The sequence below is a fragment of the Miscanthus floridulus genome, chromosome 3, assembly GCF_019320115.1.
Source record: "Miscanthus floridulus cultivar M001 chromosome 3, ASM1932011v1, whole genome shotgun sequence".
Classification (NCBI taxonomy): domain Eukaryota; kingdom Viridiplantae; phylum Streptophyta; class Magnoliopsida; order Poales; family Poaceae; genus Miscanthus; species Miscanthus floridulus.
Genome location: NC_089582.1, coordinates 106,690,987 through 106,763,075, shown reverse-complemented (window position 1 = coordinate 106,763,075; position 72,089 = coordinate 106,690,987). Strand labels below are relative to the sequence as shown.

Here is a 72,089-nt window from a genome sequence, read left to right as displayed (position 1 = left end):
TGCCAATTCATCTACCTTTGCATTTTTTGATCTTGGTATGTGCTTCAGGGTGAAGCCCTCGAATCTTCGCTCCAAATTTCTGACAACGGATAGGTATTTGATGAGTTTCGGCTCTCTTGCTGTGTATTCTCTCTACTTGGCCAGTGACCACTTGAGAATCTATTTTGACTGTCAATGTTTTTGCCCCTAGGGCCTTTGCTTTACTCAGCACTAAGATCAGACCTTCATATTCTGCTATGTTGTTTGTTGATTTGAACTCTAGCCTTGCTGCGTATTTTAGTCTGACGCCGGAGGGTGTCGTTAGGATGGTGGAGGCTCCTGCTCTGGCTTGGCCCTAGGCTCCATCTATGAATGCTATCCAGCCTTGAGTGGTTGGTTGTACCTTGGGCTCTATCGGAGGTGTCCAATCTGCTACAAAATCGGCTAGTGCTTGTGATTTGATTGCTGTTCTAGGGACATACGAGATACCAAACTGTGATAGCTCTATAGCCCATTTGCCTATTCTGTCAGAGGCTTCTTTGTTTCTGAGCAAGTCTTGCAGTGGCAGCAATGTTGGAACTGAGATTTTGTGGGCTTGGAAATAATGCTTTAGTTTTCTTGATGCCATCAGCACTGCGTAGGTAACTTTTTTCACCTCGGTGTAGTTTAGCTTGGCTTCGGACAATGCTTCTGAGATAAAATAAACTGGCTTTTGAGTTTTGCCTGATTCTTTTTCTAGCTCGTGAACTAAGACTACGCTGACTGCATGGTCGGAGGCCACCACATACAACAATAGGTGGCTTTCTGATTCTGGGACGAAGACCACCAGTGAGCTTGCTAGATACTTTTTCAAGTTATGAAATGCTTTCGACTGCTTGGACCCCCACTCGAAGTTGTCTCCACCCCTCAGGGCTTGGAAGAAGGGTAGGTTGCGTTCTGCTGATTTTGAGATGAATCTGTTGAGCGCTGCTATTCTTCCCGTCAGCTTTTGCACTTCTTTCTTGTTTTTGGGCTCTGCCATTGTCATTATTGCTCTGGTTTTGGCCGAGTTCGCTTTGATGTCTTCGCTGCTTATGATATATCTGAGCATCTTCCCTTTTGTGACTCCAAATATGCATTTTTCTAGGTTGAGGTGAAGGCCAACTGTCCTGAGGTTGGCGAAGGTCTCCTGTAAGTCGGAGACATGATCATCCTTGCTCTTGCTCATGACCACTATGTCGTTGACATAGGCTATGATGTTTCTATCTAGTTGTGAGCCCAAAACTTCTTTTGTCATTCTGGCAAAGGTTGCGCCGGCATTTTTGAGGCCTTTCGGCATTCTGGTGTAGCAATATGTCCCGAATGGAGTTGTGAAACTTGTCTTGTCTTTGTCTTCTTTTTTCATCCAGATTTGGTGATACCCAGAGAAACAGTTGAGGAGAGAGAACCTTTGGCATCTGGCTGCCTTGTAGACAGAGGCATCTATTCTTGGCAATAGGAAAGGGTCTTTCTTGCAAGCTTTATTCAGATCTGTGAAATCTATACACATTCTCATTTTGCCATTCTTCTTTGGTACTAGTACTACGTTTGCAAGCCATTCTAAATACTTGACTTCCCTGATCACTTTTGCATCTAGCAATCTTTGCACCTCTGCCTTTGCTGCCAGGATTCTGACCTCCAACATTTTTCTCTATTTCTGCTTTCTTGGTCTCATGTTTTTATTGATATCCAGTTCATGCTGTATGATGTCCCTGCTGACTCCTTGGAGGTCGAAGGCTGACCAGGCGAAGATATCCTTGGTTTTTACTAGAGTTTCCATGAGCTCTTCCTCCTCTACCTTGCTCAATTCTGAGCTGATTGTTACTTTTTTGTCTGGTAACTCCTTTTCTAGAGGGATCAGCTTTGTCTCTTCTTGACCTGCCATATCTGTTTTTCCTCTGAGCATATCTTGAGGCTCTTGTTCTTTGTCTACCGACTCGACTGCATTGATGTTTCTTTGGGCTCTGTAGATAGCTTTTTCTATGTTTCTTGCTTCTTTTTGGCTGCCTCGAACTGTGATAATACCATGGAGTGCTGGTATTTTCATGCACAGGTAGGCCATTTGCAGGGCTGTGTTGAATTTGGTTGTGAATCCTCTGCCCAAGATGGCATTGTATGGGTAATACAGATCGATGACGTCGAAGGTTATGTACCCGGTTCTAGCATTTGCTTGGGTTCCAAACGACACTGGGAGTGAGATTTTTCCTAGTGCTTGTATCTGCTTGCCTCCGAATCCTATTAAAGGGGATTTAGAGGGCTGTAGTTGATTTCTGCTGAGCTTCATTTGGTCGAAGGTATTTGTGAAGATGATATCTACTAAACTGCCAGTGTCGATCAGCACTCTGCTTATCTCCCATGCTGCTATGTTGGTCTTGATTACCATTGCATCTGCGTGAGGGTAGCTCTCTAGCTGGAGATCTTCTTCTATGAAGGTGATTGGGACTCTAGACCAATCTATGTATTTCGCTGGGCCTTGGACTGCTACATTGTTTACCTAGCGGAGGTGATCCTTTTTCTGTTTTTTTGTTTGAAACTCCATTGATGATCCTCCGGCGATTGGCAGTATCATGCCTATTGTTGGCAGTGCTCCATGAGGGTTGACTTGGTTTTCTAGGTTTGGCTCATTTTTTGGTGTTGGGGGTTGGTTGTGAGGTGGTGGCAGAGGCAGTTGCTGCATGTGCTGCTGTTGCGGTGGATGCTCGAACCTATTTTGGTTTTGTGGCGGTTGGTTTGTTTTGAGTTAGGTTATGTGGGGAGGTTTTGGGTTTATGTAGGTCAGGCTTGCCTTCGACCTATAGTTGCCCGTCGAAGGCTGCTGCGAGGGCGCTGACCGCCATGCCGGTAGGAATTCTGGGTAGTAGGCGGAGGCCAGTGTGGAGGGATGTATTTGGTTTGTGTTTAGTGCTAGGTACATCGGGCAGTACTACTGGTGGCCAGTTGTGTAGGTGTTGTTGACCTCTCTTGCGCTTTGCTGTGCCGTAGGTTGGGCAATCTGCTTGTTCTTCATTCTTTCCTGTGTCTCTTTTGTCTCTGGATAATCTTTGGTGCTGTGCCCTACGCTTTTGTCGTGAAAAACACAATATGGCCTGCGTTGTTTCTGGTTGTGGTTTTTGTTCTAGTTTTTTCCTTGGTAACCTTGCTGACCTTGGTTCCTGGTCTGGGTCTCTGGTGCTGCTGGCGCTACCAGTTGCCCTTGTTTAGCGTAAGGTTGACCCTCGATGCTGAGCACCTACCCCTGTCCTAGTTTCTGATTTGATGCATTCTGGTTCGTATAGCTCTTCTGGGAGTTTTTGCTGCTATTTTGCTATCTATTTTGACCCTGCTCCTCCAGCCTTTTCTATAGGTCATTGTTTGATCTGCAGTACTTCTCGAACTCGTCATACAACTATTATATGGAAGTTGGTTTCTTTCTTGCTAGGTGTGCTATGAACGGCCTAATTCGGAGGCCTTTGATCGCTGCTTCAATGGCGATCTCTTCTGGGACATCTGGTGCCTTCGCCTTTAGTTGCATGAATTTCTAGAAGTAGTCATGTAGTGTCTCTCCTTGCATTTGTTTGCACTAGAACAGATCTGTGGATGTCAGCGACTATGCTGTTAGCCCCTTGAAGTTTGCCAATATCTTGTCCCAGAGATTTTCCCAATAATAGACCGTGCTTGGTTTGAGCATGGAATACCAAGCCAACGCGTCACCTTCGGCAGCAATAATGAATGACTTTGCCAGGACAGCATCGTCTCCACCGGCGGAGGCTACTGCTGCCTCGTAACTCATAATGAACTGATGGGGGTCTGTCTTTTCCGTTGAACTTTAGTAGTGTGATTGGCTTGTACGCCATTGGCCATGGCGATTGTTGTATGCCTTCAGAGAGTGGGGACTTGGGATCGATAGGCCTCCGCATCGCCTGAGATCGCATCGTGGTTGGGCGGATCACTGGCGGAGGCATGGTTGTAGTTGGTGTTGCTGCGGAGGCTGGGATCGCGGAGGTTGACGGTGGTACTGCATGCTGCATACTTAGCATCTCAGCATGTAAGACTACCAACCGCTGCCTTATTTCTGCTGCTTGTGCTGATGCTTGAGTAGCTTGCTAATTAGCTGCGAATGCTGCTGCCATTCTGTCCCTCTCTTATTGCGCTCTTTGCAACTATGCTTGCAGCTGTTGTAGTTCTTGCTCGAGTGTTGTACCTGAGTTTGGTTGGGCCTCCAGATCTTGGATCTCTAGATGTTGGGGTTCCAGTTGTTGACCCTAGGCATCTGCTCTGGTGCCATCCTCCACTGGCGAGGTTGCGTAGGTGCTATGAGTGGTGCGCCTAGGCCTTCCTCTCTGACCCGTGGTCGTTGCTGCTCTAGTGGTGGTTTTTCTTTTCCCTACCATCATTGGTTTGTCTTGGCCAAACTACAGTGGGCGCCAATGTTGAGACTGGTGGTCTCAGATAGCGTGGGGAAGACAGAGGCCTCCGCCCACCAGGCGTCGCCCTTGGGCGGAGGCTCAGGGTAGGCACGATAGGTGGGCGTGTAGGAAGCTGGCCCGGAAAGCTATGGTTTCATTAATTCATCTACCACCTCCCTGCACAGTCTCTTGTTTGTGGGGCAATCCTGCCACACCGTCCTCAAGTAACGGGCCTCCATAAGTGGCCGGCCCACCGTGCCTCGGTCTTCGGCCCAGAGGCATGGGTTCCCGACGCTGGCCTCCATCTTCAGGGGCGCGCCGTTGCCTTCACGGATCTCCGCTGATCCAGAGGTCAGAGACACCGGCCCACTGTGCCCCGGTCTTCGGCCTAGAGGCCTAGGTTCCCAATGCTGGCCTCCGTCTTTAGGGGCGCACCGTTGCCTTCGTAGGTCTCCGCCGGTCCGGTCGGAGACATCATCCATAGGTCTCCACCTGGCTGTGCGGGGGCCATGCTAGCGCGCTCATGTGGACCATGGGTGCCTGCGCTTAGGTACCTACACACACTTAGGCAAGACTGTTTGTTTGATTAGTTCAGGGGTAGGGCAGCCTCCGCCCTCATCACCGGAGATGCCCGTCAGCCAAAACGGGGCGGTGTCTGCCTGAGCGATCGGAGATGTCTGTGCCTGGCCCAGGCAGAATCCGCGACAAGCTTGTTGAGCCTCGTGCAGCGCCCTACGAGCATAGCCAGGAAAGTTCCTTTAGTCAGCGCCAGATCTCTACCCTAAGATAGTCGAAGATGCCTTGGCGACACTCCACCGTCGGAGGCCTTCGCCACCTACCGAGGCCGAGTTACAACAATGTTCTATGTTGAATGTTGGCATTTTAAACAACTATTTTAACTTTTTAGACGAGAAAGTCTTTGTTACAACAACAAAGCCTTTAAGTCCCAAACAAATTCGGGTAGGCTAGAGTTGAAACCTAGCAAAAGCAATCAAGGTCTAGGCACATGACTAGCTATTTTCCAAGCACTCCTATCTAAGGCTAAGTCTTTGGGTATATTCCATCCTTTCAAGTCTCCTTTTATTGCCTCTACCCAAGTCAACTTCGGTCTTCCTCTGCCTCTCTTCACATTACTATCCTGGCTTAGGATTCCACTACACACTGGTGCCTCTAGAGGTCTTCGTTGGACATGTCCAAACCATCTTAACTAGTGCTTAGGATTCCACTACACACCGATGCTTTTTATGCTAAAATCATGAAGAACAATTTAATTTGTTAGATGCTGCAAGTACCTCCTCTCACAATGTAGCTTGCTCCATGCCTCTTTATCTAGATAATATTTGTTCATTAGCTATATGTGAACTTAATATTCTAATATATCATGTTTGAATGATAACCTAATTTACTTAAATGTATAGGCAACCATGGCATTGTATGTAGTGCATGTTGGTCACATGCCTGTGATTTATCGAACCTAGGAAGATTTCTATGCTCAAGTCAATCGCTACCCTAGTAATTTGCACAAAAAATACAACACAGAAGCTGAAGCTTTGAGGTCCTACCATAGTCATCTGGCCTACCTAACAAACCATGGACAACCGGACTACTATGGTCCAATGAATGCAAACCATGGCCATCCGCCAGCACTAGAGATTGAAGAGAAGCCATCCGCCGGAGATGTGAAGATTAGGAGAATTGCTCCTTGGTCTTTGAAAGATGTCATGCTTTTATTTATGGCTATGGTCATTGCTTTTCTTATTTGGAAGTTGATGTAGGATCATTTTCGTAGAACCGTAGGTGGACTTTGTTGTATGTGGTCAATCAAACAACAAATTTGTTCTAGGTGAACACATGCTATTATTAGACTTTGTTGTATGTGGACTTATCATTAGACTTTGCATTAAACATATTATATATATATAATATGAACATATGCTATTAGTAGTTGTCTGCAGCCAAAACTAACCACGATCGTATCACAGCCATGACTCATCATCGCCTATTACCCCATCATCGAAGAACAGATCGGCAACAAGAAGCGGCTGATATTGCTAGGACGGGAGAGCCGCATGATCCGATAAATGGTGACGATGTCAATCAGGACGGTGAGAACGAGTAGCCATGGACCTCGTCCGGCCTACTTGAGCTGGGTCAAAATGACCAAGATGGCCAGGTAACTTCGGTATCATGTGACTATGTAACCACACATGCTAATCAATTGAGAGGGTCATAGCTTACTTGGAGTCTCCAGTAGGAGCCTCCGCCGTCCGAAGAGCCAGAGGGTTTGGGTAGCAGGAAGGCCATATCCAAGCGAGGCATGTCAAAGCTTCCTATTGGTAGGAATGCACACTGGCACATCATTGAGTTCGATGAATTCGGGGATCAACTCTCACCGCCTATAGCTTTGACCAAATACAAGACTATCCTCAGGTTACTTGTAAGGGACTTCATCCCGATTAGGTACAGGAAGTGGATTGGGAAAGATAATGACCTGTAGAGGGTTCCTAAAAGTGAGAAGGATTACATATGGGATATCAAGATCCTAGAGTATTTCACTTTCCCAATAGAGTATGACAAGGAGGCAGTCAAGAAAAAAGCAAAAGAAATCATGGGGACATGCTTCAAGAATTTCAAGGGGATATTGTACAAGCATTTTGTCCTCTAAAATAAAGAGCTAGATTTTGATGGTGGACAGTTTAGCAAGCAGAAGGACTCCTGGCTAGATTTCAAGGAATATAGGTTATCCAAGGAGTAATTAGAACTGAGCATGAAGAATAAGGAGAACTCGCAGAAAGGAAGAATTCTCATCATCTCGGCTCTCGTGGCTATGCCAAAAAGATGCTAGAATTTGAAGCAGAACTTGAAAAGATGGATCACCTTGTTGAGGAAGGCGTTTAGGTTGAGACCGCCTATTGGGAGCCGAGATCAGTAATATACTGCATGGGGAGGAATGTACGCCATGCCGAGGATGGGAGCTTTAGCTCCACAAATCCACCCATGAGCGAACTCATCTAGAGGATCTCCTAGGTAACTAAGAAGGTGAGGCAAGGGACTCACATTTCTAATAGGGAGAAAAATGTGCTCACCCAAGCACTTGGAACCAAGGAGCACCCTTCTCACACTAGAGGAACCATTGTTGTTCCTTGGAAACTAGCATTCCCCAAAGAATCTCACACTTACTGGAGCCACTCGAGGGGTAGAGCGGAACAGGAGGCAGAGTGTTTGAGGCGACTAAAAGAGATGGAAGATAGAATGGACGCATGGATTGAGGCGACTGCTGAAGCATGAGTCTAGCAAATTTTGCTATCCAAGGGGTCAGGAGTACCACAAAATCCTACTCCAACTTCCTTTAGCCCACAGTTGAGGGGTCGTAGCAACTACGGATCAACCCCGCTCGATGAAGAAGATGCGAATGTGCCTCATCTGGTGGATGGCATCACTGAACCCGTCAATGTCAAGTTCTACATCCATTAGGAATGGACAAAGAACAAGGTGGCGCTTGGCTAGGCCTAGCCTATGGGAGATGGGACAATTAATGGCCGCCCAATTCCATAGGGGTATGCTCGCGTCACCATTGAAAGAATACTTGATAAGAAGTATAACAAGATATATATTGAGTACTCCACAGTGGAAGACAGGCTGAAACTTGGTCATAACAAGGGCTCTCAAGTGGCCTGGCACAAGCACTTCATTAAGCTTGACCACCAATTGTCCTATGATGATGAGGACGACTGCGAGTCTTCGCGCACCCATGAAGATCACTCACCATCTTCCAACAGAGATCACTCCCCTCCTCATCCCTTGCCATCGCCCTTGAGAAAGATAGAGGTCTCCTTCTATTCCTCCTCGACTGATTCCATCTTCATCAGCCTTGAGAAAAGAGAAGACTCCTCCTCCTCCTCCTCCTCCATATTCATTAGCCTTGGGAAACCATAATTCTCATAGTCAACCTCCTCCTCCTCCACCTTAGCCCAAAATAAGATCAAAGGCATCCTCGTAGTCAAAGAAAAGGTCCTTGGATTTGGTCACTAATGCTCCCAAAGTGGACCAACAAAAAAACAAAAGGACATTCAGTGGCAGCGTTATAAACTTGATGAAATAAAAATTTACAGCACACATCTCAAAGGAAGATTATGATAGTTTCTTCAATCTCTGTGCCTCACTGCCTTAGTGTTTGTTGAAGTCCAAATTCGAAAGGCAAACACAGAATCAGTATGCTACAATAAGAGCCGAATAAATACACAATGAAGATTTAAGAAAGATACAGAAGTACGTCGAAGACAACCCCAAATTAACCATGGAAGAGATCGCGAACATCTATTATGATGTACAAGGGATGGGAACACCGGCAATGAAGTATGAAAGGGGCAATCTTTTGGTTTTCGATGATGAGTATAAAAATTTAACAACATATATGTGCTATTTGCATGAATATTACATGGCTCAAGCAACAGAGATGGAGGACTTTGGTTTTGAGGTTATTATCCATTCGCCACATGTTTTTCATTATCCTGAAGAAGAGAAGTTCGATGGTGGGAGTGCCTGTTCTAGCTATACCAGAAATGCTCTCTCAATTCACAAATGTTGACGTTGTGGACTATGTAAGTACCCTACATGCACGATATTATAATTAACTACTCTCTCGAGACACAAATTGTTAACTTTTGAGCACTTCCCATGATTTTATGTAGGTGTATAGTAAAATTTTGCATACTAAAAAGCAAATGAGATAACATAGGCTTCTTGGACCCCTTGCAAGTTAATGAGAAGACATGTTTAGGCCTCCATGGATGTGACATGGAAGACCTAAAAGAGAGATTGATTGTTGTTTTCAATGAATTCAAGATGAAGAATAAAACCCACATACTTCTAGCCTACAACTATGAGTATGTGTTCTCGACTTTTAATATTATGCTTCTTTTTTCATTAAGATTATTCAATAATTAGGATTCTATGAATGCAGCAACCATTTCATCTTCATTTGTGTCAATCTTGATAAAAATCTAATCGAGGTGTGGGACTTGAAGAAAAAACCATTTTATCATCTAAATGCACTGGTGGCAGTGCTGAATTAGTAAGCGATCCTAATAACATATTATTTTCTAATCACACATACCGCTTTCTAATGTTTCTCCTTTTAATGCATAGTGTCCGAAGAAGACATATTGGTGGGACGCAGGTCTCATCCAAGGTTGTCGAAATGGAGAGAAAGTACCTAAAAGAGCCGATAGGAAACAATGAATGCGGGTTTTATGTAATGTGGGCAATGCTTTGCTACATCGGTGGGAAATCAGAAGAAGCAGATAAGTTGGTTTGTATAATCCCCATTTCATTTATGTCTGTTAATAATTCAACAAAATGATTTTTTGATTGCTCTTTGGATAACGTCTTTTTTGAACGACAGCGCAAGAAATATAACCACGAAAGGCTGTTAGACATGGAGATCATCGTACTACAATCAGAGCTGGCAAAATTCATCTTAGCCGAGGTATTGAAAAAAGATAAAGTATTTTTCATTGTACAATCCATGAAGTTCAAGGACCAGTATGGCCTAGAGCGGCTTACTAGATTATTATAAGAAGTCTGAGAAGCATGCTTCATCTTATCGAATAATTTTTTTTATTTTGAGGGATCGAGATCGTGATAAGAACATTTGAACTATAATTGTAATATTTGTAATGTTTAATATTGATGGAGCTATTGTCTACGTAGCATATATAAAGCGAAACCTAATTCCACAAAAAATATAAATTAAAATAAATTATAAAACAATAAAATGCGAATGGGCCATCACTATCGGTTAGCAACAAATCAGCAGTGATGGCCAAGATGCACTGCCAGCTTGAGCCACAAACTAGCAGCGTTGGCTTAGCCATCACTGCCGGGTCTTGTCACAAACTGGCAGTGCTGGTTACGACAACACTACAGGCTAAAAACACAAACCAACAGTTATTTTTGAGGTTATACCGTCGAGTGGTCTCATGAACCGGCAGTGTTGGTGGAACTAAACTCTGTCGGGTTGTGTAAAGGACCGGCAGTGAAGTTGAAGAACATTGCCAGTTTGTAGGAACCGATAGTGATAGCTAACCCTTATCACTGTCGGTATGGTTGTGCCAGTTCAAAATCCGACAGTGATGGGGTATTTTGAACCGGCAGTGAAGTGCTATTCTATAGTAGTGATGTTCAGCAGTACTTGGGAGGTCTTGTGCTTGTTTCAGTGAGGGGAGCTAGTCATCAAGTTCCTTATTTCCAGCCAGAGAGAGCACTAATACTCCTCAAATCCTTCTTGAAAGGAATGCTCCCACCTTATGTAGTGGAGTAGTAAATTTTTTGTTAAGTAACCCCTGTAGGAAGCTCCTAGTGTTGATCCCTGTTGTTTGTCATTAATTTCAAAACTATCATTAAGTGATAAAAATGACAATCTATCAATGCTGCTATGCATGAATTCATGGTACATTGTAAAAGGACTGCACCTTAGAACATGTCAATGAATCAATGATGAAAGGACGATGCCAGTATATATGTAGAGAGGGAGGGGCTGCTAGAAGCTAATGTTGAAACACATTAAAAATCTACACAATTGTTATCTAGATGTGCATAGTTTTCTATGTTTTGCTGTTATCACTGCAAGAAATGGGTCCATGGGCTCCCTCCAACCCTAGGAGCCCCTGGCTCCCTCCCTATGAGCCCTTGGCTCCCTCTCCACCACTGCCACCGCTGGCGCCCTCCCCTCCCCCTCCCCTCCCCATGTATTCGCCCCCCTCCTCCCCTCGCCCTCATGTGGGAGCACCCAAGAGCATCGCACATACGCCAATGCCACCCGGATCGTACGGCGTCATTTGGCCACAAGGGGCGGATGATGCCACCATCGCAGTAGCCTCCTCCACTAGTGTGCCACTGTCCTAGCCACGGCTACCCCAAGGCTAGGTGTGTAGGCCAGAGTGCTCCTCCTCGCCGCTGTCAGCGACAGATAGTGTCAAGCACATGGTGTGGCCGTCACCACCGCCTATGCCGGGCACCTCCACGAGTGCCCCCTAGCCACTAGGCGCGGATACCGCCAACACAGACACCTTCTCCACTAGAGCCCCATCGCCAATGCCACCACCGGACCGAGGCCATGCGTGGGCCAGATCCGGCTCCTCCATGCTGCTGCCTACGCTAGGGACTGGGGAACTAAGGCCACCTCCAAGGATGCCATTCGGTCAGCCACAGGCCACCGCACATCTACCGACCACCCCCTCCTCCTCCCTATCAATGGCTATGGCTCCTTTCTACCCATCTTGGGTTGGCGCACCAAACGCCGCCGATGGGCAGATGACAATGGCAAGGAGTCTGACAATGACCACCCCACAACCTACCTAGACGCTGCTCGTCGCTCGGCGAAGGCGGTCACTATGCCCACCACAAGCGCATAGACTTGCCCTATTGCCACAATTGTGGGCCATCGTGGTACTGACGCTGGTTGACAGGGACCCGGCCATAGGCAAAGGAAGAGCAACCGACCAGCCTCACCCATAGCTGCTGTGCGGCCTGCCTGTTCGGTCATTGGATGGCCACGTTCCTGCCCACTAATGCATCAGCTGTCGTGGAAGGGTCTTCGCCCCCAACGCCGATGGGTGGTGTGAAATGGGACTTGCGGCCACCTCGGCTGAGCCTTGCCATGGCCCAAAGCAGCTTCTATAGGCTCAGAAGACCCCCACAAAGCTTCTCAACAGATGCTTCAACTGTCTTTCCTACTCGCACTGAGTAGCGACTTGCCGGTTGCCTTGGCGTTGCCTACGCTATCATGGCTTCCACCACCTTGCCAAGGAATGCAAGTAGGCCAGGCATGCTATGACCTTAGCTAGGATGGGTGGCGACCGACCACAACACTCCAATGGTGGTGGCAACCCACCAGCCTCCTAGCATGTGCCCCATGGTCCACTGAGTTTAGATGGGGCCATGCAAGGTACTGTAGGGGGATCCCACGGAAACCAATGATGATGGTGGCGGCGTTGGAGTAAGAAGGTGAGGGACATTAGTAGGGGTGTGCTTGCCGACTATGACAACAACGTCGCTTCCTCTGTTGCTACACGCTGCTTCCCTAAGTAGGTCCATTAGTGTTGGACATGCGCGTGGGTCAACCCAATGCTAGAGGAGCTCGCCACCTCGCTTGTCATGAGCTATTCAATGCACGCACTAGCTCTTGGGTACCTGCCTCCTCTAGCGGTTGCCTCCTAGGAAGCGGATGCATCACTAGTGGACTCTCATTCTCCAGTGAAGCCTGCCTAGTGGACGTCGCACTCATCGCCTATGTAGGAGCAGCCACATGTCATGCCACATGTCACGCCACCTCAGGCGGGATAGCACAACATCGTGGATGCCAAGGCATGCTAAAAGGTCCTAAATGGCTAGAGGGAGGTGAATAGCCTATAAAAATTCTCTACAAAATCACTAGAGCAACTAGTTAGTAACCTAAATGGCAAAATGAAATTTTGCTCTAGCTCTATAAGGGTTGTAAGCCACCTATACCACAATTCTAGTTGCTATGATCACTAAGCACACATAAGGCTATGTCTCTACTTCACTAACTAGTGAGCAAGCTAATTACAACTAGATTACCAACTAAGCTACACTAGCTACTTAACTACCTCTGCACAAGATATCTCTTAGAATGTAAATACAAAAAGTAGAGAGATGTATACCACACGTGGCAAGCGAGATGATCAATCAATCACAATAAAACCCAAGTGAATACCGGGAGAAGTCCAACACACAATTGACATAAGATTTTTCTCCCAAGGTTCACATGCTTGCCAACATGCTAGTCTCCGTTGTGTCGACCACACACTTGGTGGTTCACAAGAACCTACCCAAAATGAGGGTAACTCAATGACACGCGCAATACAATAGAGTACAATTTGGCTCTCTGCTAAAGAAAGGTCAAGAACCCCTCACAAATCATTGGGAGATGGCCATGAATAATCACCAACTCATGCCAATGCTCCTCTGCTGCTCCAAGCCATCTAGGTGGTGGCAACCACCAAGAGTAACAAGAAAACCATAGCCACAATGATCCCCAAGTGTCACTAGATGCAATCACTCAAGCAAATGCACTAGGAATCACTCCCAATCTCACTTTGATGATGAGTTAATGATGGAGATGATTGGGAGTTGTTTGCTTAGTCTTACAAGGATGTATCACTGATGAAAATGTGCAAGGGAGTGAGCTAGAGCTGGCCCCAAGCTATTTATAGAGGTCCCAAACCTCTACTAGCCATTATGCACTCACGGGGGCGAACGGACCCAGGGTCCGGACCATCTCCATTAGGGTCTATTTCATAGGAAGCCACCACATGTCCCTCCACTCAACCATGTCTGTTGGATCTCAACGATCACTAAAAATGCGCTCAGATAGCAACCGGACCGAGCAAAAGGACCATCGAACCCCTTGGTCCTATTCAATCCAGAGAGCTCCTGATAGATCCCAAAGCAACTGGACTGACACATGTTCCTACAACTAGACCAACTCACTAGGGTCCTATACAATAGGACCATCTTACCTCGGTTCTGTTCAACACATAGAGCTTTCGGAACCAACCGGACTGAGGCAACTGGACCCAAAGAAGCACCAACCAGACCATGCGCCACCAGGGTCCTGTTCAACACAGAGAGGTCCAAAACACCTTAAAAGCAATCGGACCGAGTCTGGTTCTACCAATAGGACCATCTCCACCAGGGTCCTATTCAACACAGACCAACAGGATGATCTCACAATGGTCTTGTTGCCCTCGCCATTGGGGTCTGTTGACCTTTTCATCTCGAAATCAACTTCTATCTCTTCACCCTTGCTCCCAAGTGCTAAACACATTGTGTATCATCATTGTACATGTGTGTTAGCATTTTTCAAAGCATTTTACAAGGTTAATTGTTAGCACACTGAGTCCTAATGCATATGCAAGAATCACTTCACCTAGTGGCACTCAACAACCATTTTAACGAAGGTTTTCTCCTCTTAATAGTACAACTATCTATCCTAAACACACTCACACCCTCCATGGTGTCTTGAGTGCCAAAACAAAAACCTATTTGATACATTTGCCTTGATCAACCTTGTTTTTGTTTTTCTCTTTCTTCTTTTCCAAGTTGGAGCTTGGTCACCATCATCTCATGTCTATCTCCACTCCATGGACTTCATCACCATGCTCCATCACTTGGTATGTACCAACCTATTTTGCATAACACTTATGATAGAGGTTAGTACTTAGATTTCATCAATTAGTCAAAACCAAACTAGGTCTTTCATGCTCCTAGACGGTACCATGCCCCCATGCATGGATGCGGCCACCACCCCCGACCAACTGAAGGTGGGAGCTCTGCCACCAAGAGGCTAAATTAATTCACTAACAAGATCCTACGTAAGGTGCCATCGTCGCTACTCCCTTAGCTGGCTTTGGAGGCACAACCAAAGCTACTAACCCATAGCAGGAGGATCACCGCCCAAGCACTTTCACGAGTCCCAGCTTCTAAGCAGGGAGAGGTGCTAGGTATGAAGCGGATGGGATGCTTAACGGATAGAAGACCACGACAGCTAAGAATGCCTACGACAGTATCTTCGTCGACCAGCTCAACTCCTCGCATGCTGAGACAATGCGATAGCTCTTCCCTGACTCACAAGGAGAGCGTGTGAGGTGCTGTGCAAACAAGCACATCTGATCACTAATGCTGGCTAGGTAGCATGATTAGCGAGGAATAATCATGATCTCTTTCTGCTAGGGAGGGCAAAGCCGATTGTATAACACTAACCCCCTAGTGTGCTATGTTCATGGTGTGTCATTGTAACTTTCACTATCTCTCGATCTTAATACAAAGATACACAAATCTTTTGCGTATTCGAGAAAAAAATCACTGCAAGAAATTCAAGAATCTACGACGACATGTTTAGGTCACAAATCTAGAAAAGTTCATCTTTTTTTGCAAATTACACAAGCCCAGCGTAGATGCTCAATACACACACTCACTCCTATGAACACATGTACGTAAACCCTACCCCTATGAGCACCTCTGAATGACTGCCAACACATCTTGAGACTGATGAAGTCACCACAGGCGCCTCGCTATCGACAGGAACGTCGCCTACCACTGAAAGCATAACGCCGTTAAATTCTGAAATAAATCTAGAAAAAATGCAAGCACCCATGCCAAGTCGATGACTTGAACCCGGGTGAGCAGGTTCCACCACAAAGAACCTAATCAGACTGAGTTCGCCAAAAAGTTCATCATACTGATGAAATTTATGACTTTGTTATAGATCATTTGTGTTATACCACGTTTTATGCAAGCTATTAGTGGGACAAATGTACTTGTGGACCCAATTTATTTTGGGCCATTTCATTCAATCATAACTATTACATATTATATTCAACCCATTTGTATTTTATCAATTCTATTTTTTCTCATATTTTAATTGGGTCCACATAGTGGGCATCCTGTTAATGGGCTAAGCCCAATTGTTCGACCCATTTGTATTTTGTATTTTATCCATTCTCATCACAAAATACTAATTAGGCACGGACCATTATGACTTGTATAGAATAGATATTAGCTTAGCCATAAATCAATATACTGAATCAATTGGCTCAAATACATCATTTCCATTTCCACTTGTACTTCACTAATCAACAAACCTAAAGTAACAAGAAATAGATGATCATACTCTATTAACACCAATTCCTAAGATCAAATAAATGCAGCAGTTATCCATCATTTTGAGCACATGAACCAACACATCACTGTGGGTATAATCAGCATCTTTTGGATTTACCTAAAATTAGGACCCAAAACACCATCAGAAGTTACATAAGTCACTAATGAAAGGTGGTATGATAGAATGGTTATTAGTTAATCAACAAGTTAATCAATAAGGCAGCAATAGCTTATGCTAACACACATATATATAAACACATTTGAAATTGATATTAACTTAAGGATTCAAGCTAAACTATTTTGAGACGCAAGAAAACATTTCAAAGTTAAATGTGGAATTTAAGATAAATGAAGTATAATTGCAGTCCATATCCTACTATAACTACCTATTGAAATCAAACTACCAAACTGTAATGAAAAAACCCCAAATTCTTCTATCACTAAAGAGCAATAACTTGTTGGACTTTCAAATTGTAATGACAAATCTAGATTCATTTTCATTTTTTTTGTTTACTACATTATGTGTAGGCTTGAGGTAGCATTGGTGAGATTGTCCATAAATACTATCTTGCAAGAAAATACAAAACAATATAGCTCATTTGTAGCCAAGGAATATGAAGAATTCAACATTTAAACATGACATTCAATATTAAACAATAAGGATATTCTAGACCACTAGTATTGTTAAAGAAACTATTTCATGAGTACATGCAGAATTAACTTCATCACAAGTACAAAGACCAAGTCTATGCCCCTAAAAACTAGTTATTCCATGCATGGCATTACAAATGAAAATGGCTACTTCATCCACTCAAGTAATTCAAGACCAAAAACTATACACTGTAGAAACAAAATCGAGGCTCGCTAAGGGGTAGCTTACATTAGGACAAATCATGAGTAATAATGAACTCACTTGAGCTAGTTAAGGATATTATTTCTTTTGCATCAATCCTGAGCACCTTATTCGTACTTGCCACATGCCACCTATGGGGTAATAAGCCTAATAACATGTTGTGACCAAATCATTCAATAGATTCAGTACATTTTGGAATGAGGTGTAACTAAGGTGAAGCCTAGTACTCCTATTAATTACATCCATTCATTAGGAACCCTAGCTAAGCTTGTGAAAGGTTAAAGGAATGAATGGACCCTTACCCAAGATCAAGGGTATGGGGGTTCATACTTGCACTTCGTATGGGAACAATGGTACACCCATGTAGAGTCTTGAATATAGAATTGCCACACTTTCAACCATGAGCACTCTCTTTGCACTTTGACTTCACTATAGGGTCATGTATGACAGCTTGTGGGAACTCAAGCTGAGATATATTACTCTTCACTACCCCAGATCTGGATATCACTGTTGGTTCAAAAAACCCCTTCACTGCCAGATTTTGAACTGATAGTGGCATTCCGGCAGTGATGGGGGGTTGACATCACTGTCGGTTCTTAAAAACCGACACTGATCTATAGGAAATAGTGTCGGTTTCTGGCTCCACCCGACAGTGTCTAGTTGAACAACACTGTCGGTTTGTAGTCCTAACCGACAGTGATGGTTGCTTTAAGAGTGTCGGTTCTTGGCTCAAGCCAACAGTGTTCAGCAAGCCTACACTATCGGTTCATGGCTCAAGCCGGCAGTGTTGAGCTAGCCAACACTATCGATTGATGGCTCAAACCGGTAGTGTTGAGCAAGACAACAATGTCGGTTCATGGCTCAAGCTGGTAGTGTTTTGCAAGACAACACTATCGGTTTGTTGATAACCGACAGTGTTTTGCAAGACAACACTGTCGGTTCGTTGCTAACCGGCAGTGATAGCCCATTCGCATTTTATTATTTTACAATTGATTTTAATTTATATTTTTTCATGGAATTGGGTTTCGCTTTATATACGCTACGTAGATGACAGGTCCATCAATATTAAACATTACAAATGTTACGGTTACAGTTCAAATGTTCTTATCCAGATCTCAATCCCTCAAAATAAAAAAGAAATGTTCTCGAACTTCTTACAATAATCTGGCGAGCCGCTCTAGGCCATACTTGTCCTTGTACCTCACAGATTGTGTAATGGAAAATACTCCATCTTTTTCCAATACCTCAGCTAAGATGAATTTTGTGAGCTCCGATTGCAGTGCGACGATCTCCATGTCTAATAGCCTTTGGTGGTTATATTTCTTGTGCTGTCGTTCAAAAAAGATGATATCCAAAGAGGAACATTAAATCATTTTGTTGAATTATTAACAGACATAAATGAAATGGGGATTACACACACCAACTTATTGGCTTCTTCCAATTTCCCGCCGATGTAGCGAAGCATTGCCCACATTACATAAAACCCGCATTCATTGTTTCCTGTCGGCTGTGACAGGTACTCCCCCTCCATTTCGACAACCTTGAATGGGATCGACGTCCCACTGATATGTCTTCTTCGAACACTGAGCAACATTAAAGGGAGAAACATTAGAAAGTGGTATGTGTGATTAGAAAATAATATGTTATTAGGATCGCTTACTAATTCAGCACTGCCACCAGTGCATCCAGATGATAAAATGGTTTTTTCTTTCAGTCCCACACCTCGATCAGATTTTTGGCAAGATTGACACAAATGAAGACGAAATGGTTGCTACAATCACAGAATTCTAATTATCGAATAATCTTAATGAAAAAAGAAGCATAAAATTAAAAGTCGAGAACACATACTCGCAGTTGTAGGCTAAAAGTATGTGGGTTTTCTTCTTCATTGTGAATTCGTCAAAAATAGCAATCAATCTCTGTTTTAGGTCTTCCACATCACATCCATAGAGGCCTAGACATGTCCTCTCATTGACTCGCAAGGGGTCCAAGAAGCCTATGTAATCCCATTTTTTCTTTTTAGAATGCAAAATTTTGCTATACACCTACATAAAATCATGGGAAGTGCTCAAAAGTTAACAATTTGTCCCGGGAGAGTAGTTAATTGTAATATCATGCGTGTAGGGTACTTACATAGTCCATAGTGTCAACATTTGAACATCGAGAGAGCGTTTCTGGTATAGCTGAAACAAGCACTCCCACTTGACATCAAACTTCTCTTCTTCAGGATAATGGAAAACATGTGGCAAACAGATAATAACCTCAAAACCAAAGTCGTTCGTCTCTATTGCTTGAGCCATGTAATATTCATGCAACTGGCGCATATATGTTGTTAGATTTTTATACTCCTCATCGGGAAACAAAAGATTGCCTCTTTCATACTTCATTGCCTGTGTTGCCATCCCTTGTACATCATAATAGATGGTCGTGGTCTCTTCCATGGTTAATCCTAGGTTGTCTTCGACATACTTCTATATGTTCCTTAAATCTTTATTGTGTATTTCTTCGTCTCTTGTTGTAGCGTATTTATTCTATGTTTGCCTTTTGAATTCAGACTTCAACAAATATGAAGGCAGTGAGGCACAAAGATTGAAGAAACTAACACAATCTTCCTTCGAGATGTGTGCTATAAATTTTTATTTCATCAAGGTGGTAACGCTGCCACTAAACGACCTTTTTATTTTCTATTAGTACACTTTGGGATCATTAGCAACCGAATCCAAGGACCTTTTTCTGCGACTGCGAGGATGTCCTTGATCTTGTTTTGGGCTGAGGTGGAGGAGGAGGAGGATGACGACGAGAATTCTATTTTCCCGACGCTGATGAAGATGGAGGAGGAGGGGGAGGAGGAGGAAGAGGAGTCTCTTTTCTTGGGCCTAATGAAGATGGAGTCAGATGAGGAGGAATACAAGGAAACCTCTATCTTCTCGGGGGTGATGGCTCCAGATGAGGAGGGGAGTGATCTCTGTTGGGAGATGGTGAGTGATCATCGTGGGTGGGCAAAGACTCGTAGTCATCCTCATCATCAGAGGACAATTGATGGTCAAGCTTAATGAAGCGCTTGCGCCAGGCCACTTGAGAGCCCTTGTTTTGACCAAATTTCGGCCTGTCTTCCGCTATGGGGTACTCAATGGGTATCTTGTTAAACTTCTTATCAAGTATTCTATCAATGGTGACGTGAGCATACCCTCCCGTCTCCCGCAGGCCAGGCCTGGCCGAGCGCCACCTTGTCCTTTGTCCATTCCTGATGGATGTACAACCTAACATTGACGGGTTTAGTGATGTTGTCCACTGGATGAGGCACATTTGCCTCTTCTTCGTCGAGCGGGGTCGATCTGTAGCTGCTACGACCCCTAAACTGTGGGCTAAAGGCAGTAGGAGTAGGGTTTTGTGGTACTACTGACCCCTTGGATAGCAAAATTTGCTCGACTCGCGCTTCAACGGTCGCCTCAATCTGTGCTTCCATTCTATCTTCCATCTCTTTTAGTTTCCTCAAATACTCTGCCTCCTGTTCCGCTCTACCCCTTGAGCGGCTCCGGTAAGTGTTAGATTCTTAGGGGAATGCTAGTTTCCAAGGAACAACACCGGTTCCTCTAGTGCGACCAGAGTGCTCCTTGGTTCTAAGTGCTTAGGTGAGCACATCTTTCTCCCTATTAGAAGTGCGAGTCCCTCGCCTCACCTCCTTAGTTACCTAGGAGATCCTCTGGATGAGTTCGCTCATGGGTTGATTTGAGGAGCTAAAGCTCCCGTCCTCGGCGTGCCGTACATTTCTCTCCATACAGTATAATACCGATCTGGGCTCCCAATTGGTGGTCTTAACCTCAATGCCTTCCTCAATAAGGAGAACCATCTTTTGAAGTTCTGCTTCAAATTCTGGCATCTTTTTGGCGTAGCCACGAGAGCCGAGATGATGAGGATTCGTCGCTTTCTGTGAATTCTCCTTATTCTTCCTGCTCAGTTCTAAGTACTCCTCGGATAACCTATATTCCTTGAAATCCTGCCATAAGTCCTTCTGCTTGCTAAACTGTCCACCATCGAAATATGGTTCGTTATTTTGGAGGACAAAATTCTTGTACAATGTCCCCTTGAAATTCTTGAAGCATGTCCCCATGATTTCTTTTGCTTTTTTCTTGACTAACTCCCTGTCTTACTCGGCTGGGAAAGTGAAATACTCTGGGATCTTGACAACCCATATGTAATCCTTCTCGCCTTCGGGAACCCTCCACCGGTCATCATCTTTCCCAATCCATCTCCTGTACTTAATCGGGATGAAGTCCCTAACAAGTAACCTGAGGATAGTCTTGTATTTGGTCAAAGCTATACGCGGTGAGAGTGGATCCCCAAGTTCATCGAACTCAGTAATGTGCCAGTGCGCATTCCTACCAACAGGAATCTTTGATACGCCTCGCTTGTATCTGGCCTTCCTGCTACCCGAACCCTTTGGCTCCTCAGCCAACGGAGGCTCCTGCTAGAGACACCAAGTAAGCTATGACCCTATCAATTGATTAGTGTGTGTGGGTACATAGTCACATGATACCAAAGTTACCTGGCCATCTTGGTCATTTTGACCCAGATCGAGCAGGCCGGACGGGGTCCATGGCTACTCGTTCTCACGACCTGATTGACACCGTCACCGTTTGTTGGATCATGTAGCTCTCCCATCCCAGCGATATCAATCGCTTCTTGTTGCTGATCTATTCTTCGACGACGGGGTAACAGGCGACGGTGAGTCATGGCTGTGACACAATCGTGGTTAGTTTTGGCCGCGGACAACTACTAATAGCATATGTTCACATATATATAATATGTTTAATGCAAAGTCTAATAATAAGTCCACATACAACAAAGTCAAATAATAGCATATGTTCACCTAGAATATATTCATTGTTTGATTGACCTCATACAACAAAGTCCACATACTGTTCTACGAAACTAAGCCTACATCAACTTCCAAATAAGAAAAGCGATGACCATAGCCATAAATAAAAGCATGACATCTTTCTAAGACCAAGGAGCAATTCTCCTAATCTTCACATCTCTGGTGGGTGGCTTCTCTTCGATCTCCAATGCCAGCGAATGGCCATGGTTTGCATTCATTGGACCACAGTAGGCCGGTTGCCCATGGTTTGCAAGGTAGGCCGGATGACTATAGTAGGCCCTCAAAGCTTCAGCTTCTGTGTTGTATTTTTTATGCAAATTACCAGGGTAGCGATTAACTTGAGCATAGCAATCTTCCCAGGTTCGATAAATCCCAGGCATGTGACCAACATCCACTACATACCATGCCATGGTTGCCTATACATTTAAGTAAATTAGGCATGTGGTAAGTGGTAATGGTAACTCCCTAAACAAGAGTTATTATTCAAGTTATATGGGCAATCTAAATCGATTTAATGTTCTTTATCCTTGATATGATAAAAAATTACCTCAATAATTGGACTATTTATTATTCAGAGATCAATGTGGTTTAGTAATCATACTTGCTGCTGCTGCCGAGCCAATTTTAAAAGTTGTTTTTAACTTTTTTTTTTCTGAAACAAACATATATAGATGCCTTTTTTTAAGCATGCTATACATTCCATCAAAATCAATTGACACTCTACCTATAGCGATTATACCTGTACACATTTGACAATAATCCATCATTGCTTAAGTAAGAGCAGAAATTCTTATCTAACTCTTACACAAACAGAACACTCCCTACCATCACAAATAAGACGTCCACACTCAATAACGTGTATCTTTGACTGCTAGTTTCCATTGCTTGTAATAATTACAAAGTACAGAGATATCATAACATTATGCAACTACTATTCAAGATAGATATGCTCATAGCATTGTCACATATTCAATCTAACTATGTTAAGAGGTGTTGATGATCAATGTTTAAATACTTAGACTACACACAACGCAAAAGGTCACTTAGCTATGACTCGAGGGAATAACTTGTTGTGACAACATGCAAATAACACCAATGGTTCTTAAATAGTTTAGGGCCATGATTACTAGGTCCTCAACAAATCAGTAGGTAGCATAATCTCTTCAGGGAAGAACTAACTGGTTTATGTAACAACATGTACATACAAGGATAGCTAAACCAAGGAGTAACAACATGTAACTCAATCGAATAGGAATCGACTGCTATTGGGAAGACAACAACCGTGGGGCATTTCATCAAACATTTAGCTGGCAGTGAGCCACGCACTCACCGTGGGGGTGGGAAAGCAGCTGTTCACATGCTCCTGAAGGCCTTAGCGGTGCTCCGGCGTGGGGCGATGGACGGCGTGGGGTGGTGCACGGGCGTCGGCATCAAAGAAGAGGAGCATGGGGCTGGGAACGACAGCATGGGGGGCGATGGATGGGTGCTCTAGCGTGGGATGGTGCACAGGCGTCGGCGTCGAAGAAAAGGAGCGCGGGGCTAGGAATGGCAGCGCGGGGGGTGGTGGATGGGTGCTCCAGCATGGGGCGGTGCACGGGCATCGGTGTCGAAGAAGAGGAGCACGGGGCTGGGAACGGTTGGCGTGGGGTTGAAATTTGGATAATTTCAACCCGCGCCGGGCTTTTATACTAGACCTCATTACTACCGGTTCTAATTATAAACTAACAGTGACGGGGGTACATCACTGCCGGTTATAAGTCTAAACCGATAGTGATGTAGAAATATCACCGCCGGGTCATTCTTTAAATCGGCAGTGATTGCCATGTAGCGGTTCCAGCATAAGTAAGTTATCTTTTCTACTTCTTTCAAATACCTCCTAGCTCAATGGTTAAGACCCTACAACTTAGCCCTCGATACCCGTGTTCGAATCCCGGGCGATTGAAAGCTCTAGTTTGGTTTTGGTTAATTGATGAAACCCTAAGTGCTAACCTAGTTTATCAAAGTGATTATGAGATAGGTAGCACTACTCCAAGTGATGAAGCAATGATGAAGATCATGACAATGGTGATAGCATGGTGATGATCAAATGCTTGAACTTGGAAAAGAAGAAAGAGAAAAACAAAAGGCTCAAGGCAAAGGTATAAAATGTAGGAGCCATTTTGTTTTAGTGATCAAGACACTTAGTGAGTGTGATCACATTTAGGATAGATAGCCATACTATTAAGAGGAGTGAAACTCGTATCGGAATGCGGTTATCAAAGTGCCACTAGATGCTCTAACTCATTGCATATGCATTTAGGATCTAGTGGAGTGCTAACACCCTTGAAAATATTTGTGAAAATATGCTAACACATGTGCACAAGGTGTTCGGCGCTTTCGGGAAAATGAAATGTCTATTTTCTATTGCGCCGGATGCAAAATTCTTGGTGGTTGGCACACTTGAGAAAGGGTGAAGAAGTTAGAGTTGAAATGGAGTTGGTCGAAATGATGCTGGCATCGGTCTACTGACCGGACGCTAGGTCACTCAGCGACCGGACGCTGAAAGGCTGCGTCCAGTCGAGCTGGCAGAGAGGTCGCCAGTTTCGGTGTTACACCGGACGCTGGACCTGAGATGCACCGGACGCTGGTTTCTACGTCCGGTCAAACTGACGGGTCTGCACAGTCGCTGGGGTTGAGCACCGGACGCTGGTCTGCGTCCGGTCAAGGTGGACCGGACGCGTCCGGTCGAAAAAACATGCCTCGGGGAGCTTACTGGAAACGACCGGACGCTGGGGCTTCAGCGTCCGGTCAGTTTTACCGGAGCGTCCGGTCAGCTTCGTAGCCGTTGAAATCTGACGAACAGCGTTTGAAGCCGGTGACGCGTGGCGTCCATCGGGCGACCGGACGCTGAGGGCCAGCGTCCGGTCAGTATGACCGGAGCGTCCGGTCAGAGCGCGTTTTGCCCAGTGAAGGGGTATAACGGCTCTATTTGATGGGGGCTCTATTTATAGCCCCATGGCCGGCTCAAAGGAGAACTCTTGCACATTTTCATTGACATAGCATCCTTGTGAGCTTAGCCAAAGCCCTCCCACTCATCTCCATCATTGATCCATCATCATTGTGAGATTGGGAGAGAATCCAAGTGCATTGCTTGAGTGATTGCATCTAGTGGCACTTGGTATTCGTGTTGCGCTGCGGATTTTGCTTGTTTCTCTTGGTGGTTGCCACCACCTAGACGGTTGGAGCAACGGTGGAGGATCGGCATGAGTTGGTGATTGTTCGTGGCCGTCTCCGGTGATTGTAAGGGGAGTTGTACCTTCCCCGGCGGAGTGCCGAAAGGTAACTCTAGTAAATTGCTCGTGTCATTGAGTTACCTCACTTGTGGGTCGGTTCTTGCGGTGTCCTATTGTGTGGACGAGGTTTGTGAAACACCTCTTAGCCGCCGAACCACCAAGTGTTGGTCGACACAACGGGGACTAGCGTATTGGCAAGCACGTGAACCTCGGGAGAAAATCAATTGTCTCTTGTCTTTGGCATTCTCCCGGTGATTGGCTATATATTCATCTTGTGATTGGTCCATCCCCTACACGTCGGTATAATCACTCTACTCACTTATTTACATTCCTGCAAACTAGTTGACACAAGCTCTTTAGTGTAATTAGAATTGAGAGCTTGCTTTATTATTTATATTCATCTAGTTGAGCTCTTTAGAGTAGCAAGGTTGAGAGCTCTTAGTGAGTAATTACATAGCAAGTTTGTGTGCCTAAGTAATTATTGCAACTAGAATTGTTGGATAGGTGGCTTGCAACCCTTGTAGAGCTAGAGCAAGTTTGCATTACGCTATTTGTCATACTAATCAAATTGCTCTAGTTGATTTGTAGTTTTTTAAATAGGCTATTCACCCCCCCTCTAGCCATATTAGGACCTTTCAGCGATCCAATTTTTTTGGTTTAATTTTATAATTTATTAAGTGGTCTAAAGGTCAAAAAAATTAAACCTTGGCACACATCCTATACTAGTGCAGCGGTTAAGTCACTAAACTCTGCAGCCTGAGACCCGAGCTCAAACCCGAGGGTTGGCATAATTTTTTCATTTTTTATATATCACTACCGGTTTTCAAAATAAACTAACAGTGATAACCAGTATCACTATCGATTTCTTCTCATCACTATCGATTTTTTGAAACCGGCAGTGATGTTTATATATATTAAAAAAATTCTTTTATATACTGAAAAATAGAAGCATATGTATTCCTATGTTGAAATGGCTTGAAATTTTTTTGGCAAGCTTGTACACCCAAATTAAGATCTCACAAAGGATCTTAGGTTTTTCTAATTATTTTTTTTATTTATTATATTTTTCTATGTGCTGAATGAGACAAAAGAGGGTGAATTTCATCTTGGTCCATATAGATTTTTTTCATCCACCTCCACAAAATTCTTATCCCTATGGCACATTAGAGCCTATGTAAAAGTTTGGCACCATTCCGGATCTTTTCGTGGGTAGACTTAGTTCAACCTATAATTAATCGGTGTCGTCGCGCGGAAATTCAATTAAACCTCATAAAGTAGCAAACCATCTCCAAAAAATCTCAAACTAGATGTTTCCTTCGCACATGGCACGTGCAAGCCTAAAAAAAGTTTGAGACCAATACGACACCGGAATACGTATGAACCATAGAAACCTTGATAACCAATGTATATAGTTATGGTTCGATGAAAGGGCACATGTACCTCTATGAAGCATGTATACTCCACCTATTTCGAAATGGCTTGAATTTTTTTGACAAGCATGTACACCCAAATTAAGACCCCACATAGGATCTAAGATTTTTCTAATCATTTTTTTATTTGTTATATTTTTCTCTATGCCAAATGAGACAAAAAAGGGTGAATTTCATCTTGGACCCAATAGAGTTTTTCATCCACCTCCACAAAATTCTTATCCCTAGGGCACATTAGAGCCTGTGTAAAAGTTTGGTATCATTCTGGATCTTTTTGTGGGTAGACTCAGTTCAGCCTATAATTAAACAGTGTCGTCGCACGAAAATTCAATTAAACCTCATAAAGTAGCAAACCATCTTCGAAAAATCCCAAACTTGGTGTTTCCTTCACACATGGCATGTGCAAGCTTGAGAATAATTTTGAGACCAATACGACACCAGAATGCCTATGAATCACAGAAACCTTGATGACCTAGGTGTATAGTTATGGTTCGATGAAAAGACAAATGTACCTCTGTGAAGCATGTATACTCCGCCTATGTCGAAATGGCTTGAAATTTTTTGGCAAGCATGTACACCAAAATTAAGACGCCACACAGGATCTTAGGTTTTTCTGATCATTTTTTATTTATTATATTTTTCTCTATGCCAAATGAGACAAAAGAGGGTGAATTTCATCTTGGACCCAATAGATTTTTTCATCCACCTCCACAAAATTCTTATCCCTAGGGCACATTAGAGCATGTGTAAAAGTTTGGCACTATTCTGGATCTTTTTGTGGGTAGACTCAGTTTAACCTATAATTAATAGGTGTCGTCGCGAGGAAATTCAATTAAACCTCACAAAGTAGCAAACCATCGCCGAAAAATCCCAAACTTGATGTTTCCTTCACACGTGGCACATGCAAGCCTAAGAATAATTTTTAGACCAATACAACACCGGAATGTATATTTTTAGTTGCCCAACAAATATTACATGAATTACATGCATGACAATAATTAAACACACAAAGCCGTATATATTAAAATTAGAACCTAATTAAACTACGACCTTGAAAACCTAGCTAAATAAACATTAATTACTATTGGAATCACTGCCAGGATCGATCGGGCCATGCACACTAGCATGCCTCTATAGCCATATATAGTAATTGATGTCACGGATTATGTATCCGCTTGTATCGATGAAGTCCAATGCTCATATGAGTGCACTCTCTCGTGCCTCACAATATCGAAAGAATGATCGGCCATAGATGTAACCAACTGAATGACCACTGCCCCTATTAGTAATCCTTATGCAGTACGGGTGTCCTTCTATAGTGAGCTGACCGAGGTTTTCATTGCAAAAGTCCCAATCGTACCCGAGTTGCTCCATAGCTTGGTCTAGAACGGGCCACAAGCCACATGCAGCATAGGTAAGGTCCTGTAGCGCAATCTGCATGCAGAGACAGAGAAACAAATTAAAGAATGCTATTACAATAATAAACAACAAATAACCATGACTCAGGTATAAGTGACCATTTTACCACATCCGCATGGTTGTAGCTCGCAAACCATTCGCTTGTTTACGGGACGGGGATATCACCAGCATTCAAAGCAAGTGCCTTGAAGTACGAGAAATCAGGCACATCATAGCAAATACATTGAAGTGCCTCTAAAAAGATGCGCACTGCACTTAATTGGGCACCTATCATGTCTAGGCTCTGTATTCTCGTCCCGTGGATATGGTTTCGATGATTTGAACCCTCACAGGGATGAAAAAACTGAGTTCACATGTCCATAGCCAACCACTTGCATTAGATGACGTGTTCTCGACGATGTCCGAGATAAAGAACCAGCTAAGTGCTGTTGGCAGCCAATCTATTGGGGATATAGTCTGTGACATATATGCATGCAACAATGATATTAAACTAATTACACTTATTTGTTAGCATAAAAAAACAAAAGATGTTGGAAAATATTTCATACAATAGCTGAAATAGGAAACCGTGGAATGGCCACATTAGGAGCGAATGGCTCATCGCCAGGGTGGAAACCTGGTTCTTGTGGTGGGGGAGGTCCGTTGTTCATACCACCAGATCGATAAAATGCAAAAAAAATATGAACATAAAATATATGCATAAAAAAATTCTTCCAAGTAAAACATGGCAACATAATTAAATATAGATCGAATGCAAGGAATAAGAATATATATAAACATAGAATGCAAAGAAACATGAATATAAATATAGATCAAATGAATATAGATAGAATATTGGAGAAGACAACATATCAATACCATTGAAAAATGCAGGAGCCAAGACCAAATCATGTAGAGAGGGAGTGGATGTCTTGAGAAGTGAGAGTGAAACGTGAGAAATGAGACTAAGAGAGTTCGTGGGTGGGTAGGATCGATGTATGTGGCCGGTAGTTTGTTTTATATAGGGGGGCATAGACATCACTGTCAGTTTTTAAATAGAACTGATAGCGAAGGTGGCCTCATGTGTGCACCATTTTGGTGGACTACGATGCATAACGATATATGTGATTTGTTGTGAGAGGAAAACATTGTATCATGACTGATAAGGCCTAGCTGAAACCAACATGCATAGAGAGGCTAGATCCTGGCCGAGGGCCATTTTATAGGGGCTAGCAGTCGTGGTACATTTTTATTTCTGAACTAAAGTTGTCGGGGTAGGTGGAAGAAGTGTTCCAACTGTTATGGTCATAGGAGTACTGTTGGCATGTGAAGAGCATCTACACATCACTGTCGGTTTTAGTTTAAAAACCGATAGTAAATTAGGCTTTCTGTGTCTGTTTGAGCAACTAACTGTGATAGAAGCTATCACAGCCGGTTTTAAAACCAAAACCGGCAGTGAAGGACCCTACCGCAATTGCAGCCTTTTAGTAAAAAAATATAAAAAAAATCACAGTCTCGTAGCCTTTTTATTAAAATTATAAAAAAAAATTATGAGCCTAGGATTTGATCCTAGGTCTCGGGGTTCTTAATTTGGAGCCTTAACCACTACGCTAGAATAGGGATTATGTTAGAATTAGTTGTTCTTTTTCTTTTATCCTATTGTAATGCACTACTAAATAATAAATGCAAAATCAAAAAAGTTTGATCCGCTTGGGATTCGAGCGCGGGTCTCAGAGTACAGAGTGCGCGGCCTTAACTGCTGAGCTAGGATAGGGAGTTCGCTTAGTTTGCTTTTCTTTATTTATTTATTAATAGAAATAATGCAGTTAGTTTATATTCTAAAATAACCCAAAAATTGTGTCTTAATTATTTAATTCTATGATAATTAATTAATGGTCTATAATTATTAAATAATAGTATTTGTGAACATCATCTTAATATTTGATTACATAGTCAATAATTAAATTGTAGAGATGCGCATAAAATATAAATTAAATATTCAGTGCGAATTAATGATACAACGTCTGCATAATGATTACATAGTTAACAATAATCTAACTATCTTTAGGTGCATCAACAATGAGGGTCTCATTGTGATCAATTTGTACGTAAGCAGGTTTGTCACCCTCTTGTAGGATAGGTAGGGGTATGTTCGTCCCGAATGGAGGCATTTTTTGACAGCCCCTGTAGTCTTCTTCGTCTGTCACTCCATCGACACCGACAATCTTCCTTTTCCCTTCTAGGACTACTTTTAACCTTCCTTTTGTCTTGTTGTCCCTTGCATACAAGACTTGCATAACATCTCTTGCAAGGACGAAGGGGTCATCTCTGTATGCGGTCTTAGTGAGATCAATGGTAGTGAACCCTTCGCTGTCAGTGTTAATTTTCTCGAGCTGGACCCATTGGCAGCGAAAAAGAGCTTCCTTCAATGGACCGTAGGCTAGCTCCCATATCTCCTCTATGAAACCATAGTATGTCGCCTGCACGTTGCTGTTTTCGTCGTGAGCATCAAAACAAACACCACAATTTTGGTATGTGCTCTTTCCATCTTGTTTTTTGTGTAAAATGTGAATCCATTGATCTCATACCCTTGGTACTTAAGATATGTACTCAAAGGTCCCTTGGCTAAGGTATCCAGTTGATTACCCAACTTTATTCCAAGCAAGCAACGTCGCAACTAGTTGGCAAATTCCTCCTTATGTTTTTTATCCAGCCAAGCCTATAACCTGCTCGGATATAGAGTTTGCAGCGATTGCCTGTGCTCATCAATGTATGGCATCACACCCTCGGCTTGCTGGAGAACAATGAACTATGCCTATCTGAAAGAAATAGGGTTGTCTATTGTAATAGATTTCTCCCCAATCGTTCCTTTGCCACGTAGTCTTCCCTCGTGACGAGATTCTAGAACTCCGACCTTTTTTATGTCTAGATAATATGTGCAGAACTCAATGGCCTCCTCTATTGACCATCCTTCAACCATGCCCCCTTCTAGCCTAAATCTATTCCTAACATAGCTCCTGAAAACTTTCATCAATCTTTCAAAAGGGAATATCTTATGTAGGTATATTGGGCCAAGGTCTCTAATTTGGTCAACAAGATGAATGAGCAGATGCAATGAGATATCAAAGTAAGTCAGCGGGAAATGCATCTCAAGCCTAACAAGAGTTTTGACTATGTCCCGCTGTAGTTGCTCTAGCATGGAAGAATGAGCAAAGCTTTATGATTGGGCCACGGACCTTTGGGGGGGAGGATACCATGCAGGGCAACAGGAGCAACTGAGTCATAATGACATGATAGTCATGGGCCTTCATAGGGCTATAGTTGAACTTGAGTTCTCTCATGTTCACTAGCCTCTTCGGGTTCACATAGTAGCCCATCAGGACATTGAGTTCATTGAAGAAAGAAATAAGCGCACACTTTTCTTCCTTCTTCAATGTCCATGACACAACCGGAAGTTTGAACTGGCCATTCTCTAGCTCCATGAGATGTAGCTCCTTCCTGATTCTCAAGTGTTGCATGTTTAGGTGTGTGGCTAGTGAATCCTTCGATGTCCCCCTGGTGCCCATCAAGGTGTTAAGAGTGTTAGCGCACACGTTTTTAGTGATGTGCATGGGATCAAGACAGTGGCGTACACTCAGAAATGGCCAGTAAGGTAGTTTCCAGAAAACCAATTTTTTCTTCCAAACGCTCCCATCAGGCGCTGCTACCGCATGGTCCTCCTTCCCAAGGACAACCTCCAGTTTATTGAGTTCTCGAAGTATCGCAGGCCTGTCTTGATATTTTGGAGCTAAGCGTTTCTCAATAGTACCATTGAAATCTTTTCTGTTCCTGTAGTAAGGGTGATCCTTAGGTAGGAACCTATGGTGTCCCATATAAACTATCTTTGAGTTATTTGGCAGATTTACCGCATCAGTGTCGTCCAAGCACTCGTCACATCCAGTATAACCTTTTGTCTTCTCTCTAGACAACGAACCTCGACCTGGTAGGTCGATCATTGTAGCAATAAGTACTCCCTTGATCATGACATGTTCCTTTTTGTACTCGTCCCAAACATCCAGCACACCCTTTTCAAACATCTCCACTAGTTTATCGATCACTGGTTCTAGAAACACATTGATGTCATTCCCAGGTTGTCTTGGCCCTTGGATCAGTAGTGCCATCTGGATGTACGACCGCTTCATATAGACCCAAGGTGGAAGGTTGTATATACAGAGCGTCACTAGTCAGGTGCTATGATTGCTTCTAACCTGGTCGAAAGGATTCATCCCATCTGTGCTCAAAGCAAACCAAATGTGCCTTACCTCTCCACCGATGTCCTTATAGAACATAGTATTGACAATCCTCCAGTCATGCCCATCGGCGGGGTGCCTCATTGTTGTATCTTTCTTATGCTCTTCGCCATGCCAGCATAATAGCTTGGCTGACTTTGCACATACAAATAGCCTATGCACCTGGGGAGCTATAGGGAAATACCAAATGACATTTACGGGACCTCCTTTGGCCTTGGTACCCTCATCTGACGGTCCTTCCTTGTACCGTGGAGCTTCACACTTGGGGCACTTGTCCAAGTCTTTGTATTTTTCTCCACAGTACAATATGCAATCATTGGAACACACAGGGATATTTTCAACCTCGAGGCCGATGGGGCAGATCATTTGCTTGGCCAAGTATGTCTTTTCTGACAACTCGTTTTTTTTCTGAGAGCATTTTTCTTATTATACCTAACAACTGATCGAAGCCTTTATCGCTCAATCCGTTTGTCGATTTGAACTCTAATAGCATGATGTTGGCTTCTAGTTTGCTCATTGGACAATTCCTATACAATGTTGTTTTGTCATCTTGTCTTATTTTCTCTAGCTTTCTCAACTATCTTTCACTAAGCATCCGGTCTCTAAAGTACGTAGCAGCTGAGAAATGCCATCGTTATCCTCGGTGTCGTCAGCTAGCGTGTTCCTAAACACATTATTAACTGTGGCCATAGGTTCCATGTTGACACTGGGTTCCTCGTCAGCATCGTGGATGGCTACGTTAGGCATGTCCACATCATCATCGTTTCCCTGCAGAACATTCACACCAACCTCGCCATGCATAGTCCATATCGTATAGTTTGGTATGAACCCCCTGGTAATCAAGTGCAATCGTATAGACTCAATTTGACGAAAGTTCCTATAATTCTTGCAATCTTTGCATGGGCAGAAGATAGGTTTCTATTCCCAGCATGGGCTTTGGCATCGGTGATAAACTGGCTGACACCATGCATGTACCGCTTGTCCGTTCGGGACAGATGCATCCACTCTCGATCCATCTCTGCACAAAAAAATACTGAGACAGTAATTATAAAGAATTAATAAGAAATCGAGCTTCATGAACAACAATTGTAGCTCGAAAGTACCATTTTTGGAAAACATTATTGTACACTAATTATTGAAAAATTAAAATTGGTAGCCCCGGCCCTGTAAATTGAAAATCGTAGTAAAAATAATTATTGCATAATATTGAAGAACAACTATTCTACTATACTTCTAAGAACTAATTATAGCATCGCATACTAACAATGATGATCTTGACCACCATAGAATAATTAGCTAGGAATTTAAATGTGTTCATAGACACTAACCTTTTGGATGATGGATTCACCACAATTTGAGCCTTGCACAAATGTCCAATTGGAAAAGTGCTCTCTAGAATGGAGAAAGAACTACAATAAGAATCAAGCAATGTAGCCATCAAAACGAAGCTAATTAAGCAACAAAATCAAAGAAGTGGATGTTTGTTACTAACCTTAAAGAAAAAAGATCAAGTCATTCTTTAAAATCTAAGCACTAGCTTCATGGTGAAGAGCAGCCGCAACAATGGAGGGAAGGGTCCAAACGCGTGCCTTTATTCTCGGAATGGAAGAGAGGAAGGAGAGGATGGCTGTAGCGTTTTTGTGTTGTAGACTTATCACTATCGGTTATTGGCTAAAATCGACAGTGATAGTGCCCAATCACTGTCGGCTCTTGGCTTAAACCGGCAGTGATGAGTGCCCGCCAAAACACTGCCGGTTCAAGCAAAAAACCGGCAGTGATGTGGTCCTTCACTGCCGGTTTTAGCCCAGCACCAATCATTTTTTTATTTTCAAGCTCATAACCGTCAGTGAAGGTACATCACTGTCGGTTCTCATAAATCCGGCAGTGATGTGCAAATCTGGCGTAGTGCTTTATTTGCTTACTTTAAAATTTTTCTTTGGTATCTCAAGCATTGCTTGTTTACTTATCAATTTTTTTCTCAAAACGTTGTTATGCACTTATGCCACTCTACTTACCTACGTTGTTTAGCCATCCATTCACCACATACATGGTATTATGGATAAGCCCTACAAATACTCTTATATTCACGATGTTGCTGATAGTTGTTCTATAAGTTGTCGGAGTTCATATTGGCCACCCAAGTTCACTCAAAGTGCGGTTAGGGACATTGTGGAGTATGGCATCCAAAGAATGACCACTAAACTCAGTAACCACTATGTGAGCTTTGAACCCTAGAACATAGTGCAGTGGTACCCATTATGGTCTATGTTGCAATTTTTCTAATATAAAACCTATTGAGTGTTGTGCTCTGACATGTGGTGTCCACATGTATAATATGCAATCTATGATTCCCTTTGTATTTTGCATGTGCGATGTGTATGACGCAAATCTCAGGGATTATACAAGGTAGTTTAGCTTGAACTGGGTTGATTGAGAGGATAATACTCGGTTTCTATTAAACAATCTGTGTCAGTCCTCATATTATATAAGAACATGCCACAAAAATTGGACAAAGATTAAAGTCAAATCAAGTAAGTGCACAGGAAAAGACAAAACATGATGATCTGGTGCAATATTTGAATTTGAAGACCGAAAGTTTGGTGCCAAAGTTGCACACACTATGTATTGCATTGGGTTATTGAACAATATAATAGAAATGAAGATACGTCTAATGGCTATGTACGACAGAAATCGATGCACCAGATGATCTGTAGTCACCACAAGGGTATCACTAGATGATCTAGCCATTAGGTAATTAGTAGTGTTAGGTGTGATTAGTGTTTTGTGCCAAGAGAAGAGAGAGCTCAAATTCATACTTGTTTAAGACATGAGCCAAAGCTTGGAATCTTTGTCTTTCTAACACTTGGGGCCTTGGCGGATCAGTGTGATGTTTGTTGACCCTCTAGCTTGATGTGGGTGGTGACTATATCTTTTTCAGGTGACAAGATACCCTTTCCTTGGTGGATAAGTTAGACGGTTGCGACAACATAAGATGATTGGAAGAGAGGTTAGGATGGCAAGTGGCTCAACTGGCTTGGCAGGAACCTTTGCAGTAAGCCTAAGACCTTTACTAGAAGAGACTTGCATGGTCTAGTAGCGTATTCTTGGTGGACCTCTAACGTAAACTAGGTGTGGCACTTTGCCTATCGATACCACTAAATAAATCTATATGCCGAGTGTTGAACCTCTCGTGAACGATTATTACATTTACGCTGTTGTACTTGTCATGAGTTTTTCTGTGTTCTTTGCAATCCTGGAGTATAGCTTAATAGAGTAGGAGATAGTGTTCAGATGGCAATACCCTTTGTGGTACGAATGGCTTGCTTGTGGAACCGTGTGACATGATGACACAAAGACTTGCTCAATAATATTTGAAAGGTTTCCTCTGGTTTGGACCTCTGCTTAGTTTCATCTAAGCTTCATCCTGGTCCTGAACATATTACCCAGGTTCAGGTCCATAAGCATTGACAATTGCTCTATGACTATAAAGATTCACTTTCACTATGGCTCTGGTGGGTTCCATTCCCTTAATCAAGCCACTTATGAGTCACTGACTCATTCTTAAACAGGCACGCGGTCAGAGATACTTTCCTCCCCTCCCATTGCTTGGGAGTTTAGCATGGTTTCACTTTCTATTTCACTACCCAGTGGGGGTTCTTGGAGCACTTCTCCTCGACCATTTCCCTTGTGTATATATCACGTGATTTTGGAAAAATAATCATGACAAAATTCCATTTTCACTACATATGATATTCCCGACCAACAAAAATAAATATGGCAAAATAGATCCTTGGCAAATATTCCCACGCCATGGCCGCCGCTGCAAGAGTACTATGTTGCCAACTGTGAAAGGTAATCTGTTCACGACGGGCACTTTTTAGTAATGTGATTTTCTTATAGAAATAATTTTGTGAACAGTTCCATGGCTAAGACTATGTAAAAATGGACAATAGAGGATAAAAAGTATGTGCAAATGACAAATATCCAAATGGCCAAATCTCACCTCATACGGCCAGTTGGCAGGCAAACATACAATCTATTGCCTCTTGCAGGTTTTGCCAATAGTTAGCTTCCAAAACATCATTTGAAATTTCAAAACAAACATAATTAAACCAATGGAAACACCGAGCTTATAATTAATGAGCAACCATCGTTGCCTACCAAATACTCATAGCTAGCATATCTATCCGAAAATTGGCGGCACCCTAGCTGCACATATTGATTTGAAAACTTCTTGAGTGCAGGACCAAAAACAGAGACAACTTAAACGGAAGGCATGTTAGCATCGACTCTCTGTTCCAAAGTTTGCTAGAACAAGTGTACGACGATATTAGCAACAAGAGCCGGCTCATACAATCACTCTGAAACTGTTACCCAGAAGATACTCATATGCATCCAAAACTGCTTGTTTTGGAGTTGCGCGTTCAAAGCTCCTGTGCCAATATATATAGAAGCCGTTTCCAATGTGTTAATCACATCGAACAATATATGATCTTTTTACTCGTCAATAAGATGAGGATCGATGCTTACCTCTCTCACTTTATGCTCTTGCTTCTCGTCTCTGTGGCTGTGTTGCACGCTAATGCATCGCAGTCGCAGCAAGCTCAACTTGAGAAATTCATCTTGTCCCGAAAAGGTAGAACTAGTGGGAGTAATAAGGCTAGTGTACGCGAGTCTAGTGTTAGAGCCAAGAGCAGCCTCCACTACCTCCAGGCACAGGCAGGTTACTTGGGCTCTGATCAGAGCGCTCTGAAGGCGGCCGACAAGATCACGGCGCTGCCGGGGCAGCCACACGTCGACTTCGACCAGTACAGCGGGTACGTGACCGTCGACGAGAAGCACGGGCGTGCGCTCTTCTACTACTTCGTGGAAGCGCCGCAGGATGCATCGTCGAAGCCACTCCTCCTGTGGCTTAACGGAGGTTTGAAAGAAATTCGCATGCCATATATATTGCCACGGTTCTCTGACCTTACTTGTTTCCTGATTTTTGGCATGCCTATGGAATTATGGATATGGTGCAGGGCCTGGATGTTCGTCGTTTGGTTACGGAGCAATGCTAGAGCTGGGCCCGTTCCGCGTGAACTTTGATAATACAACACTTAGACTAAACAAGTATGCCTGGAACAAAGGTACACTGTAACACTAGCTCAAGCATCTTCCCACTGAAATTTATAATGTCAAGGGCAGATACACAAATAAACTCAACTCATGAAAATTACAGAGGCTAACGTTATCTTTCTGGAGTCGCCTGCTGGTGTCGGATTTTCTTATTCCAACACAACATCTGACTACGAAGAGAGTGGGGACTCAAAGACCGCCGAGGATGCGTACATCTTCCTTGTCAATTGGCTTGAGAGGTTCCCTGAGTACAAGACGCGTGCCTTCTATATTTCTGGTGAGAGCTATGCTGGTCACTATGTTCCACAGCTAGCTGCCACCATCCTTAGTCACAACTTGTACAACAACAGGACAATCGTAAACCTTCAAGGCATCTTGGTATGCATCAATTATTCTCTGTCTTGATCCTAGCATATATATATATATATATATATATATATATATATATATATATATATATATATATATATATATATATATAGAACTACTATCCTGTAGCTAGCTACAGAATAACTTATTCTGTAGCCACTTTGAGTTATGATAATTACTATGTTAATTTACGAGATTATAGTAACTCCTTACTAAGTGGTTTAATATAACGTTATGGTAAATATCACCATGTGTTATAGTAACCCAACTATCGTAAATATGTATTGACATTATGGTAAATTAGTATATAGAATTATAGTAAATGGAGGTGGCTACAGAATAACTTATTTTGTAGCCGGCTACTGAATAGCCTCTCCCTATATATATATATATATATATATATATATATATATATATATATATATATATAACACTACCATGTAGCTGGCTATAAAATAACTTATTCTGTAGCCATGTTGAGTTACGATAATTACTATATTAATTTACGAGATTATAGTAACTCCTTACTAAGTGATTTACTATAACGTTATGGTAATATCACATATGTTATAGTAACCTAACTATCGTAAATATGTATTGACATTATCGTAAATTAGTATATAAAATTATCGTGAATGGAGGTGGCTACAGAATAACTTATTTTTGTAGCTGACTATTGAATATAACTACAAAATAAGTTATTCGGTAGCCACCTCTATTTACGATAATTTTATATACTAATTTACGATAATGTCAATACATATTTACGATAGTTGGGTTACTATAACATATGGAGATATTTACCATAACGTTATAGTAAACCACTTAGTATAGAGTTACTATAATCTCGTAAATTAACATAGTAATTATCGTAACTCCAAGTGGCTACAAAATAAGTTATTTTGTAGCCAGCTACAGAGTAGTAGTTATATATATATATACACACACACACACACAGAGAGAGAGAGAGAGAGAGAAGAAGGAAAGCTAACATTTGTTATGAGTAATTTGTGTCTTCTTCTTCCTTTCAGGTTGGCAATCCATATCTGGATGAGTATAAAAACCAGAAGGGACGATTTGAGTACCTATGGAATCATGGGGTGTTATCCGATGAGGCCTGGGCCAACATTACCAACCATTGCAGTTTTAACTCTTCAGATAATAAACTATGCTCGGAGTTCTATGCGTGGTACGATTTTGGTCCCATTGATCCCTACGACATATACGCTCCCATTTGCATCGATGAACCTGACGGATCATATCACTCCAGCAGCTATGTAAGAGAGAAATTTATAATCATCTCACGTTCTCACTATTTGTGCTGTCATTTACTGAAAACATTCTAAAGCAGTCAAATTAATCTTGTACCTATGCATGCAGCTACCAGGGTACAATGCATGTGACTACTATCCTACCGTGACCTACCTCAATGATCCTGTGGTGCAAGAGGCTTTTCATGCTAGAAACACAGAATGGAGTGGCTGCTCGTAAGATTGCTTACTATAACGAGCTATATACGGTTCATTCATATTCTTTGAGATGTTGGCTATTTTCTGATGCGACTTCGTTGGTGTGAGTAGAGATGTAATTGTAGATTGGAAAGATGCGCAAGAATCTATGGTGCCGACCCTCCAGTGGCTAATCATGCATGGGCTGCCCGTATGGTTGTTTAGGTAAATCCTTTTCACGCCTCCAAATTATCAAAAATTTAATGAGGTTCTGGTTGTTGACATAAGAATTGTTGCATCCACAAATTTTTAGTGGCGATTTCGATGCCATATGCCCGCTGACCGCCACAAGATACTCGATCCAAGATCTGAACATCTCAGTCACAACACCGTGGCGTCCATGGACAGCGAAAATGGAGGTAATAAGTAAACTAATGCATATTCGTGACATCTTTCGATAAGGTTTCTACTTGCTAGGTAAATAACTTCACTGATATGGCTACAGGTGGGAGGCTATGTTCAACAGTATGCAGGAGGCTTCACATTTATTACTGTGAGGGCCGCTGGGCACATGGTTCCATCTTTCCAACCCGAGAGAGGACTCATATTGCTCAACTATTTCCTCAAAGGGGTGCTTCCTCCTTATATACAAGAACAGTGATTTACAGTTTATACCCAAGTCCATACTAAGAAAGTTTGGCCATCAATCAACAATGAAGCTGGATAGCATGAGCATGGTGTGGTGGCACTACTATTAAAAGTCAATTCTGGTTATATATACTTTGAATACTTAAACAAATGCTTTTGCATTTGATCAGTTTCTTGGCATGAGACACAAGTCTTTATATGTGATGATTTTATAGTAAAGATGACTTCATAAAAGTTTGTTCTCCCTAATGGCAATTGTAATCCTCAAATATTTACTCTGTTTTCCCAAATCATGTAAAGACAAATTCAAGGCTCTGATCCACCAAATAAAAATGTATAATTGAATTATGAAGCACGAAGGACTTGCATATCTTCACAAATTTACTGTTGATTTTCCAAAGGATGTGTGGAGTAAACGTAGTTATCAACCTTAAGTTCAAAACTGACGAGGGGTATCCATATTGTTAACAATGTACAGGCTCCCGTTATTAAAGTCATTTGAAAATTTTACAAAAAGCGCAGACACAAAATATGCTTCCATGCTAAATTTTAAATTTTTTCCTGTCCACTTTTAGGTATTATTAGAACTATTTCATGGTAATCTCGAGATAAAAGGTCAAATTGTCCTAGAAAATAATTTAATTTTTGTAGCACCCGATTTTAAGGACAAACACTCCATATGTGAGCTCAGAAAGTCAAATCTCACATATAACTACAGATAAGGGTAATATCAATAGACAATGCTCAATATATAACGTACTTAGTATAAAGGATATAACCTTAAACAGCAAACAGCGGAAAAGACAACTCCGATCTTCGAGTGAAGACTCCAATTCCACAGGGACAACTGACCAGTTGATCACAAGTCTAATTTCTCCAAACTCTAGCAATCTGGTACCCATCCGGGATTTTTCAAAGATTTAAAAAGTAAAGTAAGCATAAGTACATGTCGTACTCAACAAATATAACATGGGGCTCAAAAGGCTAACACTGGTTTAACTGCGTTTAGCTTTTAATGAGTCATCTTTTAGCAATTGGGTGATAACAAGTTTATTCACAAGCCCACATAAACACATGATCAGGTAAATATGAATAATGAATATCATAAACAGTAATCATTATTGAGCATCTTTATCATCAGTGTTCATCATCTATTCCGTAAGGGTCCAAGGCCGCTCATGACCTTGAGCACAGCTGATATACCAGTTTTACACTCTGCAGAGGTTGTACACTTTCACTGTGAGTCGTGATTTACCCTTTCGTCTGAGGTAGCTAATCTCTTGACCCACTTCCAAGGAAGGTCGGCAGGGTTCACTATGACGCCTTTTAAAGGTTTGTCTAACAAGTTAGGGCCATTAGATTCACTCGGCAAATAGGTATAGGAACCCCCTATCGAATGGCACAATGACACGTAGCCAATACACATAAGAGTAGATGATGTCTTATACCCGATTTGTGAAGCCATTCTTACGCCATAAAGGTAACCTCTAACAAGCTAGAAAAGGTCCTCATACTGAGTTAAAGCCAGAGCCATGTAGCCCTCACAGCTGTACTATAAGTCTTGGATGTTCGCTTACAGATAAGCCCTTAGGGAAAGGAATCTAGAGCACCATAAAAACAGCCCAATGCTCTAGCCCCCTGATTCCATATTGCTAAAAAGCATCTTTTAATATTTATTGCATATACCATTAGTCAAGTTACAAGATCATGGTCTTTAATTGAGCTCTAGCATCATACTACCCAATGCAATATCCCATAGGTAACAAGGCACAAGGTAACAAGGCACTAGGAAATCCTTAGTGGCAGTCAAGATAGACACATGCAGTATGAATTAAATGATTAAAGGTGTATAGGACAACAAGGAAGATCCCATGCTATACTTGTCTTAAATACCGACCCTTCGGTAAGCTTTAATCTTTAACGTCATTCTTCTTCTTCTTCTTGATCACCACGTATATCTCACCGATTGAAAATATTCATAGAACACCACACAAGCATCCGTACACATACATGCATAGCATACAGTTACATCTACATTAAAACAATACACTAATCATAGAAAAATAAGTAAAAAATTTGAAACACGATTCTACACATCGCTACGACCACATAGTCGCGAGAGGCACGCTAATCGAAGCTACGGTTTGAATGAAATGGCTACCGAAAGATCTACCCATAAGAGAAAATATAAAACTATAAGCTTCGCATGTTTTAACAATATAAAATCTTATATAAATTGAATTAAGTCAAATTTAGATTTGAGTTATAAAACTAAAGTAAAACAAATCATATTTTATTTATAAATTCTAGTTGCATAATTATTATTCAAATTAAAGTTTAAACTATGAAATTCTAAAAATAGTGACATGGTAAACACTGTTACTAACGTGTAGATCTCATCGCTATGAATCTAACGCAATGTGAATGGGTCAAAACGGAACTAAAACATAGAAGATATGAATTAAATAAGATTTCTTTTAATAAGATAATAGATTAAAGAGTAAAATGAATCGGAGGTCCATTAACTTTCGTTGGGGTGTCATATAGGTCCACCAACTTTGAAACTGTATTTTTTGGTCCATAAACTTTTAAAATGGTTCATCGTAGGTCCATGTCTTTTATTTAACCTTAAATCCAACGTACATTTGCAGAAAACCCCCTACCGAGTGCGTACAGCGATGCCTTTGTTGTGCCATGAAAAGAATTGAAAAGTAGTAAGTACAATTTTTCAAAGAAAAAAAAGAATTGAAAGGCCCTCACGCACAGCCTCCTGCACGTCAGCTCCTCCGCGTCCAGCACCGTCTACCAGTACCACCACGAGGACAGGGACACCAGCACCGACGGCAGCAACGACTCAAACGGCGCCAACGAGGATGAGGATGCCGAGGCGCTCGGCGAGGCCACACAGGCAGAGCAGCTGCTGCCCAGCGATGACTTCTACCAGGGCGACCTACGTGGGGACCTTCCGCACGGCGCAGGCAACTTCCTATGGACCGACGGCAGCATGTACGAGGGCGCAGGCAAGTTCCTGTGGACCGACGACAGCGTGAGTAGGAGGAGCAGCGTGTCGCTGGACCTGGACATCCAGTAGGCTGCCGCTGAGGGTGGCGAGAGCGAGGAGGTGCATGCGGACAGGTCGTGCCTACGGACGTCGTCGTGCATGCGCATGCCGCCGAGGCCGGGGAAGAAGTAGGGGGAGACCATCTCCAAGGGACATAGGAACTATGACCTTCAGGCTTGGCTTTGGGAAATGGAGCAGCCACTCACTGTCCTAGTGGTCGGGCGTCGCTCCAAGTGAGCTCCTACTCTAGTGAAGTGAAGCTAGCAGCCAGCCTCGAGCTTGAGCAGAGCACAACTTGCTCACTCTTCTTGTACTAGCACACCGCAGCTGCAAGAACAGAGGTCCAAGAAGAGGAAAAAGTAAGCTCTCTGGTGGTGCCAGTGCGTGGGAGATTTAACTTTTTACCATTATAACAAATGGCACCTCCTCAAATAGCACTTTAACGGATGCCAATACATTTTCGCTAGCCTAGAGATAAAATAGCTACAAATTTACCACTTTTGCTTACGTGGCACACCAGCTCTTCATGCCAGCGTGGATTCGAGTCAACAGGACATGTGAAATGTCCCTCCTGCCCTTTTCCTCTCCGCCCATGTAGCTTGCATTTTCACACCGACGCTTGAGCTCGTCCACGAACTCATCAAAGCTACGCCGTGATGAGCCACTGGGCACCACGGCAGCCTCGAGTGTGCCCCTCAGCTTCTTTAGCTGCTCCCTGAGCTTGGCACCGTCTTCCCCGCCCCATCACCCCTTCGATCTGCGCCTTCACCTCATCGGCGCGCACCGCGGCACGGTCACCGATGGACACGCCGACGCGCCACTCCCGCATGATGAGGCATCGGTTGGTGATCTAGTCTGTGAGTAGCGGGAAGCACAGCATGGGCACACCCACCCATGCGCTCTATAGGATGGAGTTCTAGCTATAGTACGTGAGGAAGCCATCGACGATGGTGTGGGAGAGCACCTCCACCTGACTGCACCACGGGACCATGAGCCCCTGCCCCGCTGCGGCGTCGGCAAACCCCTCGGGCAGCAGGTCTGGGTCGTCGGAGCTGACGATGGCCGGGCGCATCACCCACAGGAAGCGGGTGCCGCTGGCCAGCACGCCGCCCATGATCTCGTGCAGCTCCTGCTTGGTCATGTGTGCGTAGCTGCTAAAGGAGATGTAGAGTACGGAGCTGGGCGGCAGCCACTGGGAGCAGTCGGACTTGACCCACATGGATGTGGCCACGGCGCTGCACACGAACCTTGCCGAGAAGGTGGGCGACCCCGCGGCAGTGGCAGAGCACGAGCACCTGCGCGACCTGTGCCACAATGGCACCCGCCAAGGGCTCTAGCACGGGCGCGCCGTGATAGAGGCCCAACCACTCAAGCAGGTCTAGGCCTGTGCATAGGTCCATCACCATGTGGGTCCACGCCTCGTCCTCGTACACCGCATGTGTCTGCACCATGCTGGGGTTGCCCATGCCGGCGAGCTACACCAGCTTTGGCTCTAGCTCTATGAGCTCACGGTCGAGGTCGTCGGCCAGCTGTGACTGGTGCATGGACTTAACGGCGAAGGCCTCACCGATGGTGCGGGACGTGTAGTGGTGGACCACCCCGAAGCAGCTATGATCGATCTCCATGGTGATATGAGAATGCCAGCTACATTGGTGGAGAGGAAAAGGGCACGAGGGACATTTCACACATCCTATTGACTGGAATCCACCTGGCATGAAGAGCTGGTGTGCCATGCAAGCAAAAGTGGTAAATTTGTAGTTGTTTTCTCTCTAGGCTGGCAAAAATGTATTGACATCCGTTAAAGTGCTATTTGAGGAGGTGCCATTTGTTATAATGGTAAAAAGTTAAATCTCTCCCGGTGCGTGCGTGCATGCTTGCGGGTGGCAGAGTAGAGCCGGCCATACATGGACGCCTATGAGGCCACCAAGGTGGTGTTCTCGTAGATCCAGGCATTGGACCTGGACCACACCGCCAAGATCATGGGCTTCCTCCTCATCTAGGACCACGGCGAGAAGGAGAAGATATGACTCGCCTTTGGCCCTGAGGCGCTGCTCTACACCATCATGGCCAAGGCACACAAGGACCTCGACCTGCTCTAGGCACCAGGCTCTGGCCTAGGCATGCCCACCTTCACCGCGCACTCGCTGATCCTCCTCTCACGCCAGAACTCTAGCCGCAGCGATGGTGGTGGCGCTAGCACCACTCCGTCGCCGCTCTCGGTGTCATCGCCCTAGTCATGGGCACTGCCACCCATGTTCTCTAGGAGCAATAGCGTCGTCAGCAATGGCGCGACGGCGGAGGAGGCATTGGCCACCGTCGGGGAGGACCTCATGAGCACGACCGCAGGTGGGAACGCCCTGCCATCGCCCTTCTTCGCCGCTAGGAAACTGCTCCTCGATGAGCTCTAGCTACAGGAGCAGCCCGCGTTCCTCAACAACACCGGTGGTGGCCACCAGCTACCCATGTTAGACACTGTCGGTGAGTGCTAGAGCCCTAGGTCTAGCAATGCCGCTGGGTTCTTTCTGTACGGTAGCCTCGACTAGGCCAACGGCGGTGACCCAGGGCACCGTCGGAGCTCATCGATCAGCGAGCTCTGCCTCGACACCGCTGGAGCTCGTCGATCAGCGAGCTCTGCCTCGACACCACCAGAGCTCGTCGGTCAGTCAGCTCTGCCTCGGCACCGCCAGTGCTCGTCGGTCAGCGAGCTCTGCCTCGACAAGGCCGATAGACTCGGCTAGAAGCCCTGCCTATACTACACCCACAGGTACTGCAAGAATGGCAGCGCTTGCCGGTTCGTGCACGACGGCCTCCCCAACGACACCACCGCTATCGCCGGTGCTAAGATGGACACCACCACCTTGGAGCAGCAGTGCTAGGACATCATGCTGCGCTCCAAGTCCTAGTGCCTTGTCGCCACCGCCGCCTTCCCCTACTCCCCGAACGGCTCGCTCCTTGGCTCCCCGTCCGCGGCTACCAAGTGCCTCAGCTTGCTCCAGGAGCCTAGCGTCGAAGAAGTCGGCCACGCGCGTGTTGAGGTCCCCCACCCATGCCCGCAGCGCCGCCTCCAGCCTCACGAGCATGGCCGCCGCTAGCAGCGCGTCGCCGGGGCCCAGCCCACACCCGTCGATCGCCAGCACCCGCACCCGGCCCCTGTCCTCCATGTTGCTCGGGCTCGGTGTCAGAACCCCCCCCCCCCGGCGTGCCCGGCACGGAGCCCATGCCTAGTGTGCCACCGAAGAAGAACTTGCTCTCCAGCAGGGAGAAGATCTCGTAGCTGAGCTTGCCTAGGTCCACGTCGGGCGGAGACGATGCCATAGTTGCAGTAGATGAGAGAGATGGATGGGAGATGGGTGGGGTGAGCAGGAGTGTGGCGAGCTATCGGTTGCAGTGGTGGTGATGGCTCGATGGCTCAGCGTGCGCTCATGGCCTGCTTATAGATGGCTACACTGCAGTCAGCCACCACACCAGTGAGCGTTTCTGCTCTGCTGCGTGCCTGCACTAGTAGGAGGAGGCAGGTTCTAAAGATAAAGAAAGGTAAGGGGTTTTCTACAAATGTATGTTGGATTTAAGGTTAAATAAATGACATGGACCTACGGTGAACCATTTTAAAAGTTCATGGACTCAAAAATGCAGTTTCAAAGTTGATGGACCTATATGACACCCCAACGAAAGTTAATGGACCTCCGGTGCATTTTACTCTAGATTAAATCTAGCCTCGAATTTTAAAAGTTGAAAACATATCTACCAGTGGTATGAACATGTAGATTACGGAATTACGAACCTAACGCAAGTTGAACGGATCAAATCTGAGTTAAAACGGAGAAAATATGACCTACTGAAGATATTGGCAATTTTATAAATAGATGGAACTTTATTTTCGAATTAAAATAAATAAATCTTGGTTTTTAAATCTGGCCAAGGACTGCGGGTCCTATTTTGAAGAAAGACAGGGGCTCTTTTGAAAGAAATTAGGGACGGCGGGTTGAGATCCAAGTAATTATAAGGGTCTTTTTGCAAAAACGCTGGACGAAGGGGTACAAGCTAACTCGGGCCGTGGAATCAAAGATGGACGTTCCAGATTAAAAGAGGGGAGGGAGAGAGGAGAACCGGCCGAAACATGAAGGGCGACACGGTGGAGGCCATGGCCGACGGTGAGCATCTCACCGGCATGGACAGCTAGGGCCCTAGGGACCACGAATCAGCTCAGGAAAAGCAGCCGGGTGCGTAGCTCGAGCTTGTGATCATGATGGGGGTAGTGGTTGAAGCAGGGGATAGACATTGACGGTGGCACGTGCTAGCTTGCGGCTCGAGAACTCCGACGATGGTGCGCGAATAGAGAAGGAAGAAGAGAGGGCAAAAACAAAGCATCGGGGCTTCATTACCTCGTGACGAAGACTGGAAGACAGCTCTGATCAATGATGGGGCACGATAGCAGCAGAGTTGCATGCGGTGACGACGAGCTAGGGTTCCACGACGGCGATGTGGCTTGGGGCGAGGTGACTGTGGCTCTGGAGCGGAACAGAGAAGCGGTGCACAGTGTGGCTCAGCTTATATGGGATGGCCTGGCGTGGGGAGCACTGCAACCGAGCGAGGTGGGGCGGACGCAAACTCTACGACGGTGGAGTCCATGCCAGAGATGACGGCAAGGTAGAAGAAGGGGCTGACAGGCAGGCCTAGGCGGTCGGTGACAGAGGAAGAGGAGGCACGCTGGAGGCTTCCGCAGCTGGGTCCAATGCGGGGAGGAAGTGCTGGGCTTGCGCACTAGCGTGGGCCGAAGCCTCAGCGTACAGAGGGAAAAAGGAGTGGGCCTGCGTGGGAGGAAGAGAAGCAGGCTAGACTGAGCAGAGAAGGAGAGGAGAGAGTTTCCTTTTTGTTTTTCTCATTTCAAAACCAATTCCAAATATAAACCAAATCAAGTTTGAATATGGTTTAAAATACTCTTTTCAATTCAAATAAAAATGAGCAATTTTGGTAAGTTTTCAAAAATAATTTATTTACAACTTTTTAAACTTTTTTTATTTTCAATTTTTTCTTTTATTTTATTTCAAAGCTAATTTCAAAAGTGAATCTGAATTCATTTTGAATTTTGAATTCAACCATTGAACTCAATAAATCAAATGCAAGGGCGTGTATGCACAATCATGTTTCTAAACCTTATAATAAATTTTAATTTCATGAAAAATTTTATTTTCTATGTTTTAATGAGCACAAAAATCCAAAATTAAATCTTTTTACCCTATTTCAAAAAGAGCAATTTTTAGGGTGTTACAATTCTACCCCCCTTAAGATGAATATCGTCATCGAGATTTGGAAGACACCAACTAGGAGATAGGGATACTCCATCTTTGAATTCTTCTTTACTTCCTCATGTAGTTCCATCATCTTGATAAGGATCCCACTTCACTTTGCATACCTATTAACCTTACTCCAAGTAATTTGTCAACTGATTCCAAGATTCTGACAGATACTCTAAACAATACTTAGGTAACTCCAATCACTAGGCCACCTTTCCTTTTTAGTTAATACTTATTAGACCTCTTTCTTCATATGTTCATCTTCCAACGGAGCCTTTTCACTTTCTTGGTCAGAAAGAGAATCTGCCATCAATCTTTGAAACATTAATGATTCTAGTTAAGTTGCTCGAACACGAATATAATTCTTAATCCTTGGTGTCACCCGAACCCTCTTAGCACAATTCTCCGTTGCTAAGGGCATCGAACATGACTTTGCTCCTTGAAGTAATAGCACTTTTCTAAATCATAATCAATTTCATTCCAACAAGGATAACACATGCTCAAGACCAACTTAGTGAAGATGTCCTGTAGATTCTTGTGATCCTCCTAAATGTCACTTTTACTTCCAAAAAGATAGTACTTCCATGCTTCACAATGGATAACCATAGTTAACATGTGAGGTAGTTCAACTCACGCTTCCTTAGTTAACTTAACGAACTAGCCACTACTTTTCTTCTCGTATAAGGACACATCCCACACCTTGACAAGGTGCATCGTTGTAGATATAAAACTCTTGTCTAGATCTGGCAAAGCTAATACTTAGGTTTTACTTCAACCCTTTTTTCACTACTTCAAATACTTAGCTAAGGTTTCTTGATCCAAACGAACTTAAAACCTTCTCTAGTAGCATTATCAATATCTAGATGATCTTGGTTAAACCTCCCTTGAACCTCTAATCAAATTTCATCATTAAAAACTCTAAGTTTCTCTCTCACATCCTTGAGTACCACCTTTCTCATCAGATTAACCAATTCTTCCAAGTGAGAGCTAGAGAGCATAACTGAACTTCATATGGCACCTTGAGCATTTGAACCCTTCTTAGTTGGATAGTTTGCATAGGCGTGATTGTCTATCTTATTGATCTCCTCCAAATGTGTTTGTTCCTCTAAAGGTTTCAATCCTAGGACCTATGGGTTATGGGCCCACCATGCTTCCCCTGCATAAACTAGAACGTATGATACTTCATCTTGCAAATTCTTCAACTTGTCTACCCCCCTTAAGAAAATCAACTAGGGGACATAAAAGGGTAGCTTGCTCCGAAAGGCAGGATAGAGAAAACAGGAGATAACCAAAACCTGACTATTTATTTCATTAATCCTCATACCTTAGGTTTATAAACTAAATAAAATTGTGGGAACACCCAACAAGATCATTGCAATCATTACAAAGATTCAAAATAAGCATAAGCACCATGACAATTCAACAAAGCAATAAAGGTGCACAACTCAATTATTGACTCAACTTATGATACTATCGTCCTCATTGTACTAGAGGTAATAATCCTAAGACTCTTCTTCAGATTATGCAAGAAGGTGGTGAGGGACAGTTCTAAAAGCATATCAAATCAGGGAGTGAAGATGAGAACAAAGACTTCAAAATAAGCACCAAGGTAGAGATAAATAACAAGGGTAGAGATATAGTAGAGAAGAAAATATCAATGTTCATAGAGCAAGGGTTTTTGTAGCATTGCTCTGATACCACTTTATAGCACCCGATTTTAAGGACAAAACCAGATACACTCCATATGTGAGCCTAGTAAGTCAAATCTCATATATAGCTACAAATAAGGGTAATATCAATAGACAATGTTCAATATATAATATACTTAGTATAAAGGATATAACCTTAAACAATAAACAGCGAAAAAGACAACTCCGATCTTTGGGTAAAGACTCCAATTCTATAAGGACAACTAACTGATTGATCATAAGCCTAATTCCTCCAAACTCTAGCAATCTGGTACCCATCTAGGATTTTTTCAAAGATTTAAAAAGTAAAGCAAGCATAAGTACATGTCGTACTCAACAAATATAACATGGGATTCATGAGGCTCAAAAGGCTAACACTGGTTTAACTGCGTTTAGCTTTTAATGAGTCATCTTTTAGCAATTGGGTGATAACAAGTTTATTCACAAGCCCACATAAACACATGATCAGGTAAATATGAATAATGAATATCATAAACAGTAATCAATAGTGAGCATCTTTATCATCAGTATCATCAGTGTTCATCATCTATTCCGTAAGGGTCCAAGGCCGCTCGTGACCTTGAGCACGACTGATATACTAGTTTTACACTCTACAGAGGTTGTACACTTTTACTGTGAGTCGTGATTTACCCTTTTGCCCGAGGTAGCTAATCTCTTGACCCACTTCCAAGGAAGGTCAGCAGGATTCACTATGACGCCTTTCAAAGGTTCATCTAACAAGTTAGGGCCATTAAATTCACGTGGCAAATAGATATAGGAACCCCCCTGTCGAATGGCACAATGACACGCAGCCTATACACCTAAGAGTAGAGGATGTCCTAGACCTGATTTGTTATGCCATATTTATGCCATAATGGTAACCTCTAACAAACTAGAAAAGGTCCTCATACTGAGCTAAAGCTAGAGCCATGTAGCCCTTACAGTTGTACTGTAAGTTCTAGATGTTCGCTTACAGATAAGTCCTTATGGAGAGGAGTCTAGAGCACCATAAAAACTGCCCAATGCTCTAGCCCCCTGATTCCATGTTGCTAAAAAGTATCTTTTAATATTTATTCCATATACCATTAATCAAGGTACAAGATCATGATCTTTAATTGAGCTCTAGCATCATACTACCTAATGCAATATCTCATAGGTAACAAGGCACAAGGTAACAAAGCACTAGGAAATCCTAAGTGGCGGTCAAGGTCGATACAGGCGGTATGAATTAAATGATTAAAGGTGTATAGGACAACAAGAAAGATCCCATGCTATACTTGCCTTAAACACCGACCCTTCGGTAAGCTTTAATCTTTAACGTCATTCTTGTTCTTCTTCTTAATCACCTCGTATATCTCACCGACTGAAAATATTTGTAGAACACCACACAAACATCCATATACATATATGCATAGCATACAATTACATCTACATTAGAATAATACACCAATTATATAAAAATAAGAAAAAATTTTGAAACACGATTCTACACATCGCTACGAACACACAGTCACGAGAGGCACGCGAATCGAAGCTACAGTTTGAATGAAATGGCTACCGAAAGATCTACTCAAAAGAGAAAATATAAAACTATAAGCTTCACGTGTTTTAACTATATAAAAGCTTATATAAATTGAATTAAGTTAAATTTAGATTTGAGTTATAAAACTAAAGTAAAATAAATTATATTTTATTTATAAAATCTAGTTGCATAATTATTATTCAAATTAAAGTTTAAACCATGAAATTCAAGAAATAGTGACATAGTAAACACTATTACTAACGCGTAGATCTCGTCGCTATGAATCTAACGCAACGTGAATGGGTCAAAACAGAGCTAAAACGTAGAAGATATGAAATAAACAAGATTTCCTTTAATAAGATAATAGATTAAATCTAGCCTCAAATTTTAAAAGTTGAAAACATATCTACCAGTAGTATGAACATGTAGATTACGGAATGACGAACCTAACGCAAGTTGAACGGATCAAATCTGAGTTAAAACGGAGAAAATATGGCCTACTGAAGATAGTGGCAATTTTGTAAATAGATGGAACTTGATTTTCGAACTAAAATAAATAAAATCTGGTTTTTAAATCTGGCCGAGGACTGCGGGTCCTATTTTGAAGAAAGACAGGGGCTCTTTTGAAAGAAACCCGGGACGGTGGGTTGGCAATTATATGGACGTTACAGATTAAAATAGTGGAGAGAGAGAGGAGATCCAGCCGGAAGAGGAAGGGCGACACGGTGGAGGCCATGGTCGGCGGTGAGCATCTCACCGACGCGCACAGCTAGGGCCCTAGGGACCACGAATCAGCTCAGAAAAAGCACCGGGGTGCGTAGCTCGAGCTTGCGATCACAATGGGGGTAGTGGTTGAAGTAGGGGATAGACGGTGATGGCGGCAAGGGCTAGCTTGCGACCTAAGAACTCCGATGATGGTGCGCGAACACAGAAGGAAGAAGAGAGGGCAAAAACAAAGCATCGGGGCTTCATTACCTCGCGACGAAGACCGGAAGACGGCTCTGATCAACGATGGGGCACGGCAGCGGTAGAGTCGCATGCGGCAGTGACAAGCTAGGGTTCTGCGGCGGCGATGCGTCTTAGGGCGAGGCGACTGCGGCTCTGGAGTGGAACAGGGAGGCAGCGCGTAGTGTGGCTCGGCTTATATGGGACGGCCTGGCATGGGGAGCACTGCAACCGAGCGAGGCGGGGCGGACGCAAACTCTGCGGCGGTGGAGTCCATGTCGGCGACGACAGCGAGGTAGAAGAAGTGGCTGACAGGCGGGCCTAGGCGGTCGGTGACAGAGGATGAGGAGGCGCGCTGGCGGCTTCCGTTTCTAGGTCAAACGCAGGGAGGAAGAGCTGGGCTTGCGCGCTGGCGTGGGCCAAAGCCTCAGCGGACAGAAGGAAAAAGGAGTGGGCCTACGCGGGAGGAAGAGATGCAAGCCGGACTGAGCAGAGAAGGAGAGGAGAGAGTTTCCTTTTTGTTTTTCTCATTTCAAAACCAATTCCAAATATAAACCATATCAAGTTTGAATATGGTTTAAAATACTCTTTTCAATTCAAATAAAAATGAGCAATTTTGGTAAGTTTTCAAAAATAATTTCTTGACAACTTTTTAAACTCTTTTATTTTCAAAATTTTATTTTCTTTTATTTCAAAGCTATTTTCAAAAGCATTTCAAAAGCGAATTTGAATTCATTTTGAATTTTGAATTCAACCATCCAACTCAATAAATCAAATGCAAGGGCATGTATGCACAATCATGTTTCTAAACCTTATAATAAATTTTAATTTCATGAAAATTTTTATTTTCTATGTTTTAATGAGCACAAAAATCCAAAATTAAATCTTTTTTACCCTATTTTAAAAAGGTCAATTTTTTTGGTGTTACAATTTTTTATCTATTTGAGGATAAGGGCTTGAAAGGACCATATGAGCCTAAATATATTTGTATACATTTTTTTATTTTATTTGGGTACACGTAGTTTAATTTGGAAAAATTTTTATAGATACACATAAATTCATTTAAACTATAGAAAATAGTAAATTATTTCTAAAATTTCTGAAGGGGGCCCAGCCAAAGCATATATGTCATCTATTGCATGTAAAAAAGTCTTATGGTGGACAAGACAAAAGTTTTTGTATTCGAATTAAAACTACAACATTTCAACTATTAGATAATTCAACTATTACAAAATCTAAACAATTACGGTGTGTTTAATTCGCAATCAGGGCCTCATCAAGAGTCAGGACCAAGTCGTGCGTAAGTAGTTTTCTCACCCTCTTCAAAGATAGTTGGGTCAACGTCTATCCCGAGAAGCCATTTCCTCATAACCCTTGCAAACTTCCTCCTCGTCTATCATACCTTCAATGCCAATGACCTTCCTTTTCCCTTAAAAATTTAGTACCGCATATTTTCCATCATGAGCATTATCCTTTGCATATAAGACCTGCATTACATCTTTTGCAAGAACGAATGGTTCATTTTTGTACACGATGTTTCGAGATCCACCGAGTCATACCGTCCTGGTTATTGAAGACCCTCTCGAGAGTCGTCAACCCCATTGGCGCTGAAGAAGAGGCACCTTCAATACAATGTAGTCTAGCTCGATCTTTACTATAAATCCATAGTGCGTCTCCACCCAACCACTTTCATCGTAGGCATCGAAAGACAGTATTTTTCTATTTCATTCTTTTTGATCTTGCCTTCCAGTGTAAAGTGTAAATGCATTTATATCATACCCTGGTACTTCAACTATGTAGTGGATGGTCCGAGGGCCAATACACCCACCTAAGGAGAACACATACTTTTCCCATCAAGCATTGTCGCAAACTAGTCACCGAAGTGATCTCTATATATGCCGTTTGAGAGCCAAGCATGTCCTGTCTGGGTTCTATCTTTATAGTTCATGCCTGCGTGCTCATCAAAGTATGGTGAAACTATAGTTGATTGCTGGAAAACAGCATAGTGTACTTGCTTGAAAGCAACAAGGTCGTCTACAAGTATAGATTCATCACCAATCGTTCCTTTGCCTTGTAGCCTTCCCTCACGAGGAGATACCGGAACACCGACCCAGATATACAGATAGCTCCATGGCCTCCTCCATTGTCTATCCTTGAACCCATGCACCCTTTTGGCCCATGTCAGTTTTTAACACACTTCCTGAAAACACTCAGTAACCTCCCAAACGAAAACATTTGATGCAAGAAAAATTAAGCCAATGCCTTTAATCTGGATAACAAGGTGGATGAACAAGCAAATAGACAGACGTAACAAAGAATGTTGGCGGAAAATACATCTCAAGCCTACATGGAGTATGGATATGAACAATTCTATTCTATGCTACACATTAAAACGGGAAAACTAAATGAACCAACTAAACCATCACATTTGATAGAGAATCAAAAGCAATCTAACGAAACAAGATAGCTACAAATTAAATGGGTTCATAGGTCTTAAACTTAAATTACCGCTACTATATGGATTGACCAAGATTCGATAGCTTTCATGAAGAATTCTTTGAAAAATGCTCTCTAAAATGGAGAAACGAGCATGAGAATTAAAAACAATCTAACCAACAAAATAAGCTACAAATTCAAAGGGTTGCTACTTACACACTTTAAAGCAAGGAGAGCATGTCCATCCTTGAAAAACTAAGACCATCAATGAGCATTTTAGTGAAAAATAGACGCAACAATGGAGAGAGAGGTAGGAAAAGATGGCTTCTTAGAAGGGTGTGCTCAAAATGGGTGGAAGGAACACGAAGAAGGCTAGGGTTTTATACAGTACCTAGAACGCTGCCAAGTCAATCCACAACCTGGCAATAATATCTTGTTGTTACTGCAAGATCAAGCCTTGACCTGGTCAACAGTTCACTATCGGGTCATGACTCAACTCAGTAGTAAGATGGGAGCTGGGTCAGCATGATCCTAATCATTTTTCAGACAATGACCTAGTAGTGAAGTCAATCAATGCAATAAGATCACAATTATTGTCTAGATACTAGGCTTACGACTCAACAATGAAGCTGGATCACTGCCGGCTCTGTACACTCGATGGTGATGAGCCGATAGAAACTCTGTGTCCTAGGCTTACGACCCGACAATGAAACTAGATCACTGCCAGCTCCAATGTGTTCTAGGCTTACAACCCGGCAATGAAACCGGATCACTGCCAGCTCCCATGCACCCAACAATGATAGACCTACAGGGACATTGGCGGACCCAGGTCCGGCGACCCTGGATGCCAGCAGGTGTAAGCTGATGTAACAACAGTCTTTGGGGGACGGAGGGAGTACCACCTTGCGCTTTGTTGTAAGCTAAAAAAAATACGTTGTCTCATGAGCATCTTTGGATCGCCCGGGCTCCCTTGGGACGCTGGGTCCGCTACTGGACAGGGATTGTGTTCTACAGTGGTGTCAACCAAAGGCCTCTAATCATCTTATATACTTTTGAGGAAACTAATAATCTTGTGTATCACTCATCGTGCTATAGGCAAAGATACATCTGAAACTTGTGGAGCCTCATGTGGCTACGTGCCTCCGGCAACCAAACCAACCCATACTTCATTAGTTACTCTTCATATCATACTAATGTAAACCGTCGCATGATCACTGCAAACTCAAGCCAAATCGAATAGCAGAGGCAAAGGATTCCATTAGCTTATTGTTCTGCTTCATGGTAGCATGCAGCTCCAGGTCATCAAAAATTCTTTCTGTCGTTGAATTCGACATACCGTGGCCAGTCAATAGGCGTGTCGAACACTCGGACTCTCGGCGGCGCTAGACCCTAGCACGTGTAACAAAACGCACTATACGAGACTAGTCACGGTATCTAGCTCACCTAAGAAACCCTCGTCGTCTACCTTCTTCATCTTCTTCTACCAAGAGCTACTACACCTAAACGCCTAATGCCTCCAGGCTCCAGCTTCGAGCGAGACGTCGCGATAGTCCAGGTCAGCTCACTTGCTGCTGGTTGCCATAGAACGGATAGGCACCGTAGGCTGGAGCAGCGTACATGCCTGGATCAGGGAACGGGGCCGCAGGGTAACCGTAGCCGTTGTAGAACGGGGACGCCGCGTAGTACATGCCCCCGTTGTTCCACTGGTTGCCGTTGTCCCCTCTAAACTGTAATAAACCGCAAAACAGTGTCAAAGTTTTTGCTGCAGAGTTTTACGGTATATTAGCCGGTTAATAGTACATTAGTACCTGCTTGTTTGCTGGGTTGCGACCCCATGAAAGACGCACGGTCTGTTTGCCAATAGTACTGCCATTTAATCCTTGCAATGCGTCTTCAGCATTCTTTCTGGCAAAAGGGAGAAGAACAATTCATCAGATGTCATGAGGGTAACAGAGTCCACTACAAGGATGGAATTTGGGAGCTGAAATGTGGAAAGTATGGAGGCTCATACCTCTGGGCAAACTGCACGAAGCCACATTGTTTCCCAACTGGAATCTTTACTGAAGAAATTTCTCCATACTGGGAGAAGGTTTGCCTAAGGTCCTCTTCACTAACATTTGGGTCAAGCCCACCCACAAATACCTATGCATATTCAATGAACTTTGATTAAAAGTGAAAATTTGATGGACAACAAAAACATGAGTTGCATGGAATGCATCTTTACTCACTGTTGTGTTTGTCAAATCTCCGTCTGATCGAGCAGATGAACCATTCGATCCAGAAGTACCTAAAACCACATGATTTTTAGAGAACTAGAAATAAATTATCAACATCGTCCAAAAGGTGTGTATGATTCTGAAAGCAAACTTTATTTGGTACAATGTTAGTAGCAATTCACAAGGCGTTGTTCCACTGTTATTCTCAGGTCTAAATAAATCACTATGATCTCTATATCAGCTCGTCTCAGTATCTTTCAAAGCAGTGCGTATCTTAAAGTTAAATATAAATCCTTCTTACATGATGTTATAGTCTTTCAAGTATGTGGTGGATTAATCAATATATATCAACCATGTTTATTTGGATTTACATAACTAAACTGCCACAAGAATATGACATTCGTGTTGGCCCCTGGATCTCCGACACGGAGTTATCCGACCACTCGCCGGAGTTATCCGACCACTCGCTAGTGTTGCCAAACACACACTAGCGATGCCGACCACGAGTATCGTTGTCCGACCACACACTATGGCTAGAGATAGAAGAAGTGAGAAAGAACAGAGTATACACACATAACAGAGACATTAGCGTTGGCTGGAACTCTATATAGGAGATGGCAAATCTGAACTCGCTCTCTTTACTGAGTTACAATGGCAAACTATATATACAACTCTAACTATCTAATCCTAGCACACAGACGTGTCAGGCTAACATGTTGCTACAGTGACTAGATGTGACAGCAGGGCTGACTTTGACGCCTGCTCCTGCTATGGCTACAGTGCGGTAAGTAAGCCGTTCGGCGCCTACCCCTGCAGCGGCTACAGTGTCACAGCAGGGAGCCTTTTCGGCACCGCCTTCCCCTGCTGTGCGTTCACACAAGGGAGCAGTAGATTACTTAACAATTCTTTCTCTAATCCTGCTACTAACCCTTGAACCCTCTCCATGCCGATCATCTCCTTCAGCTCCGTGAACCAAAGATGGCCGAGCGGCTTGGTGAGGACGTCCGCGAGTTGCCGACCAGTTTCGACGAACTCGATGACGATCTGCCCTCCATCGACATAGTCCCTGAGGAAGTGGAACTTGACGTCGATGTGCTTGCTACTGTCGTGGAGGATCGGATTCTTCACGACGGCGATGACGGGATGGTTGTCCACCATCAATGCTGGTGGGTGAGCTTCCACACCGGTCAGCTCGCCCAGCAGCCGGCATAGCCACACAACTTGGCACACCGCTGTGGCCGCCGCTACGTACTCTGCATCGCATGTAGATAGCGCCACCACCTTCTGTTTCAGCGACAACCATGAAATTGGAGCCGATCCGAGGAAGACGAGCACGCCAGAGGTGCTCCGCCGTCCGTCGATGTCCCTCGTCATGTCTGCATCGCTGAACACAGTGAGTTGTAGCCTACTTCTACCGGTCTTGGGAAAGACGATCCCCTGATCCACCGTCCCCTAGACGTAGCGCAGTAGCTGCTTTATCGCAGCCCAGTGATCCTCTCTGGGATCCTCCATGAAGCGACTGACGTAGCTCATGACGAATGCAATGTCCGGCCTCGTGTGGACTAGATAGCGCAGACTGCCGACGATGCTCCGGTAGAGTGTTGCATCTACCATCGCCGCGGTACTAGCCTTTGTCAACTTCAGTCGCTCCTTCATCAGAGTCACGCATGGCTTGCACTCAGCCATGCCACTCCGCTCCAACAGCTTCGAGGCGTACACGCTCTGAGCAAGCGTGAGTGCCTCCTCCTATCTCACCTCAATATCGAGGTAGTAGCAGAGCGCACCGAGATCGCTCATTCAAAAACGAGCCACCATCTCGCGCTTGAAGCTGTCAATGTCCTCCGCACACGCTTCGGTGACGATCAAGTTGTCCACATACACGTCGACAACGAGCTCCTCCTTCCTCCGTCGCCGCGTGTAGTCGCCGCGTGTAGAGCACGTGCTTGGTTGCACACCTCGTTAACCCAAGCTCGCCTAGCGTGGCGTCAAGCTTGGCATTCCACGCTCATAGGGCTTGTCGTAGCCCGTAGAGCGCCTTGCGCAGTCGGAGCACCCTGAGCTCCGCTCCCTTGATGGCGAAATCTGGAGTTTGTTTGACGAAGACTGTCTCCGCCCGCTCGCCGTTGAGGAAGGCCGATTTTACGTCCAAGTGATGGACGTGTCAGTCCTTCGCTGCTGCCAAGGCTAGTAGCAAACAGACAGACTCCATGCGCGCTACTGGCGCAAAGACTTCCTCAAAGTCGATGCCGTCGCGCTGGACAAAGCCTCGGGCGACGAGGCGCGCCTTGTGCTTGACAGTGGCGCCATGCTCGTCCCGCTTGACCTTGTATACCCACTTCAGGCCGATCGGATGGCATCCTGGAGGTGGATCGACGAGCTTCCAAGTCTCGTTTTCCTCGATCGCCTTCATCTGCTCTAGCATCGCCCGTCGCCAATTTCCATCACGCTCGGCCAGCGCGAACGTGGGTGGTTCATCTGCACTGACGAGCAGCAGTTCTGGGTCATTGAGCAGCCGACCCGCCAGGCCTGAGGGCCCTGTGCCGCCGACGATGTCGTCCAGCCTGCGGAACCACACCTCATCACCTTCGTGGAAGGCATCCACGAATTCAGTGATGTCACTTGGAGGTGAGGCGAACTTGATTGGCGTCGATGGAGTTCCCTATTCCGCCGGAGTGCTCGGCACAGCACCTGAAGTGCTCAGCACCCCGGATGCAGTGCTCGGAACTACTCTTGGACCACTCGTCATCACTCCTAGAGTGGTCTGCATCTCTCCCGGAGTGCTCGGCACCCAACTTGCAGTGGTCGACACCACTACAAGACTCCTCAGCTCCACTACGGGAGTGTTCGGCACCCATCCTGGCATGGTCGACACCACTGCAGAACCTCCCGGCTCCACTCCTAGAGTACTCGGCACCCCTCCCGGAGTGCTCGGCTCTATTGCTGGAGTGCTCGACACCTCTCCCGAAGTGCTCGGCACCTCTTCCCCAGCATCTCCACCACCGTGGATGATCAAGTGCTTGACAACGAAGGTGCTAGTGAAGCCGTCAGCTTCCCCCTTGCTCGGACTGTTCCAGTCCCAGGTTGCCTTCTCGTCGAACACGACGTCGCGCGAGACAAGCACCTTGCCTCTATATGGGTCGTAGAGCCGGTACGCCTTGGTACCCTCCGCGTAGCCTAGGAACACCATTGGTGTGCTCCTGTCCTCTAGCTTGGTGAGGATCGGCTTCGTCTTCCTGACGTGGCCGATGCAACTGAATGTCCGAAGGAAGGACACGCTCGGCTTGCACCCGTACCAACCTCCTGTCGTGGCTGGGCAGCCACAACAGTGCCACTGCTGTCGCCCATTTTCAAAACGTCCGTCATCGCCAACGGTTAGTCCAGCGACGGCGCTTGTACAGCTCCGATACCACTTATTGGCCCCTGGATCTCCAACACGGAGTTATCCGACCACTCGCTAGTGTTGCCGAGCACACACTAGTTATGCCGACCATGACTATCGTTGTCCGACCACACACTATGGCTAGAGGTAGAAGAAGTGAGGGAGAACAGAGCATACACACAGCAGAGACACCAGCGTTGGCTGGAGCTCTGTATAGGAGATGACAAATTTGAACTCGCTCTCTTTACGGAGTTGCAGTGGTAAACTATATATACAACTCTAACCATCTAATCCTAGTACACAGACATATCAAGCTAACGTGTTGCTACAGTGACTAGATGTGACAATAGGGCTGACTTTGGCGTCTGCCCCTGCTGTGGCTACAGTGCGACAGGTGAGCCGTTCGGCGCCTGCCCCTGCAGCGGCTACAGTGTCACAGCAGGGAGTCTTTTCGGCGCCGTCTTCCCCTGCTGTTCGTTCACACAAGGGAGCAGTAGATTAGTTAACAGTTCGTTCTGATCCCAGAACTGAACTGAAAGAACAAATAAGTTGTTAGCATTCTGCCTAATTATCATCCTCACCGAAAGAAGCGGGAAAAAACAAAAATTTAATATGAAGGGTAAAAAACAAACAGTAAAGTAGAAAAACAAGGATGATAAATGCCAAATTTTGTGAAGTTTCCAGTAAAGTGATGTTTCCCATCCTTTTTTAGTGGCAAATGATGTGTTTAAAGTACAGGAAGGAGACCATATTTATACCTAATAAGAAGGAAAACACACCGGTACATTGTAAGCAGTTGAAACATGGAAGACTAGTCATTGATCAAACAAAATTAGAACAAGTCAAAATATAAGAGAGCTTCGAAATATAAAAGGTTACAGCGATGCTAAAGGGCATACTAATGTCAAAAAGGTAATTTCCACTTCCCATGAATGCTCAAGTCACTAGAATCGCGCATGATAATATAATGCAGGAGCCACATTCAGATATTGCCTAATTGCAATAAACTGCCATAAATATGATCCCTACTCCCCTAATAGAACATCAACATTTAAAATGGAGTGACAAAATCAAGAAACACCCATTCAATTGGATTTAACAGTTAAATGCAACTTGAATCATATGAGAAGTGACAGAGGATCACAATACTCAAACGACCACTGAAACAATCAATAAATAAAATAAATCACTTATGCTCTGTTTAGTTTTAAATTTTTAATTTACAACGGATTATATGAAAAACAAAGAAACCTAACAGCATAAACTTGGATACTACAAAGACAAAGATTTGTGAAAGAACAACATCATGAAGAAAGAAGTATGAAAGTAGATATAATAAATGGATACTTTGAACTGAACCTGATGATTTTCTTGGAGTTGCTGGGCCAATTCTCATGGGCCTAGAAGAGCAATACACACCATTCATCTCAGTCATGGCGTGTGTCTTCTCACTGTCATCTCCAAATCTCACGAAGCCATAGCCCTTGGATCTACCAGTGTTAGCATCAATTACAACTTTGGCACCTTTGACAGAGGAGTACCTGCTAGAGAAAGCCTCCAGTAGTGTGGCATCGTTGACATCAGAAGCAAGATCACCTACAAATATGGAATGATCTGAAGCAACATCTGAGCGCCTATCTCCCATGCTAAATGATGCCCAATTTAACCTAAAAGGCTGGTCGGTATTTGGCATAATATGACCAGAAAAAACTTCGAGAACTTTTTCAGCTGCAGCATGGCTGTAAAACTCAACAAATCCGTATCCTTCAGACTGTCCAGTCTGCTTATTGCGAATCACTTTAATTGCCACAACCTACAACGTATTATGAGCTATTAGTGCAAGTTTGGACTTAAGGTATCCAAATAAAAAGAAAAGAATGTAGAACTGCATCACGAGATAGGTTTCACTTAAACACACCAAATATCCATCGAAATGGCAGAGTAACCCAGGGCTTAAGGCTTAGTCAGCACCAGCAGCAGCAAAAACTAAAAATGCTTAGTTTGAACTTTAACTATAGGCTTATTTTTCTTCGTTATTACACCCAAAGTTACTGTGTGCTTCACCAAAATATTTCTCCGTGACTCTCAGGTTTCTCCATGTTTTCTCCCAAACTGTTAACATTAGTTGTTTCCTTTTTATTCATTCAGTCTACTGAAAGACAGTATTGATTCTGACATTCTGTAGCTATTATTGTTCGGTATCCAAATAAATAAGCCATATCGTTTAAGCATGTTTTCATCAAGAAAAGAACAAAGTACCCTGATAAACATGGTGTTAGGAACCCAAAACACCTAAAAGGAAATCTGCCAATCAGGACTGCAACAGGTGTGGCAATGGCACATCACGGGGGTTGCCGGTACATCAGGCGGAATATTTTCGCAGACCAGTACAGGAAGGGCCAATCTAACGAGCATGAGGTCTGAGGCACTGGGCACCGCAAGTTTCCAAGTTTCCAGTTCCAGCTCCAGCTCGCAGATCCATGCCTGCCGTTTACCCAACGGTTTGCCCAAGCCGTTTCCTTTTTCAGCACAGTGACGGGTGTGACCCAGTCCCACGTCTGCAACTACAACGAATAGTCTCTCTCCTGCTCGCGCAGCCCGAGAAACGGGGGCACATTTTGGAAACGAACGAACGCATCAAATTGCCATTTTTAGTTGGCTGGTTGAGTTGAGGCTGAGCATGAGCCGAGGGAGAAAACAACACGCGTTTGTCACGTCAAACAAAAGAAAGAAAGATTCATGGGCAGGCGGGTGCAAAAGAAACATCTTTTTTGGTTTCTTTTTTTCGTGGAGGTGGCTGACTCGGGAATATATAGCACGGCCGTGGGCAAGATCTGGGCTTGCGAGGGCGCGCGCATCCGTGCTCACCTCGCCGGTGTAGCCGAAGCAGCTGTGGAGGTAGTTCTCGTCCATCCAGTAATGGAGGTCGCCAACCCAGACGGTCTTGTTCTCCTCGTGCCCGGCCTGATGCGGCGCGGGGGAGCACAGGGCGACCGCTGGCACGGGCGCCGCCCGCGGCGGCGGCGGCGCGACGGCGTGGAACGGCAGGAAGTGGGCCGCCGCGAACTGGGGCGGCGGTGGCGCCATCTGGTGCGGCTGCATCACCATGGCCGCGGCCCCGGGAGGCGGCGCGAACGGCATGGCTACCCAATGGGGCGGCACCACGGCCGCCGCCGGCGGAGGCGGCGCCCCCACCACCACCGGCTGCTGCTGTTGGTGAGGCTTCTGCACGTCGCCAGCGCCATTCACCGCCGCCGCCTGCATGGTCACTCTAGCACTGCACCCGCGCGGCGGAGGGAGGGAGAGAGATGGTGTGGTGAGAAGAGAAGAGAAGAAGGGGCCGGAGAGAGAAAATTTGGAGGCGAGTGGAGGGAAGAAGAGGAGCAGGAGCAGCTCGCGGGAGAAGCTAGGCTAAATAAAGCAGGCGGCAGAGGAGGATATCGGTGAGCGGCGGCAGCTAGCCGTCCGATGGAGCGCGTGGACGGCTGGCAGGCCGTCGGTTGGGGATTTTGACCGGATCCACGCCGATGTCGGCCTGCCTGAGCCTGAGCCTGACCCTGACCCGCCCCCTGCGGGCTACTCGTTTCTGACTTTCGATTAGGGTGCGGATGGCTATGGAGGCATGGAGCGGCCCAGATGATAACGATATCAAAAACAAATATATTTCTAACTTCATTCATGCCACTATGCCTGGAGAGAAAATAAATATAACTTGGAATCAGAAAAACATGCAGAGAAATAGAGTAAAAGCTTTGGTCTTGGCTACGAATAAGGCCCCATTCGGACTACCTCATATTCGGCTTGTTCGTCTTATTTTTCAGTCGGAGCAGTGTTTTCTTCTCACAACAATTCAGCCAGAACAGTGTTTTCAGCCAATTTCAGCTAAGATTCAGCAAGCCGAACGGAGCCTACATGAAGTTTCCTTTGGATGATGAACATGCAATATCTATTATTAGATCATGCGTGTTGATCAACATGCACCATTGAAATTAATTTTCTGAGGGTTTTCAATCTGTTTATTTATATCAGCGTTATTGCAAGGGGACAATGAAGAAACAAAATGGACAAAAAGAAAAAGAAAGAAATTACATGTTCTTTTACTGAACCTGAATCTATCGCATGAACAGCCCCTGCTGCTTGCGGGATGGTGGATCGGATATGCATCGCAGTCGCCAGTCCCAGCCAGAGAAAACAACCGGGTGACTGCAAGTTGCGCCCACAGATTCAGACTCTAGCACTTGTCCACTCTGCCGCGCCCGGCGCCACGGACAACAGCCCCATCATCATCATGGCATAAAGAAAACGGGAGGCATACGTACATAGCATGCGACTGGGACTCTGGGCGGGAGGCGGCCGAGGATAAAACCACATGTCAGGGCGTTCCACGGCCCTGCGCACTGCGAGTACTAAGCGGCCACATGCTACTCGGCTGGGTCTGCGTACACCTGCAGGCTGCAGGCTGCAGGCAGGCCGCTCTTCAGTTGCGATTCAAATTCAGTTTACCACTTAGTCTCCTGTTTGGCACGGTTTTGACTCGTGAAAAAACAGCTCTGCCTCTGGTTCATATAGAAAAACAGTTTTTTTTAGCTCTGTCTTATTTTGTACGAAAATGTTTGGCAAAACGGTTTCTTCTGGCTTTTCAGATTGCAAAGAAGATGTCAAATGTCCAAAATACCCTTATATTTCTTTTTTTCTCTTTCCTTTTTCTTTTTTTTCTCTTCATTTTCCTTTTCATTTTCTTTCCTTTTCCCCTTCTCTCTCCTTATCCGATCGGCCTTCCCTTCTTTTCCCCTCCTCTCTCCTTATCCGATCGGCCTTTCTTTCCTTCTTTCTCTCTTGGGCGGCGTCCAGGCCACCACCCGTGCCCCACCTCCGTGCTCTCCGCTGGCGCATCAGGGGTCTGCGCCGCCGCCGCCGCCGTCGGTGCTCCACCCGCGCCGCCGAGCTCCGCCATGGATGCCGCCTCCGCTCGCGCAGTCAAGCTCCGCAATGGCCGTGGCCTCGGCACGCCACCGAGATCCAACATGGACGCGGCCTCGGCACACCGCCGTGCTCCACTTCGGTTGCTGAGCTTCGGCCCGGCCGTGGGCTCCGCACGCGCCGCCGGCCGCCATGGCGTCCGTTGGCCACCACCCCCGTCGCCGCCTCCACGCTGTTGCCGAGCTCGCAGGCTTGCCTGATGGCAAATGTTTTAATTTCTGTGAAATAGCAAGGGCACATGCATACTTTAGTATTTTGGGTGGAGGAATGAGCCGGTATGAGCCACTATTTTTGGCTTCTCATCGGCGGAAGAACCTAGAGAGCGGAAAAGGTGGGGCTTCTCCTAGCTTTTCCTCGTGAGCCATTTTGAGTTATAGTGTTTGGCAGGGCTTCACCATGAGCCGCTCAAGAAGGCGCTCGATGAGCCCTGCCAAAGGGGGGCTTAAGCGGAATACATGAAATATATGACTCTTGTTGAAGCATGTAAAGAATCAGTTTGGTTGAAAGGTTTGTTTGTTGGGCTTTGTGAAGATGATTCTTGCATTAATTTATTTTGTGACAGTCAAAATGCTATATGTCTCACTAAAGATCATATGTTTCATGAGAGAACGAAGCATATTGATGTCAAATACTATTATGTTCGTGATGTTGTTGCGCAAGGTAAGGTAAAGGTATGCAAGATAAGCACACATGATAATCCTGCTGATATCTTGACAAAGTCAGTTCCTATTACTAAGTTTGAGGTTTGCTCAAGCTTAGTTACTATAACTATTTAGCTTAAGAGGCTATTTGGCACCGGAAGTATTTCTTTGTTGTTTTAAGGTGAAGTTTCGTTTTATGGTCCAAAGTTTTTTTTGTGTCAAGGTGGAGTTTGTTGAATTGTGATCAAAATTTAATTATGTACAAGATAAAGGCTAACTTCTGATTGGGCGAAGCGAGGCCCGTCGCCGAAAGTCTTGGGCCGAAGCGAAGCGGAGTCTGAAGTTAGCCCATCATATTTCCGTACTGCACTCAGGGACGCTTGGGAGGTGCGGGGGGGCTCCGCCCCCCGAGGTACGGATCGTCGCCTATTAGGGTTTTTTCATCTCTATATATACTTCCTGTAAGTCATCGTCTTGGGATAAGAAAAATTGTAAATCCTCGACGTTTGTAACCTCATCCGATATAGTAAAGATTTGTTGGCCGATACTTGTGGTTTTTCCCCTTTTTTTGAGAAGGTTTTCCATATCAAAATCTCGTATCTCGTGTGTTTTAATCTGCTGTTCTTCGTCGTTTATATTGCCCAATCCTTTATAAGAAGCCGCAGCAGCCTTGCGCTGGCATCAGGTCGCCTGCCTGCCTGGGGACGCCGCCGTCCCTCCTTGTACTGCTGAGTGCTGAGTGGGCATTTTAGAATCTGAGAATCTCCGTCTCCACGAGTGTGTGGGTGGGTGTTTGTTAGTGCCTTGCATTAGCACTCTAGCTGGCAGGCAGGGAGGCAGGCAGGCGCATGTGGAGTGTGAGCTAATCGCAGCGCTGCTTTTGCAAGTTGCAAGTGGTCGCCTGGCCTGTCGCTTCACCCTTCCCTTCAGTTGGGTTCAAATGATTTCGGGGAGAGGACAGGCATTGGGCGCTGCTGGTGTGCGATGTCTGAGCTTTGATTTGAGGTGGAAGGATTCTTCAGGGTAAATGATGGTACTGTAATGAGGTGGAAGGTTTCTTCAGGGTAAATGGTACTGTAAGTTGTAACGGAGTACTACAATAAAACGGGGGTCTGTAAATTCTTTCGTCTGTTTCTGGTCAGGGTGCAGTGATGCTGTCTCGTCCTCTGTCTGTCTCTGTCTCACCCTCTGCTGTTTCGTCTGTTTCTTCAGTCAGAGAAAGCACGGGCCTAAATGAAGTGGGCCTGCCGGCCTGATGCTGTAACCCATAGGTGGTCCAAAACTGAGGCACGAACCACGTTAAAAGCCTTTTTTTTTTGGCACGTCGTTGACAACCAAAAATGTTCATTTTATGAAGTTATCAAAATGGGAAACGGACTTCACCATTCCGTTCCTCTCGTCGAGATGGTAAAAAAACATATATGGAACGTCTAATTCGAAGTCCGGATAAAGAAGTTATGCCCTTGGAAAGATGCCTCGTTGTCGGAAGTTCCGACCCAAGTCGGGATTTCCGACTGTCGGAAGTTTCGACGCGTGTCGGGACTTCCGGTAAGCCTGAAGAAATCTGTTCGGGTGTCTGGGGTTATCCCTATGTCGGGAGTTCCGACAAAAGTCGGAAGTTCCGACCCAAGTCGGGACTTCCAACGTACCTAACAGAAAATCCTGTTCGGATCTGGCCTTTTGGATTCCGATCTGAACTGTTCCAAACTCGTGGAAAACTTAGAAAATAAGGCTTGGAGAGGTTTCCTACTGGGATAAGACCACCCCCCTCTATATATATGAGAGGATCATGGCCGATTGAGTTACCATCTATCCAATCGTCAAACAAATCAATCTACTACCTCTACTCCAACCCTTTTATCCTCTTCTCCAACCCCTATGATGTTCATCCTTTGATTCGACGATCAAGGATGGCGCCCTAGGCTTGTCAACTAACCTAGGGTAACTCGACGACGTCCTTGCCCTGACGGGGTCCCTCCCAGGCGAGAGCTTCAACGGTTTCTTTGCTAGTTTGCCTAAAAACTAGTCGGTTCTTCGTCACGCAAGCACGTTGGTTATCCTTTGGTGGTTTGCTTGTAAACCTCTCCGTTCTTCACCATGAAAGAGTGACATCCTCGCTGCGTTCTTCGGTCCGTAGTGGCCCGGACGTCCAAGGCTCTATTGGTGTTTGATTCGGATCACTTCCGACGTAAACACACTTTTTGACAACTCCGCTAGAGACAATTGGTTCGGCTATCTCTTATAGCTGATCTCTCTGACCTAGCCCTACTCCTCGTTAATATATCTTCTTGAGCTCGCCATTACCGTTGCATCTGGCCCAAAAGGCCGATCGCATCTGGTTTTGACCTCTTGTGATCTTGTTTGTGATTTTGCAACAAGTTGCGCTGTTTATCGGAAAATTCAGCAAGGCGGTCAAGTTATAAATCATAAAGTTCCAAGGTGTTGCATCATAATATTACTATAATCACCCTGAGGTACAACTTGCAAATGCATCTTATGATCCTAATAGTTATTTTGCAAGTTCTATGCGCTCTCATGTTGGTGTTGCTAGCTGTTATGATACTAGATATGTTACATCGGCTAATACTTTTGTTAATGCTCCTCATCATACACATCATAATTATGAATATTATGGTCAAGAGCCGATGCATGTTATAAATTCTTCGAGTTTTGATGCTACTAGCAACATACAACACGTAAATTGTTATTCATCGACTATAAGTTCACAATATGTGGTTCCACCACAAGACATGCCGATGAACGAGAGAATTGACTATAACAATGCTAATTATTTAGCCAATTGCTCTAAAAATTCAGCACCATATACCAATGCTCCTATTCATAATTCGGCTCCATATGCTACTCCCAACTCGAGCCAAATTAATGAAAATTCAGCAAGGTGTTTAAGTGTTAATACTTATGATTCGGCTTCACGTGTTACTAATAACCATAGCCGAATCAACAAAAATTCAGCACCTTATGCAAAGATCAATGCTCACAATTCGGCTTTATATTTCGCTCATGACCATAGCCGAATTAGTGAAATTTCAGCAAGGCATTCGAGTGCTAAAACTCGTGATTTGGCTCCACATATTGCTAATAATTGTAGTCGAATCAATGAAAATTTAGCAATGTGTGCACTTGCAAACAATCATGATTCGGCTTCATTTATTGCTCTCAAATCAAGCCAAATCGATGAAGATTTAGCCCATGCTAGGAATCTATATGGTTCCTCTAAATGGAAGGTGCCACTTATCATAGACCATACCCATTATGCTATGATTACTTAAAAACTCCTAATATTTGGTGGGTACCTAATTTTTATGAATTTAGTGGTGAAGATGATAAAACCACTATAAAACATATTAGTATATATCTCTCATAGCTGGGTTTTATCAGTAAAGAAGGCTATATGAGAGTGCAAATTTTTCCTTTATCTCTCATCGGTATTGCCTTTGCATGGTTTACATATTTGCCGCAATGTACTATTGGTTCATGATCTCAATTAGAGGAGCAATTCTATGAATATTTTAGAAAGGGTAAAGAGAAAAGGCCAATCACAGTTGAGTCATCGGCTAAAAGAGGATTGCTAGTGGGCATGAAAGAAAGAATTGATTCGGATGTAAGCAAAGGTTCAGCTACAAATGTCGAACAATACAATATCCTTTCTGAATCAATCACATCTCAAAAAACAAGTCTTGATACAGAAAAACATGAAAAACGCCAGAAACCAGCTAGACTTGATTTTTTAGGAGCTAAAGGGGTTGTACACTTATCTAGTGATTACCACATCATTGATGGAGATCAAGCCCCTACAAGCAACAAAGGAGGGTTGCCTGCCTACTCAAAATCGGCTGAGCCAACTTCAAAGTCAGCTGAGCCGATTGTTGTCTACCCTGAGTCAGCTAGGTCGACTGCATATACCACCTTCCCTGAGTCGGCTAGGCCAACTTCCCAGTCAGCCAAGCCGACTGCCCTTGCTAGTGCTCAAGTCGGCCTAGCCGATTTCTAGTCGGCTAAGCCGACTTTCTCGGTCTCGGCAGCTGTCGATGTATCTTTGGATGATTCGACACTTATTGTTGATCATTCTCTGGAGATGAAGAGCAACATCATACAAATCAAGGACGTGCACCTTTCCAACATGATCAATAAGGTAGAAAACATAAATATTTTGCTCAAATTCCAATCTAGTCATACTATTTTAATTTCTGCATCTATTAGAGATATCCTTGCTAATTATTGTAATAGACCGATTGAGAATAACAATTTATTTGTTGATGATAAAATAAATTCAGATTCTATCGGCCAAGACATTGTTCCATATGGCAAGGCCGATAGTGGTAATTTGTCAAAGCTAAAGCTTCCTGTAAGCAATTACAAAGGCATGGTCGAATGGATTAATAATAAATCCAATCCATTCGTTTGGCTAGCTTTAAAGCTGACTCCACAAAAGAATCAGCTAAAGAAATCAAAGTACACATTTGACTTTACTTTTTGTGATCAGGTCTTTGATGTCTTGCTCAAGAATAATTTTATTAGAATCATTGATCACAATGTTTTGCCATCTGTTAAAAATTTAGAAGAGCTTACATATTGCAAATGGCACAATTCTTCTAATCATAATACCTCTAGTTGCAATATGTTTCATCGGGTGATCCAATCGGCCATTGATAAAGGACAATTGAGATTTTCTGAAGCTCAACACATAGATCAATTGGATTCAATTGGTCTTGATGGCAAACAGGTTTCGAATCGGCTTGTATTAGCTGATTCACTCAAAGCTCAAAGCTTGAACGCCTAAGAGGGAGATGTGGAGCCCTCAAGTGAAGGCAAGGTTGTTGTTGATGAATTGCAAATAAAAGATATTCTAGAGGACAACAAAGTTATCACAGTTCCAGAAGACACTGGGGGGCAGCTGAAATCTCTCCAACCAAAGCAAAAGCCGATTGATCTCGTTGAGCAAGGGGAATCGACTAAGGATCCTCCTTTGGAGCATGTCTATCAAGATGGGGAGAAAGAGGATGCTCGTAAAGCTAATGGAGGTAAAGGTCATGACAAACAAAGAAGTAAAAGGCCAAAGCTCAGCTTCGAGGAATTTCTAGCTAAATATGAGAAGATAGGAGAAGCAAATGTCACCAAGCGGCCAAAGAAAGTTCATTCATCAAAATTGCCTCCAAAGCATAAGTCTCAAGAGTGGAATTGGCAAGGAGATAAACCTTACATAATAGTAACATATTCTCCTTTTATGCAGCCAATTCCCATGTCGTATGGACCACAACCCACATATTTTTATCCTTATCCATCTTGGGGCTAGTTTGATGAAGAGGCACATGTTCCACCATATTTGAGGCCAGAATATGTAGAGTATACAGCTCCTAGACATTTAGAGAGATCATCATCTTGTAAAGACTGTTTTGATCAAAATCGGTCTGGAGCTCAACCAAAGAAGAAAGTGGTAAAGCAAGTTTACCGCATGAAGTATGATGGCCGAAAGAAGAAGAGTTCAGATCTGAATTCAACTATTGAAAAGCCGATTACATTGCTGAAAAAATCGGCTATTGATGGCAAAGAAGTGAGGAAATCATCTATTGATATTGTAGGTGCCAAATCTGAACAAAAGAAGCTGGGAGTGCCCAAAATCAAAAAAGATTTGCCACTGTCCAAAATAGAAATAAAACCAATATGCTCAATCGGTTTACCAAAGTGGCAAGAGAAGAAGTTACAGAAGCTTAGTGCAGAGAAGCAAAAAGGAAAAAGGCTTGGCATGGGTTCCTAAGGGAAGTATTCAAGCTCAGAAGGATGATATTCAAGCAAGTGGTGCAACAAAAGCAAAGGAGAGAAAGAGATTCAAGAAACAATTGCCAAGTTGGAGGTTTGCACCAAATCATCAAAATTATTGGTCATGGCATCATCCATATTCTTTGCCTATGCCTATGTGGAATTCATCTCCTGGTATACATGGTTATCCCTTAGCTTCTTATTTTGATCCTTGGTGTGGATCTTTATGTTATGGAGGGTTGCCAAATTATTTTACTTTCCAATGATCAAGAGCCAAAATATTTTGTTTCGGCTATGCATATTTATGTGGATGAATTCATATGGCCGATATTTTGATATCGCCCTTAGTATAAAATATAGTCGATGAATGCTTGCAAC

General features: G+C 44.1%; 2 protein-coding genes and 1 pseudogene across 2 annotated transcripts; 1 reads left to right on the top strand and 2 right to left on the bottom strand.

Moving 5' to 3' along the window:
- Window positions 1-36,730: 36,730 nt before the first annotated feature.
- On the top strand, window positions 36,731-39,784 carry LOC136546377 (serine carboxypeptidase 1-like). Its single transcript, XM_066538356.1, has 8 exons — window positions 36,731-37,109; window positions 37,210-37,317; window positions 37,410-37,684; window positions 38,707-38,952; window positions 39,056-39,162; window positions 39,256-39,348; window positions 39,437-39,542; window positions 39,629-39,784. The coding sequence occupies exons 1-8, from the start codon at window positions 36,731-36,733 to the stop codon at window positions 39,782-39,784; spliced, it is 1,470 nt and encodes a 489-aa protein (XP_066394453.1).
- Window positions 39,785-43,336: 3,552 nt separating this feature from the next.
- Window positions 43,337-44,457, bottom strand: LOC136544178 (UDP-glycosyltransferase 86A1-like; annotated as a pseudogene).
- An 11,497-nt stretch (window positions 44,458-55,954) lies between these two features.
- Window positions 55,955-63,693, bottom strand: LOC136542028 (polyadenylate-binding protein RBP47-like). The gene is made up of 6 exons (XM_066534262.1): window positions 63,181-63,693; window positions 61,672-62,125; window positions 56,946-57,004; window positions 56,729-56,859; window positions 56,526-56,622; window positions 55,955-56,444 (listed from the first exon to the last, which is right to left on the bottom strand). The coding sequence occupies exons 1-6, from the start codon at window positions 63,574-63,576 to the stop codon at window positions 56,274-56,276; spliced, it is 1,308 nt and encodes a 435-aa protein (XP_066390359.1). The 5' UTR covers window positions 63,577-63,693; the 3' UTR covers window positions 55,955-56,273.
- Window positions 63,694-72,089: the final 8,396 nt, after the last annotated feature.

Bases quoted from the DNA above. Each gene is read 5' to 3' on its own strand.
- LOC136546377 (XM_066538356.1), top strand. From the start codon at position 36,731: ATGCTCTTGCTTCTCGTCTCTGTGGCTGTGTTGCACGCTAATGCATCG. The intron at 37,110-37,209 runs GTTTGAAAGAAA...GATATGGTGCAG, and splicing joins CCTCCTGTGGCTTAACGGAG to GGCCTGGATGTTCGTCGTTT. The intron at 37,318-37,409 runs GTACACTGTAAC...TGAAAATTACAG, and splicing joins CAAGTATGCCTGGAACAAAG to AGGCTAACGTTATCTTTCTG.
- LOC136542028 (XM_066534262.1), bottom strand. From the start codon at position 63,576: ATGCAGGCGGCGGCGGTGAATGGCGCTGGCGACGTGCAGAAGCCTCAC. The intron at 56,860-56,945 runs GTGAGTAAAGAT...GAATATGCATAG, and splicing joins GAGATTTGACAAACACAACA to GTATTTGTGGGTGGGCTTGA. The intron at 56,623-56,728 runs GTATGAGCCTCC...CCCTTTTGCCAG, and splicing joins TTCGTGCAGTTTGCCCAGAG to AAAGAATGCTGAAGACGCAT.